We start from the raw sequence: 50,601 nt of genomic DNA, 5'->3' as shown, positions 1-50,601 counted from the left end.
TAAGGAAGACTTTTTCCACTTCTCTAATTGACTTCTCTAACGCTAAACTCCAGCCTGGTCTGCTTCAGAAGCGTTCCCGGAAGTCTCGCAATATTGCTCTTCTGGGTTTAGAAACTCTGTGGTCTGCATCATGTTGCCACAAGATGGCGCCTAAACACAGATTTTCGTCATACCACCAGAAGGCCACGATATCAGTTATTGATGATAACATTGATGATGTGGATTTTGGATTAAATATGCAATATCAAAATAATAGTTAACATATTTTACTATTAAGGGTTTAATGTTTCACATTTGTTCAATATTATTTCTTATTTTATAAGCTGTAGGCTATAAACCAAGTAATTAATTGTAAGTACTGGCCATTCATGATGACTTGACATTTTGCATTCCCTTGGTGAATCTGGCAGCAGAATGCAAAATAGGCACTGGGCTACAGTAGATTTAGATAAGTAGCCTAAACTCAACTCCATATACACTACATGAACAAAAGTATGTGGACACCTGCTCGTCGAACATCTCATTCCAAAATCATGGGCATTAATATGGAGTTTGTACCCCCATTTGCTGCTATTTCAGTCTCCACTCTTCTGGGAAGGCTTTCTAGATGTTGGAACATTGCTGTGGGGACTTGCTTCCATTCAGCCACAAGAGCATTAGTGAGGTCCGACACTGATACTGGGCGATTAGGCCGGGCTCGCACTCAGCGTTCCATTTCATCCCAATGGTGTTTGATGGGGTTGAGGCCAGTCAAGTTCTTCCACACAGATCTCGACAAACCATTTCTGTATGGACCTCGCTTTGTGTACGGGGACATTGTCATGCTGTAACAGGAAAGGGCCTTCCCTAAACTGTTGCCATAAAGTTGGAAATGCAGAATCATCTAGAATGTAATTGTATGCTGTAGTGTTAAGATTTCCCTTCAGTGGAACTAAAGGGCCTAACCCAAACCATGAAAAACAGCCCCAGACCATTATTCCTCCTCCACCAAACTTTATTTAACCAGGTAGGCAAGTTGAGAACAAGTTCTCATTTACAATTGCGACCTGGCCAAGATAAAGCAAAGCAGTTCGACACATACAACAACACAGAGTTACACATGGAGTGAAACAAACATATGTAACAGTGTAGGTTCCGTCCCTCTCTTCGCCCCAAACCGGGCTCAAACCAGGGACCCTTGCACACATCAACAACTGACACCCACCGAAGCATCGTTACCCATCGCGCCACAAGAGCCACGGCCCTTGCAATGCAAGGGGAAACCCTACTTCAAGTCTCAGAGCGAGTGACGTCACTGATTGAAATGCTATTAGCACACACCACCGCTAACTAACTAGCCATTTCACATCGGTTACACTCACCCCCCCTTTGACCTCCTCCTTTTCCGCAGCAACCAATGATCCGGGTCACGGCACCAATGTAACAGTGTAGGTTCCGTCCCTCTCTTCGCCCCAAACCGGGCTCGAACCAGGGACCCTTGCACACAACGCAAGGGGAAACCCTACTTCAAGTCTCAGAGCGAGTGACGTCACTGATTGAAATGCTATTAGCGTGCACCACCGCTAACTAACTAGCCATTTCACATCGGTTACACATACAGTCAATAATACAGTAGAAAAATACGTCTATATACAATGTGAGCAAATGAGGTGAGATAAGGGAGGTAAAGGCAAAAAAAAGGCCATGGTGGCAAAGTAAATACAATATAGCAAGTAAAACACTGGAATGGTAGATTTGTAGTGGAAGAAAGTGCAAAGTAGAAATAGAAATAATGGGGTGCAAAGGAGCAAAATAAATAAATAAATAAATACAGTAGGGGAAGAGGTAGTTGTTTGGGCTAAATTATAGATGGGCTATGTACAGGTGCAGTGATCTGTGAGCTGCTCTGACAGCTGGTGCTTAAAGCTAGTGAGGGAGATAAGTGTTTCCAGTTTCAGAGATTTTTGTAGTTTGTTCCTGTCATTGGCAGCAGAGAACTGGAAGGAGAGATGGCCAAAGGAGGAATTCGCTTTGGGGGTGACCAGAGAGACATGCACTGCCAGTCTTATGGATCATTTTATAAAGATAAATTATTTAACGCTGTGTACCTGTGCTTGTCCTGATTGTTATAGAGTTGTCAGTGTGTGTTGCAATCCATAGTTTTTTTTATATATATAAAAAAAGGCATTCTATGCATCCCCTGCCAAAACTAAGCTGTTCTTTCTCTGTTTTAACAATGGCTCCCTTGGTGGAGGTCGCGTAAAATGCAATTTTTATTTAAAAAAAACTACTGGTTGCAGCACCCAAAGAAAATAAAACAGTTACACAGGCCAAACAGTTACAAGGTACACATTAAAGAATGGGCATTTCTGCAAGTATCGACTGATACTGACTCAATGTAGTCGGAGGTACACTCTGCCGACCCTCATCGCAACTCGGCTCCATTGAAAAATATGGAGTTGAGTTATATAAATACAGACCAAGAAAGAACCAAAAAATGCTAAATAATAATGATGATGCACTTATCTTTATTCTAGATCAATTTCAAGGTGACATTCCTATTTAATAGCCTATGTAAGCAAAAAATGGACATATCCGTAGATTTTTTTTGCCACACTGTCACTGGGTGGGCCAGTCAAAGTAAGATTAAGCATCGATGCGTCGTACGTATTTTAGGAGGCGGATGGCTTGCGTTACCTGTATGGACTTCGACAATCCTGTGTGGCGTGGTAGGCTACTGAACGACATCTCACACTCAAGCAACTATCTCAAACTTAAACTTGGGTCCATGTTGTCGTCGACTAAAAGCCGAGAACAATAACTATTTCCCCGCCTCAATAGCCTATTGACTTGCCTGGCAGCGATTGGTCGGCGTTCTGATACTTTCTGTTAGGAAGGCATCTCGCGGACTACCCCCCGTGGATCTCGCACGAGCTCAGGTAAATTGCCGCTCTGAAACAATTCATATCTGAAATATTTAGGAACTTTTGTTTTTTTAAACGTATTCTTTATCTTTCATACATTTGAACTTAAAAAAGAACGTCCATGAATTGTTTCGAAAATAGATTATGTGAAATAGATTACAAACTACTTTTGTAAACGAAATTGTGTCTTCAATTTTGTCTGACAGATGCTTTTCTCACAAGGAATGGCAGGGGCCATAACGAACTATAAAATCAATTGGCTCATGTGCAATAAGCTGTGTTTTCCTGACTCATTGTGTAGTGTACTGTAATACATGTGTCATAAAGTGTCCGTTTTTTTAATATAGGATAAGTTATAGGCTGGCTACCCTATAAAAGTGTAGGCTACTTTCACAAAGCATGTTGAAATGTTCATGGTTTTGGTCAATATAAGTAAAGTTTTCAGAATGAAATAGTTGCATTCTCAGTCATTAGCTAGGCTATTTGCTTTAAATACACTGACACGAGGGAGACAAAATTACTAAGCCTGTTGTGAAATGGTCATGTACCTCTTGAATTTAAAACACCCAAGATATGATTACCTCAAATGTATCACTTTCCTTAGAGACCTCTCTTTGTTGATCAGCCATTGTTGTCTTATCATACTATAGAGAACAAAAATGTAAACACACCAGCCTGAAACACAATATGCATACATTTCAAAGGTTTTACTGAGTTACAGTTCATATAAGGAAATCAGTCAATTGAAATAAATCCATTAGGCCCTAATCTATGGATTTCACATGACTGGGAATGCAGATATACATCTGATGCTCACAGATACCTTAAAAAAAGGTAGGTACATGGATATTGCCTAGTTAAATAAAGGATCAATAATAATACTTTTTTTAAATATGAAAAGTAGTCAGTATCTGGTGTGACCACCATTTGCCTCATGCAGTGCGACACATCTCCTTCTCATAGAGTTCATCAGGCTGTTGATTGTGGCCTGTGGAATGTTGTCCCACTCCTCTTCTACGGCTGTGCGAAGTTGCTGGATATTGACGAGAACTGGAACACGCTGTCGTACACGTTGATCCAGAGTATCCCAAACATGGTCAATGGGTGAAATGTCTGGTGTGTATGCAGGCCATGGAAGAACTGGGACATTTTCAGCTTCAAGGAATTGTGTACTGCACATTTTAGAGTGGCCTTTTATTGTCCCCAGCACAAGGTGCACCTGTGTAATGATCATGCCGTTTAATCAGCTTCTTGATATGCCACACCTGTCAGGTGGATGGATTGTCTTGGCAAACGATAAATGCTCACTAACAGGGATGTAAACAAATTTGTGCACAACATTTGAGAGAAATAAGTCTTTATTGCGTATGAAACATTTCTGGCATCTTTTGTTTCAGCTCATGAAACATGGGACCAACACTTTACATGTTGCGTTTACGTTTTTGTTCAGTGTAGTTTATCCACTTTGGACTACAGTTCCGGCTACAGGCCAGCCCCTCATTTTCCCGTGCAAGGATCATAGATACTGTAGGAGACACCTCAGGAGAAACATATTCTATTCCCTCCCCTATTCCCTCTATTCCCTCCCCTTTTGAAAACACAAAATAAGTCTTTCTTCCTAAATTATAGGTTATTATCAGGTGTTGCTTATAATCCAGTCTTTGTGTCAGATGAGTTTTCTAAGCAGGTTGGCATTTAGTGTCATGAATCTTGCCCTGGAGGTTAGAGACCTCTCTAATGCCCAGAAAGCTCAGATTCAAACTCCCATTCACCAGCCCTGCAAGCGTCATAATGTCAAAATACACTCAGTGGCCAGTTTATTAGGCACACCACCCTGTTCACGAAATGGATCGCTCCTGAGTCACGGGGCTGTGGCTTGCTATATAAAGCAGGCAGACAGGCATCGAGGCATTCAGTTACTGTTCGATTGAACGTTAGAATGGGCAAAACGAGTGACCTAAGCAACTTTGAGTGTGGTATGATCGTTGGTGCCAGGCGCGCCGGATCCAGTGTCTTAGAAATGGCCGCCCTCCTGGGCTTGTCACGCACGACAGTGTCTAGAGTTTACAGAGAATGGTGCGACAAACAAAATGGCCCCATCCTGCCTGGTGTCAACGGTACAGGCTGGTGGCGGTGGTGTACTGGTGTGGGGAATTTTTTCTTGGCAAATGTTAGATCCCTTGATAGCAATTGAGCAACAATTGAACGCCATGCACCAAACAAGTCAGGCTGTTTGGAGGCAAAGCGGGGCCCGACCCGGTACTCTATGGGTGTACGTAATAAATTGGCCATTAAGTGTACGTTCGTTACTCACCAAATTTTTGCTGAGCAACTATCTTTATTTACTCCCGTTACGGCCGGTATGCACTTCCAAAAAAGGTTGCTTGTAAATGTTTACTTAGACCTTTTTTGAAAGTACCTACCGGCCGTAACGGGGGTAAATGAAGATAGTTGCTCAGCGAAACTCTTTGGTGAGTAACAAACATATTTTGACATTATAATGCTTGCAGTGTTGGTGAATGGGAGTTTGAATCGGAGCTTCCTGGGCGCTAGAGAGGTCTCTAACGCACAGATACTGGGGCACCTTGTAGGCAGCTCTGCAGAGTGGTCACTAGCTGGCACAGCCACAAAGACATACAATCAGATTGTAACCTTAACCTTGACCACACTGCTAACCCTAATCCCTAACCCTAACTTTAAATAAAGACCAAAAGCTCATTTTTACAATAAAGCCAATTTTGACGTTACAGCTGGCCCATCTAGCAGAAATCGCTCGGTTCTGCCTCCAGGGCAAAATTCATGACAGTAAATGTCAACCTGCATCTTCTAATGTGGGGCAGTCTTACTATAACCTAAACATTGATATTTATAGGGACTATAACTAAAGCCATACATTATGATATAGTCATATGTTGTTTATGACATGCTTATTTTTGGTTTAATCCTCAACTGCTCACTTCCTCATTCTTTCTGCATTCTCCTCTTCTTCCTCACTTTGCTACAGTGATCAGGATGATACCAGTAACTGAGTTCCGGAACTTTGCCTCATCACAGAACCCCGAGTTCCGGGTTCTAAAGCCATGGTGGGATGTGTTCTCGGAATACCTATGTATCGCCATGCTCATGATTGGAGTGTTCGGATGCACCTTACAGGTAAGACTAAACTCAAACAAACTAACCACCAATGAAGGTATACATTTTCATTGAATGATGAGTAGATTTAAGTAAAAACTGGAACATTCACTGTCTTCTTGGTAAGCAACTCCAGTGTAGAGCCTTGTGTTTTAGGTTATTTTCCTGCTGAAAGGTGAATTCATCTCCCAGTGCCTGGTGGAAAGTAGACTGAACCAGGTTTTCCTCTAGGGTTTTGCCTGTGCTTAGCTCCATTCCGTTTCTTTTGTATCCTGAAAAATCCCCAGTCCTTAACAATTACAAGCATACCCATAACATGATGCAGCCACCACTATGCTTGAAAATATGGAGAGTGGTACTCAGTAATGTGTTGTATTGGATTTGTCCCAAACATTTTGTATTCAGGACAAAAAGTGTATTGCTTTTCCATTTTTTTTTTTGCAGTTGTACTTTAATGCCTTGTTGCAAACAGGATGCATGTTTTGGAATATTTTTTTTCTGTACAGGCTTTCTTCTTTTCACTCTGTCAATAAGGCTAGTATTGTGGAGTAACTACAATGTTGTTGGTTGATCCATCCCCAGTTTTCTCTTATCACAGCCATTAAACTCTGGAACTATTTTTAAGTCACCATTGGCCTCATGGTGAAATCCCTGAGCAGTTTCCTTTTTCTCCAGCAAATGAGTTAGGAAGGACACCTGTATCTTTGTATGAATGGGTTTATTGATACACAATCCAAAGTGTAATAAATAACATCACCATGCTCAAAGAGATAATCAATGTTTGTTTTTTTATTTTATTTTTACCCTTCTACCAATAGGTGCCCTTCTTTGTGAGGCATTGGAAAACCTCCCTGGTCTTTGTGGTTGAATCTGTGTTCGAAATTCACTGCGCGACTAAGGGACCTTAGACATAATTGGATGTGTGGGGCACAGAGATGAGGTAGTCATTCCAAAATCATGTTAAACACTATTATTGCACACAGAGTGAGTCCATGCAACTTATTATGTGACTTGTTAAGCACATTTGTACTCCTGAACTTATTTAGGCTTGCCATAACAAAGGGATTGAATACTTATTGACTCAAGACATTTCAGCTTTACATTTTTTATAAATTTAAAGAAAAATAACAAAATTCCAATTGTATTGTGTGTAGGCTAGTGACCAACAAAATCTAAATTTAATCAACTGGCCCACCTGAGAAAGTCAAGCTTTCGTAAGGCACCGTTCTAATCGGGGGGGGGTATTTTTCTTCAAATATTTTTAGATTTTTTGTTGTGATTTATCAGTGGGTGCTGCAGCACCCTCAGCACCTTTACTTCTTGTGGCTATGGAGGCCGATAACATCAGTCAGAGTAATGATGGCCAACTATTGAATTTTGCAGTTTTGTCAACAACAAAAAACTACACTGCTCAAAAAAATAAAGGGAACACTAAAATAACACATCCTAGATCTGAATGAAAGAAATAATCTTATTAAATACTTTTTTCTTTACATAGTTGAATGTGCTGACAACAAAATCACACAAAAATAATCAATGGAAATACAATTTATCAACCCATGGCGGTCTGGATTTGGAGTCACACTCAAAATTAAAGTGGAAAACCACACTACAGGCTGATCCAACTTTGATGTAATTTCCTTAAAACAAGTCAAAATGAGGCTCAGTAGTGTGTGTGGCCTCCACGTGCCTGTATGACCTCCCTACAACGCCTGGGCATGCTCCTGATGAGGTGGCGGATGGTCTCCTGAGGGATCTCCTCCCAGACCTGGACTAAAGCATCCGCCAACTCCTGGACAGTCTGTGGTGCAACGTGGCGTTGGTGGATGGAGCGAGACATGATGTCCCAGATGTGCTCAATTGGATTCAGGTCTGGGGAACGGGCGGGCCAGTCCATAGCATCAATGCCTTCCTCTTGCAGGAACTGCTGACACACTCCAGCCACATGAGGTCTAGCATTGTCTTGCATTAGGAGGAACCCAGGGCCAACCGCACCAGCATATGGTCTCACAAGGGGTCTGAGGATCTCATCTCGGTACCTAATGTCAGTCAGGCTACCTCTGGCGAGCTGTGCGGAGGGCTGTGCGGCCCCTCAAAGAAATGCCACCCCACACCATGACTGACCCACCGCCAAACCGGTCATGCTGGAGGATGTTGCAGGCAGCAGAACGTTCTCCACGGCGTCTCCAGACTCTGTCACGTCTGTCACATGTGCTCAGTGTGAACCTGCTTTCATCTGTGAAGAACACAGGGCACCAGTGGCGAATTTGCCAATCTTGGTGTTCTCTGGCAAATGCCAAACGTCCTGCACGGTGTTGGGCTGTAAGCACAACCCCCACCTGTGGACGTCGGGCCCTCATACCCCCCTCATGGAGTCTGTTTCTGACCGTTTGAGTAGACATATGCACATTTGTGGCCTGTTGGAGATCATTTTGCAGGGCTCTGGCAGTGCTCCTCCTTGCACAAAGGCGGAGGTAGCGGTCCTGCTGCTGGGTTGTTGCCCTCCTACGGCCTCTTCCACGTCTCCTGATGTACTGGCCTGTCTCCTGGTAGCTCCTCCGTGCTCTGGACACTACGCTGACAGACACAGCAAACCTTCTTGCCCTAGCTCGCAGTGATGTGCCATCCTGGATGAGCTGTACTACCTGAGCCACTTGTGTGGGTTGTAGACTCCGTCTCATGCTACCACTAGAGTGAAAGCACCGCCAGCATTCAAAAGTGACCAAAACATCAGCCAGGAAGCATAGGAACTGAGAAGTGGTCTGTGGTCACCACCTGCAGAACCACTCCTTTATTGGGGGTGTCTTGCTTATTGCCTATAATTTCCACCTGTTGTCTATTCCATTTGCACAACAGCATGTGAAATGTATTGTCAATCAGTGTTGCTTCCTAAGTGGACAGTTTGATTTCACAGAAGTGTGATTGACTTGGAGTTACATTGTGTTGTTTAAGTGTTCCCTTTATTTTTTGAGCAGTGTATTTTGTTCAAAACATATTTGTTTTTACCCTTAAGTGTGTGTATTTTACTGTATTTATTCTTGGGATATTGTTTTTCAACAGGAAAAATTCAAAAGATAGCTGGAGTGTTTCTTTAAAGCACATAGCAGATTAGCCCCCGGGGCATCATTGCAACAGCTGAATGTAAGCACCTAATGGAACTGTTGGATCTTGACAGATTCTGGCAGTGTGTAGCCTGTAGCGATAAGAATAGGTGTGCCTACAGTATATGAAATAAAAATACTTGGCATTACTTACTTTATGTAAATGAAATATAATTTGACCTGAATAAGTTTACCTGTTATTAGTGATATGTGAGGACAACTTAAAAAGCAAATTAATGTACAATCATATGTAGAAAGCATTTGGCCCTGGATTATGAAAACATTTTAGATTTGATTAGTGTGTCCTGTTTGAATCTACTCCTGCCACGTAACAAAGCATTCTTATCAGTGGTGGTGACCTCCAAGTGGGAAGGGAAAAGAGAGACACACTAACTAGTGTTTCCCCTATATGCATTTAGCACCGCCGCTGCTAAATCGACCAATGTTTTCCCCTGGAATCAGGTCACTAACTCCGTATTTAATATGTCATCTTCTCATCACACGATCCTAATCATTGGTTGATATCAGACCTGGGTTCAAACGGTATTTGAAAGAAAACAAATACTATTTGAACCCATGGCTGTTAGATATAAACTGGAACAGGAAATAAATAGATCCCAAAAATCTAAGCCTTATGTTATGTAGGTGATTAGAGGTAGGCTACTCTGCATGTTGTTCCATTGCCTAATCTTTCCAATAGCACTCACTCTGCTTCTCTTTCTCTTTTTCCCTCCCTCTCTCCGTCATAGCTCACCCAGGAGAAGATCTCCTGCCTTCCCAGCCATTTCTCCAGCTCAACTCCAGAGGCCATCGATTGCAGCCACATCCACAGCGAGAACGAGACATGGGAGCACCATACCTTAGTCAAGCCCGTCAGGTAGGTAGCCTAGAGCTAGAGGTTAGAATCCCAGCTCCTAATGGGGGAAATCTGGTGGCCAGATAAAGCAAAAAGACACATGTCTATTTGGATAGTTTGGATCTGTTGATAAGCAACTTCTTGCTAAGGTTAGGGTTAGGTTTAGAATAAGGTTTACGTTTAGAGTATAGTATTTGGGTTAGAGCGAGGTTAGTAGATAGTTAGTTGAAATGTTACTGATAGTCTGTACAGCATCTACAGATGGACTATCCAAATTCTTCTTTTACAGCCCCATCATCCGGGAGGTGTACGGACGCAAGAACAACCTTGACATCCACCAGTACATCTTCGTCAACCATTACTGCTACGAACGAGCCGTGCACTGGTACGGCAAGTACTTCCCCTACCTGGTGGTAATCCACACATTGATCTTCATGGTGGCCAGCAGCTTCTGGTTCAAGTTCCCTGGGACGTCGTCCAAGATCGAGATCTTTGTCACCATCCTGGGGAAGTGTTTCGACTCACCGTGGACCACCCGGGCGCTGAGTGAGGTGTCTGAGGAGCGTGGCGAGGAAAAGATGGTGATATGGAGGAAGAACACCATGTCGAAGTCGATGGCATCGGCGTTCGTTGCCTCGCCGGACAGTGAGCCAGGGGAGGAGGAGGAGATGGTGGGACTTCTCCGGCAGTCGTCCATCAAGTCAAATCCAGAGAAGAAGAACCCGGAACTGCAGCCAGCGGATTCACTCTTGGACAAGAAGGAAGGGGAGCAGGCTAAAGCTCTGTTCGAGAAGGTGAAGAAGTTCAGAACGCATGTGGAGGAGGCGGATCTGCTTTACCTGATGTATGTTCTCCAGACCACCCTCAAGGTCTTCAAGTTCATCCTCATCACCTGTTACAGCGCTGCATTGGTCCCCAACATTGAGATTGTAGTTCGTTGCTCAGTTCCTCCAGAGCTGACCGGCTTCGAAATCTACTGCTGCAACCACACCAAAGCCCACCTCTTCTCCAAGCTGTGCTACTGTTACATCTGCTTTGTGGGAGTCTACGGACTTCTGTGCATCTACACCCTCTATTGGCTCTTCCATCGACCTCTTAAAGAGTACTCCTTTGAGCATGTTAGACTGGAGACGGGTATCAACGACATCCCAGACGTCAAGAACGACTTTGCGTTCCTCCTCCACCTCAGCGACCAGTACGATGCGCTCTACTCCAAACGCTTCGCCGTCTTCCTCTCCGAGGTTAGCGAGAGCCGTCTTCGCCAGGTCAACCTCAACCACGAGTGGCCCGGCAAGAAGCTACGGGGCCGCCTCTCCCGGAATGCTGACAACCGTCAGGAACTCCATCTCTTCATGCTCCCGGGTCTCCCCGACACCGTCTTCGATGTCCCTGAAGTGGAATCTCTCAAACTGGAGCTGCTAAACAACGTGACTATTTCCTCCAGTGTAATCCAGCTAGGTTCTCTCCAGGAGCTGTCCCTCATCCACTGCCCTGCCAAGCTCCAGCTGGCTGCCCTGACCCACCTCAGAGAGAACCTCAAGGTCCTCCGGCTAGCCTTTGAAGGACTGGAGCAGGTACCAATGTGGATGTACACACTTCAGAGCCTCGAAGAGCTCCACCTGAGTGGCACTTTGACCCACGAACTCTCCCGCAGCGCAACCTTAGACTCCCTGAGAGAACTCAAAGCTCTAAGAGTCCTGACGCTTCGCAGCCGCCTAACCAAGATCCCTCCGAGCGTTGGGGATGTGGCAGTCAACCTCCAGCGTCTCTGCATCTATAATGAGGGCCTCAAACTACAAGCCTTCAGCAGCCTAAAGAAGTTGACCAACCTGGCCTCTCTGGAGCTGACAGGATGTGAGCTGGAGCGCATCCCCAGTGCGGTCTTCAGCCTGTCAAGCCTGCAGGAACTGGACCTGAAGGAAAACAAGTTGACGACAGTAGAAGAGATCCTGAGTCTACAACATTGCCGGCGCCTGGTAACTCTTCGTCTCTGGCACAACGGCATCACCTACATCCCTGAGCACATTGCTAAGCTGAAGTCCTTAGAGACGCTGAACGTCAGTTGGAACAAGCTCCGGAAACTTCCGTCACGTCTCTTCTACTGCACCAAGCTCCGACACTTGAACCTGTCCCACAACCAGCTCACGTCGCTACCAGCCGAGGTAGGGATACTCCAGAGTCTCCAGTTCTTCTCAGCAGCCTTTAACTCCCTGGAACAGCTGCCGGAGGAGCTGTTCTCCTGCAAGAGGCTCAAGACCCTGGCGTTGGGAAACAACTGCCTGCTCTCACTTAGCCCCAGGGTGGCTAACTTGGCCCAGCTAGTGCGCCTGGAGCTCAAGGGGAACAGACTAGACTCTCTACCTCCGGAGATAGGGGACTGTCCCCTGTTGAAGATCAGTAATCTTGTGGTAGAGGACAACCTGCTGGATCTACTGCCGTCGGATGTACGGAGCAGGATGAAAGACAGTTGAGAGACACTTACTTTGCTTACTTTAAAGGGCTTTTTACTCCTGCTGGTGCATAGGCTGCTGACAACAATTGAGAGATAGGATAAAGGGTCAGGTTTGGTGACACTTGATTGGTCAGAGCTGTCAGCTCTGTGGGAAAGGATTGGACCTCTGGGTGAGTTTGTAGTTGTGAGGACATGAGAGATTCACTTTTTTAAAGGCAAATAAGAGCCCGAAAGTGCGAGAGGACAAGTAAGGACGTAACTATGGAGGTTATCTATATACTATATATAGTATATAGATAACTATATAAGGTTCAAGAAATGACTTTTTGGAGGGACATACAGTATAGCAATAGAATAATTAGCAAATATAATATATTTTGGTCAAATCATCTTCAAATCATGTTCACCTACTTATTGCCATGACTATACTTTTTAAAATGTTTTTTAATACAAAGATGTCTATCATATTGTCCTTGATGAAATGTCATCCTTAAAGCGTATGTCATATGATGATTCTCTTTTTTTATTTAACTTGCTGGTGGCTTGGACATCGTTGCTCATGAAGGCTGTCTTGCAGGCTTGTTAAGGGCACTATTCAATCTGTATCACTGAAGTGTATTGCACACTAGAAATACTGTAAAGGTTATTCCCGATTGAGCTGACCAATGCAAAGTTTACCGTGAGTGCAGCCTCCACTAACTCTGAATTTCCATGATATGGATTGATTAGAGCCTTAAGTTTACAGAGAAAAACTGTCAAAGTGAGTTAGTGTTTTATGCCATAGAAAGGATGGAGGGTGATATGAACACACATGATACAAGGTAGTGGGAGGAAAACATCTAAGTATCAGTTTCTCTCTTCTCAAAGATTTTACCTCTCTTGTTCAATTTATTTACCTGCTAGATTAGTTGTGTACGACTAGAGGAACCATATATTTCTGAGATCTCTAAAGAGAGAACTTCAGTTGCATCCAGCCAGAGAGTAAAAGGGATGGGGATTCTGTATCCTGTTCAACTGGTTGTTTCATGCAGCACAAAGGGTTCTTGTATCACTGTCATGGAGATGTGACAAACGCAGAGTGAAATCTTTTCAATGCCGGTGTCTTGGGAGTTTGACCTTTTCCCACATTAACTGAGTGACTTGGAGAGTAACTCATTGAATGAATGTTTTTCATTGTGTTTTATGAATATCAGTTGAAACTAGATGGAGGCCAATTCAACTAGCTAATCATATACAGTAATACTGTAAGCTTCATTATGATACACTGCAGTACATTCATAAAGTGAAATGTGTTCTTTTACAATGTAGCACACCACAACCACACAATCATGACACTGGTAGGCAATGCACAAATGTATTTCACAACGTTTTTACAATCCACCTGTAATGAGTGAATGACGTGGACCCAAGTGAAGCTTCCTTATTCCTTTGTTGTTGTCATCCCTTGGTGGTTTTCACTACCTTTTCAGCATGTGAGTCACACAACTAATGTTAAGAAATAAATGAGGGCTGAATCTAAGGTCAGCCCTATAAAGGGTTGTACCTAGTACTATACTGTAGTAATACGGTAGCAGAATGAGGATTCAGCTGACAGTACTATACTGTAGTTATACTGTAGCAGAATGAGGACTCAGCTGACAGTACTATACTGTAGTAATACGGTAGCAGAATGAGGATTCAGCTGACAGTACTATACTGTAGTTATACTGTAGCAGAATGAGGACTCAGCTGACAGTACGATACTGTAGTAATACTGTAGCAGAATGAGGACTCAGCGGACAGTACTATACTGTAGTAATACTGTAACAGAATGAGGAGTCAGCTAACAGTACTATACTGTAGTAATACTGTAGCAGTATGAGGAGTCAGCTGACAGTACTATACTGTAGTAATACTGTAGCAGTATGAGAACTCAGCTCTTTCAATAGGTTGCATACTTTACTACAGTATTATACTATAGTGATAGTACTAGAAGGCAGGGATGTAGTCAAGTCACTAAACCTTGACTGCAAGTTCTTTATGCTCGAGTCACGAGTTGAGTCACGAGTCCCTTGGTTGTGCTAAAAGCTGCGGTTCAAAAAATGTTTAAATGTCAAACGTGTTAATATGTTGCACATTGTAAGGATAACTAGATAACACAGCTCTCTAACATTTGCTGTTGTCGCTAGTACAGTATGTTAAGTTATGCAGCAAGAGAGGTTTTCTGACAGTCACTACTGGTTGAGTCCAAGTCGAGTCACAGTCCTAGACTGGAGTACTACAACACTGCTAGGAGGTATCAGGGAGCAGTTTAGAACATACAGACATCTACAAAAGGCATCAGGCCATTGATCTGATTATTTACAGATGCAAGTTACTGCACAATGCCACAATGGACTGGGTCAGACACAGCCATGTTAACACACAAACACCAAAGCGTTCCTGTTGTCGGTGTGTTGTGTTTCTCCTCCTGTAGAAGGAGCCCAGTCATGCCCTGCCTTTTGTCTCCATAACAAGGGTTCATATCAGCCAAGCCAGGAACATACATACCTCAGTAATACCTAATCACACAGGCCAGCCCACACGCAATCACAGACAAGGCCAATGGGGGGAAACTGCACTTTCCTGTTCATGCTGGAGCTACAGTAGGGGAGTAGACTAGGTTGGAAGGTGGGGTAGTGGATAGAGAGAGAGCAGCCAGTGGAAATTTCCAAAGGTGTGCAGACAGCACTGTTTGTCACACCAGTGTGTCCGTGGTATGGACATGCACACACACGCATCCAACTCTGCTCTGCCAATCATTTCCTTTCCCTTTCAGGCAGTGGTGTCAGTTAAAGGTTGATCTGGAGTTTGGAAATGACATCCAGGATTAGTCAGACACAACCCAGTTTAATAACCCCCGAGACAGAGCCATAGACAAACCCTAACGGAGCCCTAACCTCTGCCCTAGACACTCCGGTAGAGCTGATAGAATTCGATAGGTGCACAAAGTATGGTAATTGCTTTTTCTGGCCTTTTAATAGGCTGGGTGGAGTTCTTACCGTATTGTTTACACCTAACAAATCACTATCAGATGTACACAGGAGGGGCTAGGGATTGTTCCTGGAAGGAGTAATAGGTCGGGTGTTGACGCTAAACTGTGCTGCTTAGCAAGTAGAGCACAAGCACAAGTCTCTGAATGCGTATCATGTTATGTTTGTTTCGGTGTGTACCAGCCAACAGGTCTGGTCATCCTAATGCAATATTTACACAAATAGTTGATCTCATCTCCTCTAGGTGAAGATACTTCCTCTAGGTGCCTCCCAGCAATATCATTTAATTCCAGCAAACTTGAGAAATGTTTACCAACTGCATGATTTAAGTTACTCAGCGTGTTGTATATCTGGGATAGCCTGGTTCCAGATCTGTTTGTGCTGTGTTGTTAATGCCTATGGTCATTGGCGTGATAATGACCATAGGCGTTGGCAAGACGGCACAAACAGATCTGGGACCAGGCTATATCTGGGAGGCAGGAACTGTGTCAATGTTTCCTATCCTAACAGATGTGATAAGCTCATAATGACTCATTATATTACTTCATCATGCATGCTAAATATACAGAAATTGAACCGGTATGATGGAAAGGTCTAGTATGGGTACCAGTCTGTTTGTCTAACGTTCCACTCCTTGTTCTCCATGTCATATGCCAAAGATGTTTAGCATGACAAGGAGTGGAATGATAGCTAAACCTACTGGTAGCCAGACTAGGAAAGTTCATTGTTATCATAACACTATCATCATGTCACAATACTGCTTAAGCATTATTTACGCCCCAAATACAGGTATTTCATAGGCACATATCTAGGATCAGATTATTTCCCCCCATTGTCAAAAGAAGAAGTGATAAGGATGTTTTGTTAGGTGAATTTTGGCTTGTGGCACGTACTGTAGGAAAACAACACATTCATTGTGCCAGGCAGTGCCCTTCTATGCCTGGACTTGGGTAAACTGCCTGGACCACTCTTAACCAAACAAGGCCTTCATTCATCCCTGTGTGCATGCGTCCGTGCGTATATGTCCAGATATTTGCCGTTACCTTTGTGTTTTCTCTGTGTAGTACATTCCATTGTGGAGTCATTAGAAATGTCCTTGTTGACTCACCTTGGAGTTAACACTCATGAGTGCAAAACAGAATACAATGGACAATTTTACCTCAGGTAAAGTACAGGTATAGTATCTCTGTAGCCACATTCACACTGCACTTAGCCCAGGACTAACAGCCTCCTTAGCCCAGAGCTAAGAGAATGCAGTGTCAAAAGGCCTCATGTAAGATGTTTTTTTTTTAGAAATGCCAATACAATAGATTAATAACACAACTGATTGGGTTTACAATACAAAGGTATGACAGTCACGAAGAGAAGACTCTTAAGCCTTAAAATATTTTCTGTCTATAATCTACATATGAATTTGTGAAGGTTCTTGAAATTGTATGAAACCACCACATTATCTCAAAAGTGTTATGGGGACACCTGTACCTAGTCAGGTTTGCCCATAGAGATAGAGAAGACTCATGGATATAACCCGTTTCAGCATGAACATCGCCATTGAGGGCTCCCACCATTTTAAAGTAGTCAACTGGGTGGGGATTCCTATGGGTTGTAGCCTCAATAGCGCTGCCACAGGTATCCTAGTGGTTAGAGCATTGGGCCAGTAACCGGAAGATTGCTGGATCGAATCCGCAAGCTGACAAGGCAAAAATCTGTCGTTCTGCCCCTGAGCAAGGCAGTTAACCCACTGTTCCCCAGGCGCCGTGGATATCAATTAAGGCAGCCCCCCACACCTCTGATTCAGAGACACATTTTAGTTCAATACATTCAGTTGGACAACTGACTAGGTACCCCCCGATCACAGATGCTATAATGGCACAGATCTAAAGATAGAGGACTTCAATGGGTTTGCCTCCCTTCTTGGCTCCACAACTCTAGTTGGATAGTGACCTCCTGTGGCTACAATAGAGTACTACACTTGTCAAAATCCTTGTATATGGACTTCATGGTGTAATAATATAGAAGATTCTTTCGATCAAGATTCTGAATTTTAATAGTCAGACATAATTGTATAACCCGTTGTTGCTATTTTACCAACAGTAACTCTTTAGCGAAGTCCCATAGAATAGAAACAAAAAAGAAAAGGTAAAGTTAAACACTTTATTTTGTGCTTCCGTCTTCCAAGGAATGAATACTTAATTTTCAATAGTATTTGTATATAAATAACATCTCAAAAAAACAAAACCGACAATAAATGTAGCTATTTACAAAAGTTCATAAGAATATTTTCAATAAATAAATACATGTAAAATTCCCAAAAATTCTAAATATGCCTAATAAAAGACACGTTTTCAAAGATAAACACAACTACCATGCAATGCAGTCATCATGGGATACACCATGTCAAGTCAAAATATCAAAGTTTGAAAGAAAATCACAAACAGTTCAATTTCCTTCACAATGAGGAATAATAATGCAATATAAGTCATCACAAACACTCAATAATAAAGCCATGTACAAGTGTGCACTTCTGAATCAAAGACGTCAAATTTACCATCAAAAGGTGCTTTGCTCTGTGCAAAAATGGTGTCCAAATAATGTCCACCATACTTATTCTTCCATAAGCTGCCAAAACAGGACGGTAAACACAAGCCAACCTCGACCAGTTACTAAAAATCATACTTTACAAAGTAAAGTTTAAATCAACGAATTCAAGTCATCAGGTTTTGAGTAGAGAGTGTAGGTAAGGTAGGTGTAGAAGGGGAGTCTATGCACCATCCAATTCGGCATAGAGAGGGGTGGTAGAGTCCATCTAACTTCTAAAGCGGGAGCGGTGGGGAGTGAGAGAACACTTTAGACTCCAGCTGTCTCTCTAGAAGCTCCACCACGTCCGGTGTACATGACGATGAGGCTCGGGCGAGGTCCACCGCTGTCTCTCCACTGGTGTTGGGACGTTTCAGGTTGGAGAGTGGTGCAAGGAACTCAATGACGTCCCGGTAGCCCTCTCGGACAGCGATGTGGATGGGTAGGGTGCCGGTGTGGTCTGGCCTGTTGACTGACGCGCCGAACTCCACCAGAACCCGGAGTGTGTCCACGAAGCCAGTGCGTGCCGCATCATGTGCCGGTGAGACTCCGCGCCGGTCTGTGATGTTTGGGTCGCCTCCGTGCTCCAACAGTAAGCTGGCCACGTTGGAGTTGCCCATCATCATCACCTAGGGAGAACAGAAGGAGACTTGATGTTAGAGGGCATTACCAAATGTTATTCATCACATGATGCAGTGTTTGACCTTTCCCTAGTGGGAGAGAGTTCATGTGATTGTAACAATTTAATGTTGAAGAATTATAAAGGATATAGGTAGCTGGGTTAGGTACATTTGTCAGAATGGTTGTCCAACACTTTAGCTATTAATGAGCAATAGACAAGGTTGTTACTTGATGCTTCAAAGAAAATAGTTTAACTCTGGTTTTCACTGTATCTCATTCAAACAACAAGGTATAAGAAACCATGGGCTGACAGATCTGTTGTTGTCTCCCTCTCCCACCCACACAGACTTAGTTAGCTACCTATATTACATTCAAAGCCAACACAGTTTGAGTCGAAATATTACAGGCTAGGACACAACGAAAGTTCAATGAGGAAGTTGGTTACCTGTAGAGCGGTCTTGCCAAATTGATTGACAGTATCGGGGTGTACTCTGCATTCCGGCCCTAGCATCCTCCTGACCTCGTCCGTATTTCCCTTGGCTGCGGCAGCGGTCAGGCTCTTGGCCGCATCACTCTGACTCAGGACCATTGTGGACGGATTTCTATATTTTCTCCCTAAAATATGAATAGAAGAAATAGCTAGTTGAGTAGCTACCCAGTATCTAATTGTAATCAACTGTTCGATTCTAGCTACGCTAGCCAGTTCGTCTCGTTAGCTAGCTCACTTTCATTTATCCCCAACCAGCAAACGTCAGCAAGCTAGTTGCCAGTAGTTCAACCAACACAGTATAGTGAGAACAAAATGCCAACAATAAATATATATTACACACACTTCACAACGTTATTTCTTAGAAATTGTGGAGCCCATTTCTAGCTAGCAGCGCAGGATAATTATGCTAGCTAGTAGCTAGCAGTCTCAAAGGGGAATCAAAACTCATATGAAAAGGTAGTTACCTTGTCTGTTCTGAAAAGATCCCGACCGTTACAGGCTCTTCTTTTCTGTCCTTTTTCCGAGATACTTTTTAAATAAATCACAGCAGTTAAATGTTGAATAACTTTGAAGGCTGCAGGACCTTTAATTTGCGCGCTGAGAACTACGCTACCGTTTACCCAACCAACATTTACAAACATTGGACAGAACGTATCTCGGCCAATCAGCGCGTTGAATGGCGAGGTGGGTGGAGTAATGACTTGGTTGCCACCATACAGTCACAGGTTGCTACAGTATCACTGTGGTAACAGTTGAGTCGACCAATGAGAAGCCATAGCGTAGAAGGCGGGCAATTTTGCGGACGTTGATGTCTTCAAAGTACATTCATTCATATTTCTAAAATGTTATAGTAAATCTCCAAAGTCAGAAATGTGATAGTAAGTCTCCAAAGTCATGTAGAAAAAAGGCGGGTTATTGAAGAAATCGTTCTCAAATGCCCGCGATTGACAGATGTGTCATTAAAACGCGCCAATCGGTGTGAAAAACGTTTGATATGTGATTTTATATACTTTCTGGCTAAAATAGCAGCTAGTATTTTGGGTGATATAAAACAATACATTTATAGCTAAAATGTTTTGTTCATTAAATGTAATAATACACAAGAAACACACACCCATAAAGCTTTCAATGCCATACAACTCTCCTTCCGTGGCCTCCAACTGCTCTTAAATGCAAGTAAAACGAAATGCATGCTATTCAATCGATCGCTGCCCGCCCGTCCAGCATCACTACTCTGGACGGTTCTGACTTAGAATATGTGGACAACTACAAATAACTAGGTGTCTGGTTAGACTGTAAACTCTCCTTCCAGACTCACATTAAGCATCTCCAATCCAAAATTAAATCTAGAATCGGCTTCCTATATCGCAACAAAGCATCCTTCACTCATGCTGCCAAACATACCCTCGTAAAACTGACCATCCTACCGATCCTCGACTTCGGCGATGTCATCTATAAAATAGCCTCCAATACTCTACTCAATAAATTGGATGCAGTCTATCACGTCGCCATCCGTTTTCTCACCAAAGCCCCATACACTACCCACCACTGCGACCTGTACAGTCTCGTTGGTTGGCCCTCGCTTCATACTCGTCGCTAAACCCACTGGCTCCAGGTCATCTATAAGTCTTTGCTAGGTAAAGCTCCACCTTATCTCCGCTCACCATAGCAGCACCCACAGGTATATCTCACTGGTCATCCCCAATGCCAATTTCTACTTTGGTCACCTTTCCTTCCAGTTCTCTGCTGCCAATGACTGGAACGAACTACAAAAATCACTGAAGCTGGAGACTCATATCTCCCTCACTAGCTTTAAGCACCAGCTGTCAGAGCAGCTCACAGATCACTGCACCTGTACATAGCCCATCTGTAAACAGCCCATCTATCTACCTCATCCCCATACTGTATTTATCTTGCTCCTTTGCACCCCAGTATCTCTACTTGCACATTCATCTTCTGCACATCTACCATTCCAGTGTTTAATTGGATTTTTTTGTTGTTATTCTGTCTCTCACTGTTCAAATAAACATAGCATTAAAATTATAGACTGATAATTTCTTTGTCAGTGGGCAAAAGTACAAAATCAGGAGAGGGATCAAATACTTTTTTCCCCTCACTGTATATTGTAATTACTTCGTCACCATGGCCTATTTATTGCCTTAACTCCCTTATCTTACCTCATTTGCACTCACTGTATATAGACTTTTTGTTTTCTTTTTCCTACTGTATTATTGACTATGTTTTGTTTATTCCATGTGTAACTCTGTGTTGTTGTATGTGTCGAATTGCTATGCTTTATCTTGGCCAGGTCGCAGTTGCAAATGAGAACTTGTTCTCAATTAGCCTACCTGGTTAATTAAAAGGTGAAATAAATAAAAAAAATACATATATATTTCAAGGCTATAATTTAATATAAACATTTAACAATCTAAGAGACAATGAGTCGAGCAATTAAAATCTCAAATTAAATCACAAATTACATTGCATGAAATAAAAGTAAAAATCCCAAACAATTTTATACAGTAACATTATTAAGTAGAGCATTTAAATGAAATTCAAAGACATTTTCCTTTTTTTAGTGTGCAATTAAATTGAACAATGATCTCTGGAAGCAAAGGAAGAAGTTAGCCACCATGGTTTAGAAGTTACTCCGTAGTTGGTAATCTAAATGAAAGAAAACAGAACAATAAAAATACTATAGGATAAATACTAGCTCTAATCTTAAAAAGTAAAAATCGTTTTTTTTTCTTAAATTTCTCTCTATGACTAAATGATGGGACTCTTTTCGCTATACATGAATAAGCTATATCTAAAGAGCATGGCAGTCCTACCTCCACTCTGTGTGATGTATCTGACCCAGGGCAAGGCCTGGTAACCACTCTTCTCTATAATTTTCATGTACCGCACCTTGAGGCACACAGTGTGACAGAGGAGAGAGATCAGGTCAGTGTAACTTGATATAATGGACCATTTGATTTTCCTAACCTGTCCCAAACCTGCTGTTTTCAACTCTCTAGAGACAGCAGGAGCGGTAGAGATACTCTGAATGATTGGCTATGAAAAGCCAACTGACATTTACTCCTGAGGTGCTGACCTGTTGCACCCTCGACATCCACTGTGATTATTATTATTTGACCCTGCTGGTCACCTATAAACATCTTGGCCATGTTCTGTTATAATCTCCACCCAGCACAGCCAGAAGAGGACTGGCCACCCCTCATAGCCTGGTTCCTCTCTAGGTTTCTTCCTAGGTTCTGGCCTTTCTAGGGAGTTTTTCCTAGCCACTGTGCTTCTACACCTGCATTGCTTGCTGTTTGGGGTTTTAGGCTGGGTTTCTGCACATCACTTTGAGATATCAGCTGATGTAAGAAGGGCTATATAAATACATTTGATTTAACCAAATGAGGCACTTGTAGCCTATGCTACTTTATGCTAAGTAAGTTAGCCCTTTGGTTCCGCATAAGCTTTTTTTCAAATGTCAATACAGTATACCAGTACTCACATGCGTGAGCACACACACACAGCTCACCTGTATCCCTGACACTGTGAAGTATGGAATCTCAAAGTTGACAGTGATGGGAGGCTTGCCCTCCATCTCATCATTCTCCACACTGGGCAGGCCAAAGCTGGCCCGCATCAGAAACTCCTTACCGCCCTGGAGAGACACAGAGAGAGAGAGAGAGAGAGAGAAACAGGGGGAGAGAGAGACAGGGGGAGAGAGAGACAGGGGGAGAGAGAGACAGGGGGAGAGAGAGACAGGGGGAGAGAGAGACAGGGGGCGGAGAGATAGAGAGAAAAATTACATTACAGAAAGAGTGAGATGGTTCATATAGGGCACTGAGTTTTTCATCCTGATGATGTGTCCTGACCAGAAAAAGAGGCTGGAGTTTTTCCAGGTCAGGAGCCTTAATGTTCTAAATTCTAGGGTACATTATAGACCCATTTCCCGGCCGACGGCCACATCATGAAAAGTTGCACACAGTTCAGAATCAGAAAGGGGTTTATTTACATGGGAGTGGGATACAGAATCCTCTGGCTTCAAATGCAGCTTGTGCAATTAACCAGATGGTTATCGTCTACAACATCATCAGAGGGTTGATTACCTAGCAAGTTAGCAAGCCAGTGAGGCAAGGTAAAATACCACAACTAGAGCTGGATAAAGCCAGGAGAATAATATACTTGTTGAACACAGCTATAGCCATCAGTCTTACGTGTTTTCATGGTCATCACTGTTAAGTTTGTCAAGGTCCCGACATCAGGGTTAGCTATCCTGCTACAGAGCTTTTTGTTGCAAAGATGCGCGCGCTTCACTTCGAATGTGACATTTGCTTGAAACAAAAAAATGGCTCTATATATTTGGCCTTGAGTTTTGTCAACAGGGAAGAATGGCTGGAGACAGAAGTGCTGCTTGGATGAAACACTTACAGGGAAGGACTTGATAGTCCACACAGCCAGGTTCTTCTCAGGGACGTATTTAGCGTGGCCCGTACTGGTCTTAAACTTGGGGGAGTCAGCGTCACTGGGGACGGGCACCCGCACCTCCACGTTGTTGGCTACTGACTGCTTCTTGAACTGACCTTTAGCCTATGGAAATAGAGAAAGGCAACTGTAGCATAGGACAATGCATAGATTCATACACCGAGTGTTACTATATAAACACTACCTTAACCATGATCTCGACTCGACTGTGAGAGAACTTCTCGATGACAGACTCAATCCATATCAGAGGCTTCACCTGTAGGGATACAGAATGTGGTTAGTTCTACCGTCAACTGGAAAGCCATTATACTACTTCATCAGTGATGTAGTGGTAGAAAAATAGGTGGGCAAATGCTGATCGCCGTTCCCTTTACTTTCAATGCATTTTTCCCGAAAAAGGTGGGTTAGCGCACACACCAAAATAAAAAAATGGTGCATGAAGTATTTCCCCTCCACTACACCACTGTACTTGATACAGACAGGGCTTACAGCTGACTCAAGTATTGATTTCGTTACAGTACTGTAACAGCGCAATGGAAGAGTGAAACTGTATGAGGGAGGGATGAGGCTATTTAGGGAGGTCATTTATGAGGGACACGTGTACATTTTCAGAGACACAATATGAATTTCTTAAGGTAACTCACGTGAGTGTTGATGCGGTAGGACATGAGTTCAGACTCTCCGTCAGGAGGGATGAAGGAGATGGTGCGGTCACTCTCGAAACGGGACAGACGAACACACTGGTGAAACTTAACGTCCTCCATCGTTACAGTCTTCCCCTTGTCTCCTGAACACACACACTCATATTCATCAACATCTAAAATGCAATTGCATCTGAGAAGCGGTGACTGTGTGTGTGTGTGTGTATTGTACATACGGCCAGTGAGGGCGAACAGCGCGCGGTCATTGAGTCCCAGTCTCAGCTCAGGCATGCCAGACAGCATGGTTTTCAGCTTGACGGCGCCCACGATGTCACTGCTCATCACGCTGCCATTGGCATTCACCTGGGGTCAACGCACGACACAGGGGTCAACCTCTGATGGAGACTTTTTATACTGTAGCTAGTTGATTTATTGAGAGAATGCTCAGCCAATTAAAGATCAAATCCACATTAGGGGAAACAGCATCAGTGTTCACCCCAACACCTTCGGTATTATTTTTATATTATTTGTATTTTGTTCAGGAGAGAAGGCGGAGAGGAGCATCCGGCAGTAGGGGAAAACAATTACAGTAGACCTACATATTCTGCTGTTCGCGCGTGCAGTGATGTCTGAGGAAAAAAAACTGTGTTCCTTGTTTCCAGAAACTTCTTTGTTGTTGTATTATCACAAACAGACATGGCAGTTCATCCAATTAAGGATTCCAGCTTTAATCAATTAAATAAATAAATTATTCAGAAAGCAAAGGTTATTGGTATTTTCAGTGATCAATATTTTCCTATGGAGATTATATAGCATTATATACACAAAATCAATTATGACAATTATTGATATTGCCCAAACACAAGCAAATTCATTGCCGAATTGCATGTATCAAACCCAACATCCTTATGGTAAACCACTCACCAGTAAGTTGATGGACTCGATGACGTCGATGAAGACCTCATTCTTCTTGTACTTGATGCCCTCTGACCTCCAGGACACAGCGTTGGTGACAGTGGTGGGAACCTTGGTCTTAGCCACCTCCAGCTTGGTGCCCTCCTGGGTGATGTACCTGGAGAGACAGCCAGTATGGACATCAGTAGCTTGATCCCAGATCTGTTTTGTATGACAACGAATTACAAGGACCAGGAATTGGCAAGACAGCACAAACAGATCTGGGATCAGGCTAAGTCAAGACAACAGTCAATGTACCTGTAGTAGAGACAGCAGTATGGAGATCAGTCTGATTGAACTTTCAGAAGTCCCAAAACTTGTCCTTACTGGTTCTAGAACCAACACCATACAGTATCTGTCTATTAAAGCTGCATCTTTATAATAATAATAATAATAATAATAATAATAATAAGAAGCCATTTAGCAGATGCTTTTATCCAAAGCGACTTTCAATCATGCATGCATACATTTTATGTATGAGTGGTCCTGGGAATCGAACTCATTACCCTGGCGTTAGAAGCGCCATACTCAGCCATACTCAGCCATACTCAGTCCATTCTCTCCATGTGGCTTTGTATGCATTTACCCAGTACACATGTTTACTAATTGACTATATTGTAACAGGGAACATGTGTATCAGTGTGTGTGTGTGTGTGTGTGCGCGCACGCGCGAGTGTTGTGATTCGCAGGCTCCCCCACCGCCTTCCGCTGCAGATCCTTTATGGTCAGCTGAAGAATGGACTGAGGTCTGCCAGGGGGCAGAAGAAGCGCTTCAAGGACCACAGCAAGACCTTCCTGAAGCGGAGAGCCTGACAACCAACCACCATACCTGGCGTCCCACCTTCCACCTGGGTGTCACACACCTCCGGGACACAATCTCATAAAGGAGAATCGTAACGTCTAGCCCAATGACACCAGCATGCAGCAGGGACACCCCTCTGCGGTGGAGAATTCACCTGCCCCTCATGTGGCAAACCACGCGGTCTCGACTTGGCCTGCACAGCCACATGCAATGGCACTTACACAACTCCACACAATAACCACAACTGGGAGCAGCGTCATCATCGAAGGACAGCCATAAGCAAGTAAGTAAGTGAGCGGGTGTCACTCACTCCTGCAGGATCTTGCTGTCGGTGGTCTGGGGGAAGCCAAAGTCCATGAGCTCGTCCAGTAGCTCATAGACCACCACAAAGTTGTCTTGTATGCTCTCCTCCTCCAACTCTGTAAAGTACTCTGTGAACACCTGGAAACAACACAACATCGATTGGCAACCTCAGTAATAATATGAGAATTATGATCATGTTCGGAACATGTTATGTTAAATGGGTAGGGAGAAACCAGTAGACACATTATGCGGTTCTTTTGGTAGTGAGAAACACTTCGGACTCAGCCAAGACAGCCAAGACTCACCTCAACCACTTTATAGAGGAAGGCATAGACCAGAGAGGCGTTGGAGTTCTTGTTGGTAGTGGCCACCACTGTTAGAACGTCAAGGTAGATAGAACACACAGGCCTATTCTAAGGTCCTAGGGTAATATGTTTAAGAAGTTCATTATCATCTTTACTCTAGGGAAAAATGCATATTTGTCTTTGTGTAGGTTCGATTAACATCTCATTAGTAAAGCTAACATTGTTTATACAGGCTACACAATGGTAATGATTAACTTTTAGCTGACTTGGGACTAAACTCGTTATAAGGATACAGTACAGGTTGGTGTGCTTGATCCACAGGAAGTGAACGTTGCCGTGCGACATGATTGGACAGGTAAGCCCCTCCTCTTCCTGTGTCATTAGCAAAGGCAGGAAATGGTCAATCTCAGCCATGTCCACGTCGCCCTTGTAGTTCCGACATATGAGCACCTGCAGGGTAAGTGGGGAAATTAATAGGGAAAGAAAAACAAACTATATGGGTCAAAGGTCACCCTTAAGGCACCTGAGTTTTTCCTAACCATGTGACGTGACTGTAAAAAAACTCATGGTCCTACTAAAGGTCAATGGGTGAGAGAGGTAATGAGGTAATGTAACAATGGTCAATGGTCAGAGAGGTGATGAGGTAATGTAGCGTAGAGGTCAACGGGTGAGAGAGATGATGAGGTAATGTAACAGGTCAATGGTCAGAGAGGTGATGAGGTAATGTAACGTAGAGGTCAACGGGTGAGAGAGGTGATGAGGTAATGTAACAGGTCAGTGGTCAGAGAGGTGATGAGGTAATGTAACGTAGAGGTCAACGGGTGAGAGAGGTGATGAGGTAATGTAACAGAGGTCAATGGGTGAGAGAGGTAATGAGGTAATGTAACGTAGAGGTCAACGGGTGAGAGAGGTGATGAGGTAATGTAACAGAGGTCAACGGGTGAGAGAGGTGATGAGGTAATGTAACAGAGGTCAACGGGTGAGAGAGGTGATGAGGTAATGTAACGTAGAGCAGATATGGAAACAGTAGAACTAGAGATCATCATTCCAGCAGCCTTCTGGATGTGTCAGGCGAAGAGGTCTCATAAACGTTACACAATATTTCATGTTGAGTCCTGTACGTGTTCCATCGATTCCATCTCTAATGAATGCTAAATGAAGGAAGAACATAAGGGCTTGACAACTCTTTGCCTTGACAAGAGATCAGATGGCTGAGATTGGGCTCCAGAGCTACACCTGTCACTCAATCAAGATGCTGCAGTGCCAACAAAGTCTAGGTGTACAGTAGTACCATGCTACAGGCTTGTAACGGTGGTTATTGTGGCCTGTCAGTTGTTGTGTCAGCCTAGGCCAGGGGTTCGGCAACAGGCGGCCCAAAACCGGCCCAAGTGATAATGTTTTTAGTAAAATCAATATAAAATATATATTTTTGGGGGGGATTTTAGTTTTTGTAAAAAAAAAAGACTAATATCAACAAGAATTCAGCTAAAATTGACTTTCATTTAATGATCGCGTCTCAATGCAATCAAGGTATGAAATTATTATTTTCAAATACGTATTTTTTTGGCTTAGTTGTGGTCAATTTGCAGTGTACAAATTATTATAATTATGTTCTGGCCCCTCGACCATAATCGGCTGGCGGCTGAATATAGTTGCCTAGGCCTACTAATTTGCATGTAGCCTAATACAACCTCTTGCTGTTGTGCCACCTGAAACCATGTCCTCATTCCCCTCCCATGACTTCTAGGGCTATTGTAGAGGGATGGGATCTTTTTATCAAATTACACCTCTAGCTGTGTGAGATTCAGGCTATACTGGTTGTGGTCAATGTTTGTTTGTGGATATGAAACCTGAATAGAGCATTCTCTTCTGTTTACAACAGGAATTACTGTGTTGTCCGCCCAACCAAATGTGATTTATTATGTGTTGATCTTTGCACTATCCTTCTACAATGTACACAAGATGACAGGTGCCAGGCAACTTTGACTCACTAACTATATTCACTTTCATGTTTGGAAATGATATGTAATTATTTTGTGGCAGCTTTTTTCATAACACCTGGTATAAGAACTTGTCAAGTCTAAAAAGGATGCAGCCACTGGCCTTATGACCCGTTTCTATCCACTTGTGTCCGGAAGTGACTTGTGTAAGGCTTGAATGGAACTGTGACAGGCAACGAATTAATCTTTAACGACGTGGCTATCTATTAATGTTTAATGGCAAGAGCAAACGTTGAACAAACTCGATTACAATCCCAAACAAACGCGAGTTAAGGTCAAGTCAAGCTAAAACTGACATTGTTTATAACGTTATCAATGACCATAATCAAAATGAGAAGTGATCTTACCTTTCCTTTCAAGTCCAGAACGAAGACAGCGGAGGCAGACATGATCAGCACCAAATGGATCACTCCGCAAGTATTTCAACCACTACAAGCTTGTCCGCTTAAATTCAAGTTAACCTTTTAAGCGTATCCTTTCGACAGTAAAGTTGTCTAAATGGGTATAAATGTACTCATGGCTCCCACGGTGCCTTTTCTTGAAGGGAACGTACGATCTGACGTCACGGGCCTCCAGGTGAAACATTAACAGCGTCGCACTCACCTGTATGGAAAAACAAGAGGCCTAGACGCACTGCTCGTTATTTCGCGAGATGGCGCAAGAGATCCATAAATGCAGGTAGGAACTTTTAGCACAATACTCACGACTTCCACAAGAGGGCAGACGTACATTAGAAAAGTAATGATTGCAAAAAAGCACCTGTCTATTCTGTACCATACAGCACATGAGGCTGGTGGCGCCTTAATTGGGGAGGACAGGTTCGTGTTAATGGCTGGAGTCGTATAAGTGGAATGGTATCAAATGCATCAAACACATGGTTTCCATCTGCATGACGCCATTCCATTCACTCCGTTCAAGATATTCTTATGAGCCGTCCTCCCCTCAGCAGCCTCCACTGCCATACAGTCTATAGACTCTATGGTCTGTAGGCCTGGCCTGCTGATAACAGTTTCATGTGATCTTGAAATATTTTGTATTTTTACTCTCATCTTGTTAAGTGAATCCTGGCTTTTATTTTCTGCTTCACATACCTAGAATTTACTTTAGATGGTTGGAGCTTTTCCCAACTAGATTTATTTTGACCTGGTGACCTTGACTTTAAACAGGCATTATGTCTGTCAAGATGTTTTCTAAGTTAATGCATTGATATTTATTGCTCTGACGTCACTTTTGGAATCTTGCAAAAAACTGGTTAACAACAAACTCACATGTTTCTCCTCAAAGTCAAACCCACCCAAAATGATCTGACACTTTACTATTTCATTACAAAACCCTAGGCCTTTCAGCGTTTACTGGTCTCTTTATCTTGACATCTTTACAAAGGACTTGTCTAGACCTGGGTTGAAATAGTATTCATCTTTATATATATATATATATATATGTATGTATGTATGTATGTATGTATGTATGTATGTGGTCCCGTGTGGCTCAGTTGGTAGAGCATGGTGTTTGCAACGCCAGGGTTGTGGGTTTGATTCCCACGGGGGACCACTATGGGAAGAAAAAAAATTATGAAATGTATGCATTCACTACTGTAAGTCGCTCTGGATAAGAGTGTCTGCTAAATGACAAAAATGTAAAAATGTAAAAAAAATGTATGTATGTATGTATGTATGTATGTATGTATGTATGTATGTATGTATGTATGTATGTATGTGTACTCTGAGTGTTTGATTGTGCGTGCATAAAGATGACAGATGGACAGAATTAGTTTGGACTTTTGGGACTAATCCATTGGATCCATTCACTGTGCCAGTCAAGCTCAATCAAGCCCAGCTAAAGTAATTGAATACTACTTGAACCCAGGTCTGGATTTGTCATGTGCAATGCCTTTACAGCTTCTATATCCGTTATAACCCTTACTTTACATGCATGGTGCCGCTACTCGCCTCCTTCCCCATTGGGGCCACAGTCCCTTCCTCTCTCTTCCTCTCCTCTCTGTACGTTCCTCTTGCTTTTATCACGCTATAGGAAAGCTGTGTGTGTGTGTGTGTGTGTGTGTGTGTGTGTGTGTGTGTGTGTGTGTGTGTATTTAGGCTATAGGAAGGCCATGGCCAACAACAGACTTCCATGTAGGAGTTGTGTATGTTATGGGAGGGTTGGGACATGTGTCAGTCTTAGTCAATTTATTGCTCATTTTGTCCAAAAGCTTTGTTTGCACCAGCTTGAAGTAGCCATATCCAACCCACAGACAGGAGAATTTGTAGACCTATTTGAGCTGTAAACTAGACAGCAACGCCTTAGTGAAACACACATGCTACATTCACAAAGGCTGTGGCCTATCTATAAAATAATAAAGGGTCAGATGTAGGCCAATGGGTGACATGCAAACTAAGGAATGCTTTGTGTACCTTTCAGACACACACATTATTTGTTTTAGTCAGTTAGTGCAGGCCTACTGCCATCTTTTCTAGTCACCCTTAACTTTACCTGTTTTTGGACAAAATGTGTCTAAAAACAGGTAAAGTTAAGGGTGACTAGCAAAGATGGCAGTTTATCCAAATCAAAGTTTAGCATCCTCCACCAATGTTTGATTTTAATCTTTAAAAAATCACCCACACACTCCAAATCAAGCATGGGCTACAGGAAGAGAGGGAGAACTGTGAAAAATGTAAACAACATTAAACCCCACTATTCTTAATCGGACCTCTTCTTCTTCCCCTGTTGTGGTGGCCTGGATGTAAAGCCAGAAGGAAAGGCCATCACCGCTGCAGCATTAGGATGTGTCTCAAATGGCACCCTATTCCGTACATTGTGCACTACTTGTCAAAAGTAGTGCACTATATAGGGAATAGGGTGCCATTTGAGATGCAGACTTGACTGACTGCAGTAGCCTTCCCATATTCCCCATATCGGGTACTTGGAGGTCCAACAATAACATATGGAAACGCTTTGTAGTTCAGACAGACTCCAAGGGAAACAAATGACTTGTAGGTCAGACAACAAATGACTTGTAGGTCAGACAGACTCCAAGGGAAACAAATGACTTGTAGGTCGGACAGACTCCAAGGGAAACAAATGACTTGTAGGTCAGACAGACTCCAAGGGAAACAAATGGCTTGTAGGTCAGACAGACTCCAAGGGAAACAAATGGCTTGTAGGTCAGACAGACTCCAAGGGAAACAAATGGCTTGTAGGTCAGACAGACTCCAAGGGAAACAAATGGCTTGTAGGTCAGACAGACTTCAAGAGAAACAAATGGCTTGTAGATCAGACAGACTCCAAGGGAAACAAATGGCTTGTAGATCAGACAGACTCCAAGGGAAACAAATGACTTGTAGGTCAGACAGACTCCAAGGGAAACAAATGGCTTGTAGATCAGACAGACTCCAAGGGAAACAAATGGCTTGTAGGTCAGACAGACTCCAAGGGAAACAAATGGCTTGTAGGTCAGACAGACTTCAAGATAAACAAATGGCTTGTAGGTCAGACAGACTTCAAGAGAAACAAATGGCTTGTAGGTCAGACAACAAATGGCTTGTAGGTCAGACAGACTCCAAGGGAAACAAATGGCTTGTAGGTCAGACAGACTTCAAGAGAAACAAATGGCTTGTAGGTCAGACAGACTTCAAGAGAAACAAATGGCTTGTAGGTCAGACAGACTTCAAGAGAAACAAATGACTTGTAGGTCAGACAAACTCCAAGGGAAACAAATGACTTGTAGTTCAGACAAACTCCAAGGGAAACAAATGACTTGTAGTTCAGACAAACTCCAAGGGAAACAAATGACTTGTAGTTCAGACAAACTCCAAGGGAAACAAATGGCTTGTAGGTCAGACAGACTCCAAGGGAAACAAATGGCTTGTAGGTCAGACAGACTCCAAGGGAAACAAATGACTTGTAGTTCAGACAGACTCCAAGGGAAACAAATGGCTTGTAGGTCAGACAGACTCCAAGGGAAACAAATGCCTTTTCCTCTCTACCTCTCTAGGTTTTACTATACAAGTTAAACTGTTCAACAGTAGCTTCTTGCTACTATCTATCCCAGGGATTCTTAAACTTTATCAGCTCAAGACCCAAATGAGAAATTGACCGTGACCCAAATTGCCCTCCAACGACTGATTTTAAATCTGATTTTAAATCTAACCTTAACCACACTGCTAACCTTATGCCTAACCCTTACCTTAAATTAAGATAAAAAAGCAAAAAAAACTCCATAAATTTTTATGACTTTGCAGCTTGGCCATCTAGTGGGTCGATATGACTGTACATTCTATTGTTCATTCAGTGCACTGCTGAGTGCCATAAAGAGGTAGACATACACAACAGACGACACATTGACGCAGCTGCTATTGTCATGACCTAGTTAAGAACACCTGCGCTAGTCAAATCATCTCCCCTTCACATGATGGCTCAAACCATCACAAGCTCAGTTCATTTAGCCCTCAGACTTCACCATGGTATGTACAGGCCTGACCGGGGCATATGGAGAAATGTAATGGACCAACTAAGTGGTGATGCTCTTGACCAGTCTTACTCTCACTCCTACCAATTTTCAACAGTGTAGAGCCACCACTGAACATATCGATGGTAGAACTACTAGTGACCAGTTGGCCTACGTGTGTCTGGGTGTGTTTGTTGGGTGCAGCAGTGTGTTTTAAAGTGTACCCTCCCTGCAGCCTGAGAGGAAACATTGCTCTGGGTAGTGGCTGGTGTCTTTAGGTCTCTGAGACAGAGACTATTGTTATTGCTTATCACCAGACCAGTACAGCCAGTACCACTCTGTTCTGTTTGGTAAACTGGCTAGTGACCTGTTGTTCCTGTTCCTGAAGTGACTTCCTGTTCTCATGTCGCAAGACACTCCCCCTCGTAGACTGTCACAGTGGTGTGATGTCCTGACCCCGCCCCTTTGTGACATCGCTGGCCAATGGGAGACGGCGGAATGACAATATGTAAATAGTCAGGTGAGGTGACGATACAGGAGATAGTGTTGTCTATGAGCCTATCCCCTGGGGACAAACATTGTTTGTCACCTGTGTTTCAGTGTGTATCTTAAAGCCATAGGGGTCTAGCACACTGTGGATCTAGACTCATTTGAATGGCTTAGCTTCAATACAACATACTGCATCTAACGAAGGGGAGTGAAGGTTAGGCCATAAAAACAACCCCAGAATTGCACCCCCAGCTTTGTATTGCAGTTATATGTTGAATTCAAAGATTTATCAGAAGACTGTTGATCTACAGTAAAACTGTACTGAATGTCCCACTAGGGCCTCCCGGGGCCACCAGTACAAACATGTATGCAATCACGTGTTATAAGCCACTTTAAGAAAAGGTGTCTGCTAAATGACATACATTATTATAAATGTTGGCAAATGTTTTGCACATGCATAGGTACCGCACAAAAACCTGACAGAAATATCACAAGGATGACAAGGTTATCCTATGTATTCTCTATCCATTGGATGTTCCTGGCTGTCTAGGTAGACTCCACGTGTAGACCACTCCTACTAAGGATTGTGGATGCTAGTTCCTGTCAGATGTTATTCATTGATAGAGAACAGGTCTGTCCTTGAGGAGTAGATAACAACATCACAGCTCATAGACTGATCTATTCATTCACTTCCTGCATAGCTCACCTATATATACTTTATATAAGTAAGCTAAATACCATTCAAATCAAATGTAAACTTTGTAAACAACAGGTGTAGACTAACGGTACTCACAAGCCCTTCCCAAAAATGCAGAGAGAAAAATAAGAGACAAATAATAACACAGGGAATAAATACACAATGAGTAACGATGACTTGTCTATCTATATACACGGGGTACCAGTACAGAGTCCATGTCTAGGGGTACAAAGTCATTTAGGTAGATAGAGTGCCTTCAAAAAGTATTCACAGCCCTTGACTTTTACCACATTTTGTTGTGTTACAGCCTGAATTTAAAATAGATTTTTGTGTCACTGGCCTACACGCAATACCACATATTTTAAATGTGGAATTGTTTTTTTTTCTTCAAAATTTTGACAAACTAATAAATAATGAAAAGCTCAAATGTCTTGAGTCATTAAGTATTCAACCCCTTTGTTTTGGCTAGCCTCAATAACTTTAGGAGTAAACATTTGCTTTTTATGTCACATAATAAGTTGCATGGACTGTGCAATAATAGTTTTTAACATGATTTCTGTATGACTACCTCATCTCTGTACCCCACACATACAATTATATGTAAGGTCCCTCAGTTGAGCAGTGAATTTCAAACACAGATTCAACAACAAAGACCAGGGAGGTTTTCTAATCCCCGCAAAGAAGGGCACCTGTTGGTAGATGGGTAAAAAAACAAAAAACAGACATTGAATATCCCTTTGAGCGTGGTGAAGTTATTAATTACACTTTGGACGGTGTATCAATACACCCAGTCGATACAAAGATACAGGCGTCCTTCCTAACTCAGTTACCACAGAGGAAGGAAACCGCTCAAACTCCAGCCATTACCACGAGCCCATCAACCCCAATTAAGATCCCACCAACCTCCTGTGCATTACAGTATTTTGTGTAGATTATTAATTAAAAAAATTACAATGAAATGAATTTAAATCCCATTTTGTAACACAATAAAGTGTGAAGAAATCCAAGGGGTCTGAATACTTTTGCAAGGCACTGTATATAGTAAAATGTGATACAATAGCACACCTTGATGACTTAAAATGGATCATATTGACATACATGTGACGGATCTTTTGACTATAGTGAGAGGAAACATTGCAATCAGTCAGGGTTAGTACTAGGAGGTACCATGCAGACAAGATTGTGTTAGGGAGTGAGAGAGAGTATTGGGTCAAATGAAACTAATGTCCATCATTTTGACTGCCGTAATGAGATCCAAGCCCTTGGCTTTATCTACAGTACAAAGAAGTATTCTCTCTTGTGTCTAGGAAGGAGATACTGGGCTGTATGTACAATGTATCAGATGTCTCAGAGCAGGAGTGCTGTGAATGAATAAGATGGACGGGGGGACCAGTGCCAGTATTCACAAAGAGTCTCAGAGCAGGAGAGCTGATCAAGGATGAGTTTAGCCTTGTAGAGATTTAATAGGATTAAATTGACAAGAGGGGACCTGATCCTAGAACACCACTCCTACTTTGAGACGCTTGACACATTCGGCCTGGGGTGTTAGAGTTGGGGGTTGAGTGGTGTCTATTTGAAGGACTGGTATAACTGGACTCTTAAGTATCACCTAGCTATGATCAGCCCCTAAAGTGAACATTCTTGTCAATTACTCTTAATGGTATGACTTTTGCTTGTCACTCTTGTCAGTGACACTGTCACTGAGTAGTGTGCAGTAGCGGCTTGCGGGCAAAATAACTGGGGAAGCCAGAAAAAAAGCCATATTACACCCTATGTCTTGTGATAATTGCGTTGTTTGCTCTATAACCTGTTAGTTCATATGCCTTGTGACCGTGATATATATTTAGGCCTAAAGGCCGAGACAATTAGAAGACACAGTGGCAGAATAAATTCAACCACACCTTTGTTTCACCACAAAACCGAAGAGACACCTCTGTCCGGTGAAGTCCACAAAACATATTGCCTGTAACAAACAGTTACATGACCTACAGCAGTGGTTCCCAAAATGTTATAGTCCCGTACCCCTTCAAACATTCAACCTCCAGCTGCGTACCCACTCTAGCACCAGGGTCAGCGCACTCTCAAGTGTTGTTTTTTGCCATCATTGTAAGCCTGCCACACACACACTATACGATACATTTCTTAAACATAAGAATGAGTGTGAGTTTTTGCCACCCGGCTCATGGGAAGTGACAAAGAGCTCTTATAGTACCAGGGCACAAATAATAATATAATAATAATCAATCATTTTGGTCTTTATTTATCCATCTTACATATAAAACCTTATTTGTTCATCAAAAATTGTGAATAACTCACCACAGGTTAATGAGAAGGGTGTGCTTGAAAGGATGCACATAACTCTGCCATGTTGGGTTGTATTGGAGAGAGACTCAGTCTTAAATCATTTTCCACACACAGTCTGTGCCTGTATTTAGTTTTCATGCTAGTGAGGGCCGAGAATCCACTCTCACATAGGTATGTGGTTGCAAAGGGCATCAGTGTCTTAACAGCGCGATTTGCCAAGGCAGGATACTCTGAGTGCAGCCCTATCCAGAAATCTAGCAGTGGCTTCTGATTAAATAAAATGTTCACAGAACCGCTGGTTGCAATTTCAATGAGGCTCTCTTGTTCAGATATCAGTAAGTGGACTGGAGGCAGGGCATGAAAGGGATAACGAATCCAGTTGCTTGTGTCGTCTGTTTCGGGAAAGTACCTGCGTAATTGCGCACCCAGCTCACTCAGGTGCTTCGCTGTATCACATTTGACATTGTCCGTAAGCTTGAGTTCATTTGCACACAAAAAAATCATACAATGATGGAAAGACCTGTGTGTTGTCCTTGTTAATGCAGACAGAGAAGAGCTCCTTGATAACCAGCACACTTCTGTATGTTGTAAAAGCGTTACATGGTCGCTGCCCATATCATTTCATAATGCAGAAAATACACGAGAGTTCAGGGGCCTTGCTTTAACAAAGTTAACCATTTTCACTGTAGTGTCCAAAACATCTTTCAAGCTATCAGGCATTCCCTTGGCAGCAAGAGCCTCTCGGTGGATGCTGCAGTTTACCCAAGTGGCGTCGAGAGCAACTGCTTGCACATGCGTTACCACTTCCCTATGTCTCCCTGTCATGGCTTTTGCGCCATCAGTACAGATACCAACACATCTTGACCACCAAATTCCATTTGATGTCACAAAGCTGTGCAGTACTTTAAAAATATTCTCTCATGTTGTCCTGGTTTCCAGTGGTTTGCAGAAAGAGGACGTCTTCCTTAATTGACCCCCCATAAATGAAATGGACATATAACAGGAGCTGTGCCAGGCCCGCCAGGTCTGTTGACTCATCCTGCTGTAACGCATAGAATTCACTGGCTTGTATGCAAAGCAGTAATTGTTTCAAAACATCTCCTGCCATGTCAGTGATGCATCGTGAAACAGTGTTGTTTGATGAAGAAATTGTCTGTATAGTTTTTTTGGCCTTTTCCCCCAGCATTGTCCCAGCCATATCCGCGGCAGCAGTCCCCCACAATAGTATGGTGCTTGCCTGTCCTAGCCACTCGATAGCTCACCATATAAGATGCTTCTAGCCCCTTCTTATTAATGGTATCTTTTATACGTCTTACTACTTGAAAGTCATCTTTATTTTCACTCAAAAAACGCCCGTGGCTTATTTTTCACATTGTCATGTTTCATTTCTAAATGTCTGCGCAAGAGTGAAGGTTTCTTGCAAGAGAGTAACGGTTAATGTGATTGGGCGTTAATTATTTGACAAGGCTACCTGTATTTGACATTGTGTTGTTATTTCACTGAACACTAGATGGTTTAATTTTATTTTTGGCAGTGAAACAAGGCTCCTGAGGCGAGAAAAAAAACTCACCCAAATGTATAGCCCTGTTGGAAAATATAAATGTACTGTTTGAAAATGTGAAGTGTGAAATTATTCAAGCAAGTTCATGTTTCCAACATTTTCGGAACACTAAACAACTATTGATTTAAAACCACGAAGAGTTGACCACAAGTCGCTAAGAAAACAGGTGCTGCCTCCACTATTCCAGCACCATTTCAACTTCAACATTTCAACATCATCTAACCACCTATGCTTAATCTAACACAGTGACAACTAAAATATACCAAAAACATTTAGTCCAATCAATGTAAGCTACAGTAAATATGATGTGGCTGTCCATGGTTCTGATTTCTCTCTGTGTGTGTGTGTGTGTGTGTGTGTTCATGCAAGTATACTTTTGTTTTTGACTCACCCTACTTGTAGACAAACGCCAATGCTATCCTCCTCTCTTTCATGTTGACGAAACGGTCTATCACTCTGTCATACAGTACACATATATTTTGTTGTCCTAGCCTACCTGGCTAAAATGCTTGCTCGCTATCCTAACTTCCTTTCATGGGCAATGATGCGCCAGGCCAGCTAGTTAACATTAACCTACTAGCTACATGTTGAACTTCCATCCTCTCAGGCCAGAGGCACAACAAACATTTATGGTGGGATCAGAATCGCAATTATAATAATTTGCCAGTACAGAGAATGAAGTATCCCTATCTCCATCCATGACTAATTTAGGAAACAGACAATTCTAGCTAGCTAGCCACCGGAGGACAACAACACAACGAGACGCAACAATTCAAGTTGTTTCTGTCAATGACGTGTGCTCTCGATGAATTTGATAGGAGTGATGCCAAATCCAAACTGGCTTCCCTTGACACTTTTTTGGGGTCAAGGGAGGCCAAATGCTCACTGGCTTCCCTTGCATTCAATGCCACGGGCAGCAATAATGTCATACCCTTTTGGACCAGACAGCATCAGATAGATGGCCTACACATACAGAGACAGAGGGGCGCTGTTTCGCTCGCTCAGATGCTTTCTCCGTTGAGATACATTCAGCCTCTTGCGAATTGAAGGAAAATTATGAAACACAGAGAGACGAAAGATAAATTATTTGAAAATAAATAATAATAATAATCTGTACATTTTTGGGGGGAAGCCTGGCTCCCCTTGGTGTACATGAATACACGCTGGTGGTGTGATCTTTGTTTGTTCAATCCCAGCTCCCTCTCTGGTTTACTTTCCAAGCAAAAGTCTCCAGCTGTTAAAGCAATCTTGAACCAACAACTGTAATGTTGCAGAGTTCTCTTCTGATTTCAATAAGTGTAGATTCTCTTCCCACAACTTCCCACAACTCACTATTGGTGGTTGATTCCACATCTTAATTCCCCTGTTCCGGAACTCTCTCTCTGTTCCATTATGCAAGTAGAGTGCTGATTGAGTCTCTGGTGTATAGAGAGAAGAGTGGGAGGAAGACCCATCATTATGGATGAATTATGGATGATGTTAAATGATGACAGGGTGTTGTCTGTAGTTTGTTTGGGTGTGTCTGTATTTGAGACCATCTGCACTACAGACAGTTATACAGTTAGATTCTAGAACTCACCCATGTGTGTAATTCCATGTTCGGGGGAAATGTATGGGTAGTCTCACAGCCAGATCAATCCATTTTTTGTTGTTGTCTGATCTCCACAACTTTGTATTACATGATGCATTTTATTATCTGAAGTCTGGATGGAAATTCACTTAGATTTGTAGGTTTACTGGTAATTCCTCACAAAACCTGATTTAAAAGAAACACCGTTATACACTCCGTTTATACACCCTTGAATACATCCTTACCCATCACATTTTCCATTGCCCAAGTGATGACTCAGGGAAACCAAAGTACTGTAACTTGAATCAAAGCATCATTGCAAAGTCATGATGTTTCCCTTTGAACAGCTCTAAAGTGAAGACCAACTGTACACTTTGGGTGGGTCCCAATGAACCACTTTAAAAGAGAACATGAAACGCGACAATGTGCACATTCATCAATCTCTCTACACCGTAAATGTCCTAAATAACCCATTTCAGTGAGGTTACTGAAATACCCTGTAATACTGCAGTGAGTATAATATGAGTTTATCCCTAGCTATCCAGTTTGAGGCTTTCAGGAGCATGATATTACACGTACAGTTGAGTCATTCTTGACTAGAGGGTTCTTCTTTGAGGGGCTTATGACTTCCTAAAATGTGTTAATTTCCTTGTTACAAATACATCAGAACTCTATTGTACACTGTGTGCACAATTATTAGGCAAGTTGTATGTTTGAGGATTAATTTTATTATTGAACAACTACAGCGCTCTCGGTCAATCCAAAATGTTAATAAACCTCAAACCTGAATATTTAAGAAAGTAAAAGTGAGGTTTTGGCTTTCTTTGGAGAATATCTGTGTGTGCACAATTATTGGGCAACTATTAGTGTGCAGAATTATTATGCAACTAAATGAAAAACGAAAAGTTCCCCATCTCACTTGTTTATTTTCATCTGTTAAAGTGAGAATAATAAACAAATAACTCAAAATGTATAAACAAACATTTCTGACATTTCAAAAAAAATCAGTGACCAATATAGCCACCCTTCTTTTCAATAACAGTCATAAGCCTTCCATCCATGGAGTCTGTCAGTTTCTTGATCTGTTGACCATCAACGTTTTGTGCAGCAGCAACCACAGCCTCCCAGACACTGGTCAGAGAGGTGTACTGTTTTCCTTCACCGTAAATCCTCCGTTTAACAAGGGACCACAAGTTCTCAATAGGGTTTAGGTCAGGTGAGGAAGGGGGCCATGTCATTATTCTTTCATCTTTAAGGCCTTTACTGGCTAGCCACGCAGTGGAGTACTTCGATGCATGCGATGGAGCATTGTCCTGCATCAAAATCATGGTCTTCTTGAAAGATGCAGACTTTTACCTGTACCACTGCTTGAAGAAAGTGTCTTCTAAAAACTGGCAGTAGGTTTGGGAGTTGAGTTTGAGTCCATCTTCAATCCGAAAAGGTCCAACTAGCTCATCTTTAATAATACCACCCCATACCAGTACCCCACCTCCACCTTGCTGGCGTCTGAGTCGAAGTGGAGCTCCGTGCCCGTTACTGATCCAGCCACGGGCCCATCCATCTGGTCCGTCAAGAGTCACTCTCATCTCATCAGTCCATAAAACCTTTGAAAAATCTGTCGTCAGATATTTCTTGGCCCAGTCTTGACGTTTCAACTTACGTGTCTTATTCAGTGGTGGTCGGGTTTCAGCCTTCCTTACCTGGCCATGTCTCTGAGCACTGAACACCTTGTACTTCTGGACACTCCAGGTAGGTTGCAGTTCTGGACAGCACTGGAGGATAATGGGTTCCTGGTAGCTTCACGTTTGATTCTTCTCAAATCTTTGGCAGTTAATTTGCGTCTTTTTTTCTCAACACGGTTCTTGCGACCCTGTTGACTATTTGCAACAAAACGTTTGATGGCTCTGTGATCACGCCCCAATATCTTAGCAATTTCAAGAGTGCTGCATTCCTCTGAAATACATTTTACAATTTTTGACTTTTCAGAGTCAGTTAAATCTCTTTTTTGGCCCATTTTGCCTGAGGAAAAGAAGCTGCCTAATAATTATACACACCTTGATATAGGGTGTTGATCTCCTTAGGCCACACCCTCCCTCATTACACAAATACACATCACCTGATATGCTTAAATCCAATAAGCATTCCAGTTTATACAGCTTGGAGTTGGGAAATATGCATAATAATGATGATATGGTCAAAATACTGACTTGCCTAATAATTGTGCACACAGTGTATAATGAAAATGAATGGATAATTGTAAAGGAGAATTTGGGTCACAAGGACTTCATTGTAAACGTCCTTGTCACAAGTCAGCACCTTAATTGTTCGCAGGGAATGACTGGATTATCATAGAATAGAATTGGGTGACCTTGACATATTGGGGCAGGAAATGTTCGACCAAAGTTCTAGGCTGTTCTCAACACTGCATTACTCCCACAATGGAAATTCAAGTGGAATTTTCTCTAAGTGAGAATAAAAATGTGTTTAAATGAGCTTAGAACACACAGCCTGCACATTGCATTCCTTATTAGTAGTCAAGTGTGATAAAACTGACATGTTTCATCTGTAAGAATTTGTTCTTAACTGACTTGCCTAGTTTAAGGTTAATAAATAAATAGGTTGGGTGCAGGGCTGAAAACAGTTGGTATAAAATAAAGAGCCGGCACACTCAAAGCTTCACCTATTTATGTATTAACCTTTATTTAACTAGGCAAGTCAGTTATGAACAAATTCTTATTTACAATGACAGCCAATCGGGGAACAACGTTCAGTTGTTTGTTCAAGGGCAGAATGACAGATTTTTACCTTGTTAGCTCAGGGATTCGATCCAGAAACCTTTCGGTTACTGGCCCAACGCTCTAACCACAACATTTAGTTCCTGTAAGGATCTTCATCAGGTGAAACATTGTTTATGAATACAGGTGCGTGGTGGAGTTTGAGTGTGCCAGCTCCATTTATTTTATACCTCGCTGTATCTTCACCTTGATACGTGATAACAAAAGCTGGACTTACACTGGTGGTGAAAGGGTTTGTTAAACACACACACTGACAGGAAGGAGATGTCAGTGAGAGACTGAATGCAATACTGCGCACACTAAACAACCTTATGAAACATTAACAACAACTGACTGAGAACATAAATAAGTTGTAGTTTAGGCCTTCGTCCTGAAAAAAAATGGTAAAACTGAAAGCCTACAACTAAAGTCCTTTGTTATCTACATCAAAAAGCCTTTAGGTTGTCTTACCACCGTTATCAGGAACGGGTTGAGCAATACAGTGTGTTCAGTGCCTAGAACGTTAAGTACAAGTTCTGTATCTTTTTGTTCTAACGATGACACAGCCATACAAGGAAGACACTATCTGTGCAGTGGGATGAAAGAGACGTGACAGATAAATAATGATCAGGTTTTATCTTTTATTTAACAAAATAATCACAAAAACAAAAACAATGGTCACTTTGAGATTGGATTCTCTGAACAGGAGAATTAAGAATCAACAAGAAGAGCATTTTGCATGTAACAGGCAAGCTGCAGCTGGTGCTCTGTCCTGTGGACTCGTACATCTTAGGGTGATACACAACATTTGTGCTTTACACACCACAACTGATAACCATGATCACAACTGATGTCATAAAACACTGCACAACAGGGGCAATTTAGTCTAGAAAATGTAAGATCTTCAATCAGCTTTGAATGAAAACAACCTTATAACAGAACAAATATTAACTTCACCAGAACCATAGATATGTCTATATATGGATCTGAACTTTACACCGTTGTTCAGAACCAGTAATGTCATTCACACAACCAAGATAATGATTCAATGGATAATGAATGAAGATAATGAACATTGGTTGGTTGGTTGTGATGATGGGACAATATTAACAACTGTGTAACCATTCACAGTAGACACGAGAGCTTGGGAAAAGAAAACATCCCATCAAGATATTTATATATGTATATATATAAATAAATAAAACAAATCTGTAATATGTACAACATATTTTTCACGTTTTAAAATGTACAAAATGAACAGGGTGATACCACAGCGAACTGAGGATGTAGTATTTACAGAAACATACAAACTATATACATATTCAAAAAAATTATAATTAATATTGTCATATCATACCAGGATGTCATTCAACATCATTCACCATCATTTATTTTGTCAGCTTTCCACCTCAATAATAAAAATTAAAAAATCAAACGGAGGGTGTTTTCTTCATGGCTTAACTCTTTAGAACAGTGAGCAGCATACAGACATAAACCAGTGGCCTTCAGTTAGCCTTCATCTACTGCCCTTCAAGTATCCTTCAGCTGCTGGCCTTCAAGTAGCCTTCAGCTGCTGGCCTTCAAGTAGCCTTCAGCTGCTGGCCTTCAAGTAGCCTTCAGCTGCTGGCCTTCAAGTAGCCTTCAGCTGCTGGCCTTCAAGTAGCCTTCAGCTGCTGGCCTTCAAGTAGCCTTCAGCTGCTGGCCTTCAAGTAGCCTTCAGCTGCTGGCATTCAGCGATCTTTAAAATTGGCCACAAAAATAATGCTCATCGATTTATTGATTTGGATGTAACTTGTTGATGCACAAATTGGAATATATCGAAAATGCATAAGGCTTGTAAAGCCATAACCAGATAGAAGGCAATAAGGCAACAACTCAACTCAGTAACTTGTGTAAGGCAACAGTTGACAGGGGCTATAAGATCATATTTACCAAGAGACAGAATGTCTGCTGCACGTGCAAAGGCAAGATAACTATTATGTCAGCTATAGTTGACTATAGTGAAAGGAGGTCATAAGGCATTTGGGTTCTTCTAAACACTGTATACCACATACCGTAAGAACATGTACGTCACTAAACATTACACACATTGCTGGAGTGAGTATAGAAATGCTTGCATTGATGATGGTAAAGGCACAAATATGTAAAGAGACCAATGACAACTCACACGTTTCAGCTCAGAGTAGTGCCGACAACTCACACGTTTCAGCTCAGAGTAGTGCCGACAACTCACACGTTTCAGCTCAGAGTAGTGCCGACAACTCACACGTTTCAGCTCAGAGTAGTGCCGACAACTCACACGTTTCAGCTCAGAGTAGTGCCGACAACTCACACGTTTCAGCTCAGAGTAGTGCCGACAACTCAACTCACACGTTTCAGCTCAGAGTAGTGCCGACAACTCACACGTTTCAGCTCAGAGTAGTGCCGACAACTCACACGTTTCAGCTCAGAGTAGTGCCGACAACTCACACGTTTCAGCTCAGAGTAGTGCCGACAACTCACACGTTTCAGCTCAGAGTAGTGCCGACAACTCACACGTTTCAGCTCAGAGTAGTGCCGACAACTCACACGTTTCAGCTCAGAGTAGTGCCGACAACTCACACGTTTTACCTCAGAGTAGTGTCACACCATAGTTCAATGTCCCCACTGGGACAGTCTCCACTTTAAGATGTGGTGATGTTTGGTGCTAAGTGACTAGGCACGTGCATGTGTCAATGTCAGATGGCAAGGCCATCCAGAGGTCTCAATGTCCATTGTTAAGTACACCATAAACATACAAACTAGGTACCGTTTTTAACCTTAAAGATATGACAAGACAGCTTTTTGACTGCAGCCTGTTTTAAACTCACAATCTTCAACACGTTCTTCATATCGTGCTAATTGTGTTTTCTAGTGCTTTTGTCAGGCTGACAAAGGAAGTGGGATCAAACTGAACTCAAGAATCAAATGGGTTGGAAGTGTAGGACGTCTACTGTACAGCGCTATGCACAATCTTATGCAACATTAGAACAAAAGTTGACCTATTTTACAGTAAGTAGCCAAATGTACACTCATTTACAAAAGAGCTGCTAAGTGATATGTAACAAAACCAAACAAAGTGGAAGCTGTGTTAGATGGTTGTCATTGTGATTCCGTTTGTATGTTTCATCTTAACCCACCGAAAAAAAGGAATGGATGTTCACGGCAACCAAGTTTTTCTTCTTTTTAGTTTATTTTTTCCTTCTTATTCGTCTTGGATGGCAGCACAGTGTTGAGGTCGGAACGGAATCTTCGGAACAGGAAGCCAGGAACTTAGGTCATCGAGATGAGGTCATCATCAAAGGATTGGAAAGGACGTGTCAGTAGCATTAGGGTTAAAATGACCTTGTCACTTTTTCAAACAAAAATTTCTCTCTCTTTAAATACAATTCTTCATATCCACTTCTTCTTCCTCTTCTACTAGTCATGCCAGGTCTTCTTCCAGGCTCACCATCTGTCTCTGTGAGGGGAGACAGAAAATAACGATAAACAAAGTCACACAACACTGAAAACCGCTACATGCAGTATTTCATAGGCTATACCATAATCAACGGTCACATGCTATATGTTAGCCACTGCAGAACACATGCAGGATTGGGGTCAATTCCATTTAAACTCAGTTCAGGAAATTAAGTGGATTGTAACTCCACATAGGAAAACGATGGGCAATTCATCCCATTATTTTACTCAATCGAAATGGTATTGATCTTAACACAGTATGAGAATTTAAATGGAATGAACTCTAACCCTGGTGATACCTGTAGTCTACATAAGTAATAAGACAATGACTGGGTTGCTAGGTGACAGTGACAGTACCTGTGGGTAGGTGTATCCGTCCTGGCTGTGGTTTCTACAGATGTGCAACTCGTCCTCTGTGGTCTTCTGGTACACGGGGTTGTCAAAGTGGATGGTGTTGGTGTTCTTCAGCCTCCAGTGTCTCCATAGCAACACTGCACCAAACAGCACCAGGCACATCATCACTGGAGAGAGGAGATAGGGGGTCAAAGGTCAGTTCTTGTTGTTGTAATTGTTGTTGTTGATGATAAAGTATGGTAGGTAAAGCCATTTTAACTTTTACAATGATATGGGTTTTACTGAGTGTACAAAACATTAGAAACACCTTCCTAATATTGAGTTACACCCCCTTTTGCCCTCAGAACAGCCTCAATTTGTCAGGGCATGGACTCTACAAGGTGTTGAAAGTGTTCCACATGGATGCTGGCCCATGTTGACTTCCCACAGTTGTGTCAAGTTGGCTGGATGTCCTTTGGTTGGTGGACCATTCTTGATACACACGGAAAACGGTTGAGAGTCAAAAACCCAGCAGCGTTGCAGTTCTTGACACACTCAAACCAGTGCACCTGGCACCTGCTATCATACCCCGTTCAAAGGCACTTTGAACTTTTGTCTTGCCCATTCACCCTCTGAATGGCACACGTACACAATCCATGTCTCAAATATCTCAAGGCTTGTCTCCTCCCCTTCAGCTACACTGATTAAAGTGGATTTAACAAGTGACATCAATATCATAGCTTTCACCTGGATTCACCTGGTCAGTTTCATGGAAAGAGCAGGTGTTCCTAATGTTTTGTACACTCAGTGTATATTAACACATAAGTCAATACATAAACAGAGAGTAGGTTACTACAGTACAACTGTATTTATCAGTGCACTAGACATTATGCTGATACTACAAGGTAAAATACTCACTGATAGGTAAGACAATGTAGAGCACAGTATGGTGTGATGCCTCAGCTACTTTGGGCATGGCAACATAGCCACTTTGACCTGTGACCGCAGTTTCCTGTGGACTGTGAGCGGTCGAGGACGTATCAGGGTCCTGAGGCTGGGCCCGGCGGGCGGAGGAGGTAGTTGTAGTTGTGGTGGAAGTGGGACGAGCTGGCTGTTTGGTTGGGGCCCCAGTAGGGATGGGGGCTGCAGTTTTGGGAGTGGTGGGGGGAGCGGTAGTTGTTGGAGCTGTTGAGATAAGAGACGGGGGTAAAGGTCACCAAAGGTTAAAGGTTAGACACACAAGAACGTGTCAGTTAGTTTGAGAAAAGGTTCAATGACCATGAACAGTGAGTATGAGGATAAACACTAACACTTTGACATCCATTGGCTTTAAACTAGCTTTTAACTACAAAATATTTGGTCTTAAACTAATTTTAATGATGATTAATAATGAAAATATGAATAACATTCCACCCATGAGGTGGGCGATCTGGTCATTTGACTGCAGGAAAGGGGTCTACAGGGCAAGAGTTGCACCCTTCTCCTCTAAAGTTCCATAGGGTTCGACAGAGGAAAACACATACCTGCCACACACTTCCTCATGTCCAGGCTGAGGGTCATGTGATCAGGACAGGCACAGGTGTATTTGGGGGAGTGTTGGTTGATCTGGGGAGCAGGCAGACATAGGAACTCACAACCTCCATTCACAAAGTTTTTCTCTGTACACCAGTTCTTTCCTATAGGAGAGAGAGAAGTGAGTGTTAGACCACCTGATTCAGCTTTTAAAGTTAATTACAGTTATTCATATGAGATTTGTTATGTTTTTAAAAAGCGTGCGTTGCCATACCGATGGGCTGCTTGAGGTTGTGGTATACAATGATATCCTCTGGCTGCACCAGGTCCTCCGCCAGTACAGTGATGTCATTTCCTGTCAGGCGGTTGGCGCTCTTGACTGCTCTGTCGCCCATGTCGGTCCAGAATACTTTCTCCTGTGAAACAAATGAGAGAAACCAGAAAAAAAGAGAGACAGGAAGAAAAACTAGGTTACCCAAAGTTAACCAACTGTCCATAGTCGGTACATAGAGTACTTACAAAGTTAACCAACTGTACATAGTCAGTACATAGAGTACTTAAAGTTAACCAACTGTACATAGTCAGTACATAGAGTACTTACAAAGTTAACCAACTGTCCATAGTCGGTACATAGAGTACTTACAAAGTTAACCAACTGTCCATAGTCAGTACATAAAGTACTTAAAGTTAACCAACTGTACATAGTCAGTACATAGAGTACTTACAAAGTTAACCAACTGTCCATAGTCGGTACATAGAGTACTTACAAAGTTAACCAACTGTCCATAGTCGGTACATAAAGTACTTAAAGTTAACCAACTGTACATAGTCAGTAAATGGTATATCATAGTCAGTACATAGCGTATCATAGTCAGTACATAGCGTATCATAGTCAGTACATAGCGTATCATAGTCAGTACATAGCGTACTTACAAATCCATCCACAAACAAAGACTTAATGTATCTGTGGGGAAATGTAAACGGGGGAAACCAACAGTTTCAGATATGGGGCTTATTAACCTCCTATGGCCTGGATACTGTAAGATCAGTTTGGTCTCCATTCAGCAGCTACATGGATGGATTTCTGTAATACAGCTAAAGCTGGCTAGCTGCATGGCTAAACTCATTAACCGGGCTGGTGTATAAGACTCTGAATCTGGAAATCCCCTTTAATTAAAGCTACCACAGCCAGGTTGGTGTGGGCTGGAGGGGGGAGACCATGGTGCTCGACCCAGGGACCTAAAGGAGGTTCTGGGGCCACAGCCAGGGTAGAGGGGGAAGGCCATGGTGCTCAACCCAGGGACCTAGAGGAGGTTCTGAGGTTGGATTGTAACCATTGCCCTGATGGACTGGACTCTACTGGTTCAGTTAAGTCTCCCTTTCTACAATTCCTCTAAGACCTGTCCATAACTATACTCCAGAAGGAACTCCATTCATGGAACTCAAGTTAGGGAGACCTTAATGTCCCCATTCTATCACTATTTACCTGGAAGACGGCGAGAGAGACGGGGTGAGCAAGCTTGTCCTCGTTGTAGATGAGTGTGTGTCGTCCTTCTCCGTTTATGCCGATGCTGGAGAGGGTGTGCATCTTAGAGTCCACCCAGTACAGACGCTGGTTAACCATGTCTGTTCGAGAGACAGAGAGCGTAAGAGAAATCCCACACTATAATCATTAACTTATAAACAATGCTTCCACGCATGATAATGAGGCAGATTATTTGAATGTATTTAAATGTAAATAATGTATGATAGAACTCCAACAATAACACAACACAAAACCTCAACTGTTCTGTATACGAGTATAAGAATCATGTGAGTCAGCAAATTACAATGTGTCCAATCACACATCACTATATTGCAGTGTCCAATCAGTGGACTCTTCTTACCAAGAGTGATGCCGTTGGGCCACATGATGTTGTCCGTAACCAAGGCGACGCGGTTGGCACCGTTCAGCCCACTCTTCTCGATCTTGGCCTCGTTGCCCCAGTCAGTCCAGTACATGAAGCTGGAAACAGACACATTACCGTCAGTCAGAACTCCTACCTCGAACACACTTCAGCACAACATCTGGAAGACATCTGGAAGTCTTTAGAGAAATCACACACACTGACACGTTGAGCTTCTGTGTTGTTTCATGTTTGCGAAGGAGATCCTCACTCATTCAATCATTCCAATATGTTCGACAACAAAAGCATCCTGTCGAAGATTTATCTTTTTGGTTCATGGCAGTCAACGCCCTATTGAGCATGATACTAATGAATACAGATCAATAGGCTATGACCCAAACAAGGTTAATAAAATCAATCAATCAAAACCCAAGTTTCTTACTTGTTGGCTGGGTCCACCACGATGCTTCTTGGTTTGTCCAGTCCTTCGCTGATCAGCGTCTTTCGCCGTGTTCCGTCCGTGGTTGCCACAGAGATGGTGTGGAGCACGCTGTCCGTCCAATAGATGTTACCGTGAATCCAGTCGACGGCCAGACACTCCGGCGCCTCCATCTGGCTGTCAATCACCACGTTGTGGTGGGAGGAGTTCCCTGCCAAATTCATGTCGGCGCTGCGGAAGGGGCGGGACAAAATAGATGTTTGTTAACGAACAAATACTGTATATTGTCTGTTTGCAGAGATATAGATATATATACACAAACACACACTCCCCTTCCCCCAGTAGGTCCTCACCTGTAGATCTTCCTGTGGTGCAGGTCAGACCAGAAGATCTTGTGTCCAGGCATGTCCATGTCCAGGGCCACCACGTTCTTCAGGCTGGGGATGAGAGGGACGTACTCTCTACGGTCCACAGTCATCTTCCTCACC

General features: G+C 42.6%; 4 protein-coding genes and 1 long non-coding RNA gene across 6 annotated transcripts in view; 2 read left to right on the top strand and 3 right to left on the bottom strand.

The window, feature by feature from the left end:
- The first annotated feature begins 2,253 nt into the window (after nt 1-2,253).
- On the top strand, nt 2,254-13,873 carry LOC115178364 (volume-regulated anion channel subunit LRRC8C). The gene is made up of 4 exons (XM_029739519.1): nt 2,254-2,918; nt 5,908-6,056; nt 9,886-10,013; nt 10,282-13,873. Exons 2-4 carry the CDS (start codon nt 5,916-5,918, stop codon nt 12,461-12,463), a joined length of 2,451 nt encoding a protein of 816 aa, XP_029595379.1. The 5' UTR covers nt 2,254-2,918; nt 5,908-5,915; the 3' UTR covers nt 12,464-13,873.
- Nucleotides 13,874-17,484: 3,611 nt separating this feature from the next.
- On the bottom strand, nt 17,485-20,561 carry LOC115178553 (cyclin-dependent kinase 4 inhibitor D). 2 transcript variants are annotated; one of them, XM_029739809.1, is made up of 3 exons: nt 20,548-20,561; nt 19,099-19,268; nt 17,485-18,661 (listed from the first exon to the last, which is right to left on the bottom strand). In XM_029739809.1, the coding sequence occupies exons 2-3, from the start codon at nt 19,240-19,242 to the stop codon at nt 18,269-18,271; spliced, it is 537 nt and encodes a 178-aa protein (XP_029595669.1). In that variant the 5' UTR covers nt 19,243-19,268; nt 20,548-20,561; the 3' UTR covers nt 17,485-18,268. The 2 variants fall into 2 exon arrangements, with proteins under 2 accessions (XP_029595669.1, XP_029595668.1); XM_029739808.1 differs by lacking the exon at nt 20,548-20,561 and adding an exon at nt 19,608-20,298.
- Nucleotides 20,562-21,531: 970 nt separating this feature from the next.
- On the bottom strand, nt 21,532-29,201 carry LOC115178269 (AP-1 complex subunit mu-2). The gene is made up of 12 exons (XM_029739372.1): nt 28,975-29,201; nt 26,921-27,077; nt 26,628-26,695; nt 26,330-26,460; nt 25,188-25,335; nt 24,500-24,626; nt 24,267-24,409; nt 23,807-23,878; nt 23,569-23,727; nt 22,673-22,798; nt 21,975-22,050; nt 21,532-21,807 (listed from the first exon to the last, which is right to left on the bottom strand). The coding sequence occupies exons 1-12, from the start codon at nt 29,014-29,016 to the stop codon at nt 21,782-21,784; spliced, it is 1,275 nt and encodes a 424-aa protein (XP_029595232.1). The 5' UTR covers nt 29,017-29,201; the 3' UTR covers nt 21,532-21,781.
- Nucleotides 29,202-31,712: 2,511 nt separating this feature from the next.
- Nucleotides 31,713-32,829, top strand: LOC115178271 (uncharacterized). The gene is made up of 2 exons (XR_003872590.1): nt 31,713-31,752; nt 32,172-32,829. It is a non-coding gene; the product is annotated as an uncharacterized LOC115178271 (long non-coding RNA).
- Nucleotides 32,830-43,087: 10,258 nt separating this feature from the next.
- The window catches only part of LOC115178268 (low-density lipoprotein receptor), a 21,030-nt gene continuing 13,516 nt past the window's right edge, over nt 43,088-50,601 (bottom strand). The window contains exons 9-17 of the mRNA XM_029739371.1: nt 50,467-50,601; nt 50,117-50,344; nt 49,675-49,793; nt 49,275-49,414; nt 48,063-48,204; nt 47,800-47,952; nt 47,195-47,461; nt 46,301-46,464; nt 43,088-45,944 (exon numbers count right to left, since the gene is read on the bottom strand). The exon at nt 50,467-50,601 is cut by the window's right edge and continues 37 nt beyond it. Of these exons, the coding sequence (XP_029595231.1) occupies nt 45,909-45,944; nt 46,301-46,464; nt 47,195-47,461; nt 47,800-47,952; nt 48,063-48,204; nt 49,275-49,414; nt 49,675-49,793; nt 50,117-50,344; nt 50,467-50,601 (1,384 nt within the window). The 3' untranslated portion in view covers nt 43,088-45,908. The remainder of the gene's footprint in view (nt 45,945-46,300; nt 46,465-47,194; nt 47,462-47,799; nt 47,953-48,062; nt 48,205-49,274; nt 49,415-49,674; nt 49,794-50,116; nt 50,345-50,466) is intronic.

Source organism: Salmo trutta, chromosome 38 (genome assembly GCF_901001165.1).
Source record: "Salmo trutta chromosome 38, fSalTru1.1, whole genome shotgun sequence".
NCBI classification, from domain to species: Eukaryota; Metazoa; Chordata; class Actinopteri; order Salmoniformes; family Salmonidae; genus Salmo; species Salmo trutta.
Note: the sequence above shows the minus strand (reverse complement) of the source record. Positions and strands in the feature narration are given on the sequence as shown.

Coding starts and splice junctions, on each gene's coding strand:
- LOC115178364 (XM_029739519.1), top strand. CDS start 5,916: ATGATACCAGTAACTGAGTTCCGGAACTTTGCCTCATCACAGAACCCC. Junction 6,057..9,885: donor TGTTCGGATGCACCTTACAG/GTAAGACTAAAC, acceptor TCTCCGTCATAG/CTCACCCAGGAGAAGATCTC. Junction 10,014..10,281: donor ACCTTAGTCAAGCCCGTCAG/GTAGGTAGCCTA, acceptor CTTCTTTTACAG/CCCCATCATCCGGGAGGTGT.
- LOC115178553 (XM_029739809.1), bottom strand. CDS start 19,242: ATGGTCCTGAGTCAGAGTGATGCGGCCAAGAGCCTGACCGCTGCCGCA. Junction 18,662..19,098: donor TTGGCAAGACCGCTCTACAG/GTAACCAACTTC, acceptor TGTTCTCCCTAG/GTGATGATGATGGGCAACTC.
- LOC115178269 (XM_029739372.1), bottom strand. CDS start 29,016: ATGTCTGCCTCCGCTGTCTTCGTTCTGGACTTGAAAGGAAAG. Junction 22,799..23,568: donor GGACTATCAAGTCCTTCCCT/GTAAGTGTTTCA, acceptor GTGTCTCTCCAG/GGCGGTAAGGAGTTTCTGAT. Junction 22,051..22,672: donor TCACAGTGTCAGGGATACAG/GTGAGCTGTGTG, acceptor GTGTGCCTCAAG/GTGCGGTACATGAAAATTAT.